The 71829-nt window shown below is 42.0% G+C and overlaps 3 protein-coding genes across 5 annotated transcripts; 1 reads left to right on the top strand and 2 right to left on the bottom strand.

Annotated features, from left to right (window-relative positions):
* Positions 1–10873: 10873 nt before the first annotated feature.
* FGF6 (fibroblast growth factor 6) lies at positions 10874–14441 on the bottom strand (the record flags this gene model as incomplete). The annotated part of the gene is made up of 3 exons (XM_084279186.1): positions 14087–14441; positions 13060–13163; positions 10874–11050 (listed from the first exon to the last, which is right to left on the bottom strand). The coding sequence occupies exons 1-3, from the start codon at positions 14424–14426 to the stop codon at positions 10874–10876; spliced, it is 621 nt and encodes a 206-aa protein (XP_084135312.1). The 5' UTR covers positions 14427–14441.
* A 25787-nt stretch (positions 14442–40228) lies between these two features.
* Positions 40229–60773, bottom strand: FERRY3 (FERRY endosomal RAB5 effector complex subunit 3; the record flags this gene model as incomplete). Of its 3 annotated transcripts, none has more annotated exons than XM_084277110.1 (13): positions 40229–40580; positions 41570–41637; positions 42030–42087; positions 46960–47162; positions 48740–48847; positions 50508–50633; positions 53583–53780; positions 54522–54628; positions 56871–56992; positions 57086–57185; positions 58757–58938; positions 60319–60464; positions 60596–60773. In XM_084277110.1, the coding sequence occupies 13 exons, from the start codon at positions 60771–60773 to the stop codon at positions 40488–40490; spliced, it is 1689 nt and encodes a 562-aa protein (XP_084133236.1). In that variant the 3' UTR covers positions 40229–40487. The 3 variants fall into 3 exon arrangements, with proteins under 3 accessions (XP_084133236.1, XP_084133237.1, XP_084133238.1); XM_084277111.1 differs by having other exon boundaries at positions 48740–48808; XM_084277112.1 differs by lacking the exons at positions 58757–58938; positions 60319–60464; positions 60596–60773 and having other exon boundaries at positions 48740–48808; positions 50526–50633; positions 57086–57172.
* A 1500-nt stretch (positions 60774–62273) lies between these two features.
* RAD51AP1 (RAD51 associated protein 1) lies at positions 62274–71352 on the top strand. The gene is made up of 9 exons (XM_084273050.1): positions 62274–62344; positions 63145–63194; positions 64553–64694; positions 66049–66158; positions 66544–66618; positions 67256–67411; positions 68632–68787; positions 69825–69971; positions 70838–71352. The coding sequence occupies exons 1-9, from the start codon at positions 62325–62327 to the stop codon at positions 70963–70965; spliced, it is 984 nt and encodes a 327-aa protein (XP_084129176.1). The 5' UTR covers positions 62274–62324; the 3' UTR covers positions 70966–71352.
* Positions 71353–71829: the final 477 nt, after the last annotated feature.

The raw sequence follows: 71829 nt of genomic DNA, 5'->3' as shown, positions 1-71829 counted from the left end.
GCAAGAGACATATGTGGCTGTTCATTTCCTGTTATGAGTGTAGACAATACTTGACTATGAAGTCAAGGAGACACCTTTAGATCATGGCCTGCCAATGCTTGTCAAAGATTCTGAATATCCATCCTCTGCTCTCCTTAGCAACAGTGGGAATGGAACTGAGCATTGCTAAGCTCCGTAGGGACGGGATTGTTTCAAAACAGTTTGTTTGCAAATCACTTTATGAAATCCAGACAACAACCTCACCTCATTGTCATGCTCTTACACAAAACTGTCTTAAATGAATGTCTGACAGTTCCCTTGAGAGGCTGGAGGGGGAATCCCCGGTTTATACACTCTCCGTCTTTGACACTCCTTACCCTCTGAGACTCTTTAGTGTAAGAAAGGCTATCAATGCAACTATAAAAAAACAATGGCATCTTGGGTTGTATTAGCAAAAGCATAGCCAAGGGATGGAAGAAAGCATTCATCTCCCTTTTGTGAGGCCACGTCTGACACTGTGTCTAGTTTTGAGCTCCACGTCACGAGAGAGACGTTTACAAGCTGGAGAAAGTCCAGTGAGGGGCCCCTAAGAGTTGTGTGGACTGCAGCATGATACACGAACTGAAGCTGTTTGAGCAGGATTTGTATGGCCTGGAGAGGATGAGGGAGCAAATCTGGCTGTAAAACACAGCCATGAAAACACACAGAATATGGAAGCGATATTATTAGGGTGTGAAAAATACATTGCTGAGGTATTTGTCCCCTCTCCCTTTAGCAGAAGTGTCCTAGCCCAGTACATACGACTAACTTAGTTTTCTACACTGTAGGTTTTGCAGCGTTGCTCACATACAAGACAGTGCAGAGACACAGTGCATTGCTCACGGTCACATAGGAAGCCTGCGGCAGAGCTGAGAGCTGAGCCTGTGACTCCCAAAAGCTAGTCCAACATCGTGTAAACTGTTCCTTACTGCCCCTCCAATCACAGAGCCCTGGTGTGAACCTTTTCCCAGAGCCATCTTCCCCTGCCAGTTCCAGGATCAGGAAGATTGTACAGAATTGTGAAAATTCATGCTAACCTCTCCCTGACTTTGCCAATTTCCAGACAGATGCATTATTTGTCTCTAGAGTGATGGTGATGCCTCTTAATCCAGGATCCTTTTGAGGCTGGTCAGGGCCATTAGGGCCACTTAAGGCCAAGCTTGAGGGCTTGGTTCAGTGGGGATGTTGTGGCCACTATTTGGGTAGTGCTTGCTCTGCAGTGCGTTTGTTTTGCAATCAGATTTTTTTTTTCATAGACATAAGAATTAGAAAAAAAATTCTGGTCCCTTCATTCATGTTTTCAGTAGGCATTGGCTTTCTCTTGCCTGTCTTCCCTTTTTTCCCCTCTCCTTTTCTTCCCTCTGCCTTCTCCAGTCCCATCTCCCTAGATGTCTTTTTCACCGACGTTTCATCTTCTGCCTTTTCAAAAGGAAACACAGGCTGAGCGTACCCGACATAGTTACTGCTGCCTCTGCCTGTGCTACTAAGAAGCTCTGGTATCCTCACGTGTTTCTGTCCTGATCCAGGCTGGTGTAGGCAAAGCCAAGCCCTGAGGACACCCTTGGTGGGGGTTATTGGCTTGGCCTTCTGCAAGACTGAGTTAAGCAGACATACAAATTGGGCTCAGCTCTCACCTTTGTTTTCTCATCATGATTCCCAAATGACAGGCTTTGCAGAGCTGCTGGGACCCTGTGATGTTGATGCTGCGGTCTCCTCTGTGGAAGACCAAGTTTCATTAAGGGGAAAAGGACCGGGAGGCAATGAGGTGCCCATGAGATTTCAGCATTGCATCCCAACCCCTTCTACCACCCTCAGGATCAGTGCTGGGATCCTGCTCAGAAACTCACAGAGACTGGACTGGGCAAGCCTGAACCTGCTTCTTACCTTCCTTATGGTGGCATAAACATCAGGTGAGAGAACACAGGTTGGGCTTTTTGTTTCAGATGATGTCAGCCTGTTACTTCCCAGTATATTCACTATTAAAAGAAAATGTATTAACACTAAGATGTCTCACATTTATAATTTCTTGTAAAGAGATTTTTTTCTTTTCTGACAACACAGAAAATAAGGACCTATGAAATAAAACTCCATGTTTTCTGCTTCAAACTTCTTTGACTTAAAAGACACGGGTGAAAACTTCTGAGAAGCAAAATGTTTTCAGTTATCACTTTTCTGATGTACCTGTTGGCATGTTCTAAAGAAAGTAAACAACTTATCTGAAGGGTTTTGTTTTGTTTGGCTTGGTTGGGCTTTTTTACTGAATTGAAAGCTTATGTTTTATCTTTGTGGAAAGGTCTGGTTACAGTAGCTGTCACTCTACCAGGAAAACTGTGCTAGCTCAGTAGCTGATGGAGAAGTGACATTCGTATGATGCTTTAGATTTTGCTGGTGAGGTAAGATTTCTGGTCAGTAAATTTCTTAACAGTATGCTTACTTCTAAGTGTGACCCTTTCCATGGGGGTCTGGCCCCATTTCTCCCCCTTCTGCTCTTTTCCCCCCACACTTCCCCAGTTATCATTTCTGCAGGTGGCACACTGCCCCCTGAGAGCCAGAGCACCAGCATCTTCCCCTGGGGCTCCTGGTCCCACAAACAGCATCATGTCTGGTAAGCCAGTGAAGTGGGGACTGTATCATTTGTGATCACTTATTGTCCCACAGCACTATCTGTAATGATGTGCTCATTGAGGTAAGAGGAAAAAAACCTGCTGTCTTTGGTGTAATTTGGAAAAGGTGGCTGCTTTCCTGCACAGGGTGCTCCACATGTATTTCCCATCATAGGTGTTATGAGGAAAGCAAGGGGATTCAATGAACTTTGCCATTTTATGCCCTTTAGGGCTTTCTGTGTGGAAAGCCTTTGACATGTGGGGTCAGGCTTTACATTTGCAAAAGCCCTGTCAGATCTTCAGGTTGGCAAATTTGGAGTAAAGCCGCAGTAGTTTTTAATGATCAATTTACCTGCCTAGTATTACAGCTCATCAAGAAGACACCTGAATCCCAGGTACCGACCCACCCCCACACCCTCCCAAGCTAAAACTGCGACTTTCTTGTCTCAGGGTGCAGCATATCCCAACGCACTGAGGGACCCGAGGCCTGAATCCCATCAGAGCCACGGGGTGGTGGCCTCCTTTTCCCCCGGCGCTCGGGCGCAGGGCACAGAGCCCATGCTCGGTCTGACATCTAGCTGCTAACCAGGGAAATAGCCAGCAGAGGGCAATAACAGCAGCCAAACCGCGCCGTAACCGGCCTCGGGAGGTCAGGGCCTCCCCACCTGTGGCTAGCAGGAGATGGGTGGGATGCAGATTTCGGGTTAGGGCTGCTGCTGCTGCTCTTGTCCCGGGTAGCGGTCTGGAGTAGCGCTGAAGCCACGAAATCCTTGTATCTGTGTCCTTCCCGCCAGCTTTGTGCACCTGCAGCTGAGGTAGCCTCGCATCCCCGGGCCATGGGGAAGCCGGGTTTTGTGGTTTGTGTTTTGCCATCAGGGAGTGAATCCTTTGGCTGACTTCTGCAGCCATTTGTGTTGGTAGGGGTGACTTCCACGAGGAAAGACGTTTTCTGCTTCGTGCACAGCCCAGGTGTGATTTGTGTTGAGGCCAGATAGGAAGATGCTGTCAGCTCAGACTGCTATCCTGCAAAAGCTGAGCTGCGCTGGTGATCCCTTTGAGATGTTTGGCTGTGGTTGGCCCCTTCTGAATTGCTATCCAGAGTTTCATCCAGACCTTAATGAACCATGAGGCTATCACAGGGGCTGTGGATAGAGGGGATTCTTCTTGATGCAACTCCCTTACTTTTGAAGTTGGTCCTGCATTCAGCCAGAGGTTGGACCAACTGGAGCCTTCCAGTCTCAATATCTGATTCCATGGCCAGGATGTTCCCAGGACAACATCTATTTAGCCCTTAGCTTTCTTTGAGTAGAAAATGTTTCTAGCTCTACCATACACACTTACATTTACATCTACATTTGCACTTACATTCACATTCACAATTTTTTATTTATTTATTGATAATCTTGCTACCACTGCTGATCATTCGTTAGGAGAAGTCTTATGTGGAGGGGCTGCAGTCCCTTGGTTTGTTCAACTTGGAGAACAGGAGGAGTGAAGGGGCAGGCGCTGATCTCCTCTCTTTGATGGCTAGTGATAGAATCTGAGGGAACAGCATGAAACTGTGACAGGGGAGGTTTAGGTTGGATATTAGGAAGAGTTGGATACTGAGAGGGTGGTCGGGCACTGAACAGGGAATTCGTCACAGTACTGAGCCTGGCTGAGTTCAAGAAGCATCTGGATGATGGACTCAGTGCCATGCTCTGACTTGTCTGGCCCCGTGTGGAACCAGGAGTTGGACTCAATGATCCTTATGGGTCCCTTCCAACGCAGGAGAGTCTATGATTCTGTGATTTTTTTGTGGCTTCAGGAAGGTGCAGTGCTGCCCACCTTCATCTGTGCTGCTTGCACTGTAACCTCCAGCCAACTCAGGGCTGACATGCCTATCAGGAGCTATTGACAGCCCAGGCACATCAAGCTAATGAAAACAGCACCTGCTGCCTCATATAGATGGTGGGTCATCAGAGAAGCCAGAGCCTGGGTAAGTGGACAGATTATGGGTCTCTGCCAATGGCTTCAGGCCAGGGGACACTCTGGGATACTCCTGCTCCGCTCTGAGTACAGAGAGAGACTTTGCAGAGAAGCAGTTACACTTTCAGTGACAAGTCAGAGAAAAAGACATGGGAGAAAGAAGAGGGACAGGATTAGTGCAGGGAGCTAGGAGACATACCTTTTTAAGCTATTTGATTATTATTTTTTTTTAAATTGCAATTTCCCTTGTCTATTAAAGTTTGTCCTTTCCTGACAAGCATCCCACAGATTTACAGTCTTGTGAACAGAGCCTGGGGTGAGCCGTGGAGAGTTGCTGAGGCGGGGAACCCAAACTGAAGCTGTGAGGAGAAGGATATGGTTACTGCATCACAACTGTTCTTGTAGGAACAGAGACACCATTAAGACTCAAATGACCCAAGAGGAAGCAGAAAATGATGTAAACCAAACATTATTCACCTACATTTTTTCCTGGACTTCACAGAGGTGTGGAGCTTAGCTGCCATCTCTCATCACTCAAATTACCTGAAGATTTTTCATCCCAAGCTGTGACCACACAGTGCGAAGTGAGCATAGAAACCGTCCGTGCCTCCCAGGGCACCTGGACACTCTTCTAGGTGGGTCTGGCCAGCATCACCTCCTTTCAAAGTGCAAACTGCAATACAGGGAGAAGAAATGAGCCTGTGTCTGAAGGGGTGTCTTGTGATCTGGACACATGGAGCCTTTTTGTAGCATCCGCAGATGACTCCAGTTCTGTTTTTGCATGGTGGGGTTCTGGTGGAGAAGGGGAGGCTGCAGGGGTGGCTCCTGCAAGAGGCAGCCAGAAGCTCTCTGCAGGCCCCAGAGAGCAAACACCAGCCAGCTCAAGGCTGGAGTCGTAGCTGACCAAGGCCGAGCCCATCAGCGATGGTCACAGCGCCTCTGTGAATCACATTTAGGAGAAAAAAGAATGCAAGCAGCTGCTTTTTGCCACCAGAGAAGGGAGTGAGAAGATGTAAGAAACTGTGCAGACACCAAGGCCGGTGAAAGAGGGGGGAGGAGGTGCTCCAGGTGCCAGAGTGAAAGATGCCCCTGCAGCCAATGGAGAAACCCATGGTGGAGCGGGTGTCCTCCCCACAGCCCATGAAAAAGGATGAGATTCCATCTGCAGCCCATGGAGTTGGTTAACCTCCAGCCAGGGTTAAACCACAGCTCCTTGCCAGATCATTTATGTTTCTGTTTTGCTGGCACTAGGTTAGTTTACATCAGCTGCTGGTTTGTCCTGTTGTTTCGAGTCACTGTGTGTGGGCTGTGGATCTTCTCCTGTTCCCACTTCCCATGGGCTTTCAGAGTGATAAATAAGACTACTATAGCAGAGGGAAACATTGCTTAACCCACCAGTGAAATGTTCTCACCCCTCAGCTGAAACACGACACATACGTGGAGCAGCAGTAGGCAAGAATTTATGATGACTGGTAAGTGAAGGGAGTTATGGGAGAGCATAGGCAGCCACAACACAGATGCAGGGAATGGTGTTTAACCAGTGTGGTGGTTCTGATGCTCTTATGTTCCTGAGAAGGGCCTCCAGCAATCAGAGCCTTGAAGGCTTGTCTGCTTGGCAATATCATGCTGGTATGGATTAAACAGCGCACTTGAACCAAAAAACCAAGGGCAGATTCCCAGCTATTAGTTTCTAATACTTTGGGTGTCTAGACTGGGAGAGGTTTGCAATCAGGCAACTGGAAGACTGATTAAATGACACCTTGGGAGTTGGGGGACAGAATTTAAATCTTATCAAGTCACTGAACTGTAGCAGGGTTTCTGAAATACTCAACTCTGAGGCATAGTGAGGCAAAAAAAAAAAACCCTTCAGAGATGGTTCTGGGAACCTGCCCTCCCAGGTTAGTGCCAAGCAAGAAGAAAAAGCCATTAAAAAAAAAAAAGAAGAAAAGCCTTGCTTATTTGGTGAAGTAAAAGATATTCATGGACAGTCATATGCTGGATAGCATGACCAACAGGAGAGCAGAGCTAGACCCTCCCCAGGAGGAAATCATTGGAATTTAGACAAGTGTCTGTGACAGCTCAACTTTAATCGGGTTACATTTTTATTTTCCTTCTCTTCTATGAAACTCCTAGCTTCTCTACATCAAGCATGACACTCTCATTACTTCCCAGTCTTAAGAACATAAAAGTCTACCACAATTTTAAGAGTACCAATATGTCCTCTGGTTCTAGAGTTAGTAAAAGCTCTGTCTGTGTGTCTGCATTTTTAATACAGAGGATCTGAAGCAAAGAAATATACAACTGTAAAGAGGGATTTGGAGTCAAAACACTACCAAAAATGTATAAAACTTTATTTAATGAATACATTAAACTATTGTGCGCAGCACATACATATAAAAATAGAAGCAATTTCACAAACAATTGATTGGACAGTTTTGTGTTTCTTGCAAATTTACAGTCTCAATCGTGAGTCTATAATGAGTCAGAATATGAGGTATATTTTAGTGAAAAAAAAAAAAGAAGTGAGAACTTTGGCACCATTTTACTGTGCAAAATAAAATCTTGGAATTGAAATAGTTAGTGAGGTATACAAAAATTACTCTGCTTTTCCACTGTGTGTGTGAGTGTTTCTGCATTTCTGCCTAAGTCAGGAAAATTTGATTATTCAAGAGCATAACCTAGATCTAGTCAAGACAGTTTTCTCACAGAGGTGGATTAGGTCTTAAGTTATTATGGGATTTGCCTACAGAGGAAGAAACCTTGAAAATAGGTAACAACTTCAGAGAAAAATCCCAGGAGCAAAATACGGGCAAGACAGGCTGTTGTGGGTCAGTCACAGAGATGCCATCATACTTTGTGGCCCGTTTCATGACTCTGTGCTAATGCACACTGAGATGAAATATACTCTGAAAGGGACCACTGCAAGAACTGCCAATAAGAAGTTCTTAATTTGCCCCTAATTTGGGAAACACCTTTACTTTAAAGAGTTTTCTTTGCGTAGTCACATATCCATGGAACTACTCTTGCGAAGAAAGCTTTGCTCAGGAGTTTTCCAGGCTGTGCCCATACTCTCTCCATAGTCTCAGCATCACATACATTCTTTTTATAAATGCTTTGTTTTATTTTTTCCTCTGTTCTAGCTCAACAAGTTCATTCTGAGGTGGGTAAAATGAGTGATGGTCGTCTTGAATCCTTCTTCTCCTGAGCAGGCGATAGCAGCTTGAGGAGGAGGAGATGGAATTTAACTGATCATGCATTGGCAGAACAGCATCAGACCATTTCCCAAGCAAGAGGTGTAACCTCTTGAGCACTGCCACAGTGCTTTTTGCTACCATGAGCTATCCCTAGGCTGCCTGCACACCTGCAGCACTGTATCAACATGTGCCTTGACTTCTCTCTTGAATGTGGTCGTACATTCACTTAAGAAGTACCTTTTACCAGAGTATTGCATACAACTAATCTAAAACTCTACAATGCATCAGTACTGCACTGGTAGTGCTGGAGGGGTTCCCTGCCACAGGTATTGCTGCTGACAATGGCATCTTTAATTTCACTTCTGACAATGACGTGATTCAGTCTCATATCAGGATTCCTGACACTGGAAGACCTTTTTTTTTAAAAAAAATTTCAGTGTTGATTTCAATACTGACCTGATTGGCATTGATACGCAGTAAGGAAAAAGCAATGGTGTAAAAAGTGATTCAGCAGAGTGACTCGTGGGTCTTTCCAAATGCCCACCAGAACTGCATCCCCAAGGGTCTGCAGTTCTTACCAATAAGCTCAGCCCAGCAGGCTGCATCCAAACAGGTGTCCTGTGACCTGGTCTACAGTTTGTTCTTGATGTTGACCAGTGTGCACAAGGCGGAGTCGGTGAGTCTGATTCTCACCTTTCATGCCAGCTATCCTATTATTTATCAGTCCTGGCATCCATAAGTCACTCTAGACTGCACTGGCTCAAGAGTGAACAGACTTCATTCTATTCTAAGGATATTGGTTTAAGCTGTAACCAGAAACAAACTTGTGTGTCAGCATTCAAGCTATGCTTTCTTCTATTATCTGTGTACTCTTCTGTATTTCTTCCAGCTTCATTTCAAAGACAATTAACAGTATAACAGAAGGATACAGGTTGCCAGCTAATGTATTTCTGCACAGTGGTAGTCTTGCCATCTGTACTCAGATGTAACTGTCTGGTATTCTCCAAACTATTCTCTGACCCATTCTCTCCACTCAAAACATCCTGCTTTTTCTCTTTAAATGCACATTTTCCCAAAGCAAACTGCTGCACAATTTGTGGATGAACAAAGTGTGCCAACTCAGATTCTCTCTACATACTGAAAAAACAGAAAATGAAGAGCAACTCCTTTCCTTTGCCACATCCAAAGCACCCTGTTCATGTCCTTTAAGCAGTATTCCATTTCTTTCTTCTCTTCATTTACCCTGTGATCACCACTTGCATAAATTCAAGTATAAATCACAGAAAATTAGCTGGAGAACTGTATCACATTCACAAAACAATTGTCTTGACAATTTTGCAGAAAGCATGGCTGTCGATACATCCTTGTAGGTGTGCTCTTTGGGCCAAATCTTCTGCAGCTATGAACTGATGGTCTTATTAGGCAGGTTTACTCCAACTGAGCTGAGGATCTGGCCCTGACAGTGTTTTTCGTGCATGTCAAAAGGCTCAAATTCATCATGAATAGACACCCCCTGCAAATAGAATGGCATGTCAAGGCTGGACATAGCCACATTTTGTCTGGACATGGGAGATTATCTTGCACTCAGATGCTCACTTCTGCAGCAGCATGGTCCATCTATGCTGAAAATGCTCATGCTCGGACATTGCATTGAATCTAGTTTCAAATTTAGGAGCATGCCATCAATGCAGGAATCCCAAGGCTCCTGGTAACTTACATTTATAGTGACTATTGACTTAGGGCCTCTTAAAATACTCTTTCAAAGGCACAGAGAATGCAGCTTCATTGGTGATCTGAAAAAAAAGGTTGTCAAAATAGTAAGGCAAGGTTATGTGCTATTTGTATGGCTCCTAGGAGAGCTTTGGAGAGTATTTCTTACAGCTTGCCGTGTTGTCTTTGAAACTGATGCTTTGCAAATGACAGAAATTGGAATTATGGTGCAAATTCCTCTGCCTCAACACAGGAAGGTGTGCTTGTATAACCTTCTTCCTCAGTGAGGTATAACAGAGGAAACCCAAGTATATTTAAAGCATTAAATAGAAGATAATTCAAAGCAGAGAAAAAATTCTAAAGTAACCCGTTGCTAGAAGATTTTATGAATTTCATACCCTTTATAAAAAGCATTCTGCAGACTGGCTCTAGTTCTTAGAGATTAACAAGGTTAAGCCTAAATTAAATAGAGTGCCTTTAAATATTTATGCCCTTTCAGATGTGTACATGTAATTACAGAGATACACACTCACATCCCATGTCTATATATAAACATATATTTGTGTTAAAGATGAACACATCTATATTTGTGGTGGGTCTACAGTAAGCTCTCAAAATGCCAAGGGGTCAGCATTTAGAATCCTCAGCTTCAAATGTATTTTGCATTTGGGACCCATCCCTGGTTTATCCTGTGGCCCCTCCTGTGGGAAATTAATTGTAGGTCTTAATTTTGCTTGCAGGTCCATGTGAAGAGACCCCGGAGAACCCCTTAAAGACAGAGAGCCTCTGTACGTAGGCAGTCTGCTTGTGTGGAAACGGTTGTGGAATTGGCACCCTAATGATCAGAAGAGATTGCTGAGTTTATGAGTCAGGAAACAGTGTGTAGAAGGGGAGGTGGGGGCAGATATTCAGATGGAGCGAACTGCTTGAAGCTCTGATGAAGCAAAGTCATCTGACGATTTGGCCCGTGATATGTAAACAGCTCACTATGAAGGGTTGTTATCTGAGGTAATTAATATTAATTAGTAAATAGCCTGTGATTGATTAGAAGATTATCCACAGCCATTCTGTATCTTCCAGATACTTCCCTTTGCGCTCCAGCTTGCATTTTCCTCTGTTCAGCACCAAAGGAGGCACACGGCCATGTACAGTTTGCTCAGAGTAGGAGAGAAGCAGCGTAGTGTCACATATGCTGTGTGACAAATCCAGTACAAATAGTTTTGTCCAAATATACACATACATATATAGAATTGGGGTTTTGGGTTGTTTTTTTGGTTTTTTTTTTCAGTGAACAGTATAAATACTTTACCTGGGAGATTATTCCCATGTGCAAAATGAATCAGTTTTATCCTGGGGTTTAATCTTCTGCTTTGCTCACGTTCATATTCTCGGTAAGAAGTGGGTCACTGTCATAGCAGGAGAGACTTTGTTTCCCCTCTTCACCCTCCCATGTTTGCTGAGGGCTATGTAGGCACCACGGTAAGCATTCGATTCATATGCATTGTAGTTATTTGGCAGCAAGATCTCCTTAAATTTGCACTCATCTTGGAAAACAGCCTAAAGAAGAGTGGGGAAGAACAAAGCAGGTACAATAACTGTTTCATGGAGCCTCAAGGGCCTTTTTTCTTCCTAGTGTTATTACAGAAGAACCCGTTGCAGCGTGCAACAGGTGGTGCTGGGGTGACCGCATCTAACAATAAATCTCCCTCCTCAGTGCTAATTTGGTGTCAGATGAACTCAGATGCCACCTGTCCAGATAATGGACTGTGTACTTCCTGTGACAGATCAAGTTAATTCATCATAAATCATGGATTTCTTCATTTTATTTGCAAGCAATGACTTCTGTCTGCGTCATGCCCCGTGGCCCGAATGATGTAGCTGTATTTCACAACTCTCCTCTGCAAGGGGGCCCTGTAATTTATATATGCTGGCTCTCAAAACCTTCTGTCCTCTTACTAACAGCAATGCCCAGGGGGACTATTTGCTTGAATAAGGCATTTGAATACGTCCTCAGATCAGTGCTAAAGCTTTTATTTTTAAAAAAAATAATCCTTAGTGAGTTTTTGTTTAACTGATAGTGAGATATGCAGCAGGAAAACAGTTTCATAATTCTTTTTGTCACATCATGTAAGTCCAGTGACAGGGAGTTACCACTGGGAGAGGTGGTGCAAGGAAAAGCTGGAGGCAGACACTGAGCACGGAGGAAATGAATGTCTGTCACAGAAAACACCACCAGTGCTGTTCTATTTGGACATCTTTATAGTAATGCCACCCAAAGTTTCTAAAAGTTTAACTTAGGACATTGCATTGTGCAAAGGAAAATCTTTCTCTCTTGCAGCTTTTTATCTTCAAAAATAAGAAAGACTGGATTGAATGGGGGGCAAGGGGGGTGGAAATATCAAAGGGAGCTCTGCAGCCAGAACCTCCATTCCTTTAGGAAGACCTAGTCAAGCAAAGCAGGTGGGATGTGGGGCTTTTTGGGTGCTTGAAATAAGACATGAACCTTAGAATGTACCACTCGTTATCTGTGTGGGACAGAACCTGTCAGATCAATAATGGCTATGGGTCCTTCACAACATTTGGTATTTTATTAAGCAACTGAAATGCTTTTTGCAATTACAGCTGTTTCAAAGGAAACAGCTTTGTGGTTCCTCAACACAAAAAAATGAATGCAATCAGTGCTGTTCATTGCTTGGAACCAGAACCAGAGTCTTTCAAACCCGCTTCCTAACAAGCATCGTTTCTGCTCAGTGTCAAGCCTGGAGGTGCCTGCTCAGGCCCCAGAGATTAAGCTGCATTTAGCCAGCATAGCTAGCAATTTCTAGATGAGGGTGATGGCGATGGTGTTTCAGTAAGGCTTGCATACCATTGTTAATAGCTATTATTGTTTTCTCACCCTTTGGGACTGATCTCACAAAAGTGGTCCTTAAAATAGCCCCAGGGACATATGTCGACTTTGTAGGGTAGATTTCCTATTTATTCTTCATGGTGGGGATGTTTTTGGTACAGGGAGGCATGTGGTCATGATTTTACTAATTGTACTAGCATAGATAACTCCAATGGTGCCTCTCCTGCACACATCTGTACACATACATGTGCAATCACACACACTCAAGCACATGCTTTTCCTCCAAGGGGTTTTGCAGAGCTGACCCTTTTGCTTTTAGCTATCATGCACTGCAAAAGGGAATCAGCAGGGTTCAGTCCTACCAGAATGTGCTTGCAGGGCTGAGTCATTAGAAGAAACTACCTAGTTAATCCATAGTATTTATTTGCAGAATGCTTTCAGAATTCATTTGCAGAATCCACAGCATTTATTTGCAGAATGCATCCATTTTAAGCAGCCATGGTGCTTATTGCACCAAATAACACTGATCACAGGAGCCTGGGCAAGCTCCCTGTAATTGAAAGGCTGTTTTCCCTGCTTGTGGTCAGAGATTTCCAGGAGGAAAAAAAAAAAAACCAACAACAAAACAACCAAAGAAGAAAATCCCCACCAAAAGCAAACCACAAAACCTTTGCAACCTTTGTTTAAGCCTTGAAAAACTGTTGGCACTGGTACTCACCGTTCCATATAGCTTCCCCTTGCTGTTCATTGCGATGAAGAGGGCACTTTTCAGGCCAAACAGGCTAACGACCCCTCTCTCTACAGTGGATATCTCAAAGAGACCTAAAAGCCAAGAATCAAAGAGTTATCAGAGAGTTTATAGCTAATGAAAGGCGGTTCAGATAGAACTGATTTATTCTAAAACACTAATGAACTTGTCATATTTTCTTTACTAGAATTAGGTCCCTAATCCAGCAGAAAAAGCAGCATGTGGAGAAGACCTTGTTCTTTCCTACATGTTGTAGGGTTTGTAAATAATTGTTCTGTAATTGCAGTCACACGCTGTATGATCCTCTGCTCTGTCAAACTCTTTTGATCTAGTAAAATCTGTTGGGCTTTCTAATATGTAAGTTATGTAATATGCAAATAATGACAGCATGCTGGTTGCTGAGCTTTAGAGGAGCATGGTTTGCATTTTGGAGTCCCTCACGACACCTGAGCTGCAAAAGATTTTAGCAGGTGCCCTCTACAGGGAATCCAAATCCCTCGGGCTGAGGCTTTTCTTTTAATTTTATGATGACAGAGCAGCAGCTGTAAGAACAAGCAAAAGGGGAACAGCAAGACTCTTCCATGACTGAGTGCCCCAGAAGTACTAGTCAGCTAGGATCCAAAAAACCAAACCCCAACCCACCCCATGCTCTGGTACTCTGAGCTCAGCACCAACCTTCTGAATTCAAAGGCAAATGAGACAGTGAGGGGTGAGCAAATGCAGCAGAGAGACAGTTTTTCAACCTGATTTGTCTTCTCTGGTCTGTGCAGTAAAGCAGAGTAAAAATAAATTTTATCTAAATTTGTTTAAGCATTTGTGACACGTTTCAGCCTGGAGGGTTCTAATGTTTATTGATCCCAGAGACTCTTAAAAGGCAACAGATGTAGCACAGATTTATAGTACCAAGTAATAACATTTGCATTCTATGATGGGTAATTACTAGAGTTCACAGCAATTAAGTGACATCTATTCTATTTCATTTCTGGATGCAACTCACTGTATTGGTTTTCATTGTGAACTCCGCTTATCCTTCCGTCTGGGAGGATTTGAAGGTGAAACCCGATGCCCACGTTGCAGTAAAGCCTCCGCTGCCTCTTGATTCCTAGCAAATAGTCACTCTCCCAGTTCACATCTGACTTCTCCCCTGAGATCCCAGCAATGGACCTGGACAACAGAGATTGCCATCCTCTTTCCAGCAATGTGCCATTAGTTCTGCTTACAACTGGATGTGCTGAAGCAATCCCGGCTAAAAGACCCAGGAGAAGGAAAGCAGGCAACGTCCGGTGAACGCTGGCTTCGCGGGACATAGTGATGAGGAGTCTTTGTGCACTGGCCATCCGGTTCACCTCCTGGGCACGTGGTCAGAATTAATGGCCCTAAAAATACCGCCCTTCTTGTTTTTCTCTCTTCAGCATGGCGGCAGAGGCTTATTTTTGGAAAGCAAACAGGGATTGCTGACATGAAACTAAAGCCCGGTAGCAGTTGGGTTGGAAGCGGAGACAGGCCGGCAGGACTCGAACTGGTGGGGACCATGTTTTGTAGATCCTGTTCTCCGGTGGGCAGCCTCAGCTATATTTGATTGACCCATCTTTATAGTGCAGAGGCTGTCCCTCCCCACATCATCACTCTGACATCAACAGCTTGCCAAAGGTAAGCCTGCCACAGCTGTAACACTAACCTGCCGTCCTCCCAGGCTGGCTGAGGTTTGATGAATGCTGTCACCTAAGACCAGAGGCAGGAGTGGGGTTTCATTGGCTGTTGAAAGCAAAGGAGTCAAATTGGTCGGGCGTTCGGAGGCCTCTCAGGAGGCTTCCTTATTTAGAGAAGAAGGAGTAAAAACAGTTATGGACCTCATCAGCCAGCAATGAAAACTTTGCAGCCACTTCCTTGGTGGCACAATCACCGGGTGTACATCAGGGCAGCTCAATATTTGGGGAGAATCAGCTGGAAGTGGCCATTTCTCTTTTTATACACACCCAGCAAACCCAGGGCACCTCTTACTTACAGTGACCCACGTGCTAGCAGCTTGTCTGTACCTCTGAAAGCAGCAGTCCTGGGGGGTTGGCACAGAGGTAAGGCACATTAAAGGGAGAGGAAGCACCGGGGCTTGTTCCTCCTGTTTCTACACAAGTGCAGTTCTGCTGAGTGGGATATTCAGGCTGCAGCACTGCATCTTGCAGCTACATGTAGATGGGGTCTTTTGTATCTTCATGTTTTCTACTGAGGTGATTGCATTTATCTGGGGAAGGTGTGTGCCTCCCATAGTCATCTCCAGGGTCTGTGCTGGTTTAGGGTTCTGCTTTTGCGGGGGTATTTGTGTTTGCAAGAGCTAAGGAATTGAAAGGCTTAGGGAATGCCTTAAAGAATGGGAAAGAGGGGAATGGCCACCCATCCCTATTGTGTCACAGTCTCTTTCCCTCATTATAATCTCTTTTTTTTTTTTTCTTTGGTAATAATGTACGAGCAACTTACTTTTCCTCTCCTTCCATGTGCTCAGACTGTCTTATTGGTTTCCCCTTGTTTTGCCCTGATGCTGCTTTAACCTCTTTGGAGCTGGACAGGTAAGACTTTTATCTTAATTAGTGTTTCACAGGGCTTATTAACACATTAGCAGGAGGAAAATGGCTGAGATTTATGCAAACGTCTTTTTATCTTTGCCAATAGGCCTGGCAGCTTTCCACAGCACAGGACTTACGTCGCCTGTGTCATTTGAGATGCCTGCACGTTAATAAGGAGAGTACCTGGAAGCGTAGTTGGACCGGGCACACCAGGCATGACACACAGTTTCACATTAGCAGGGGTGTAATACGAGGCCTTGGATACCGCAGACACTCGAGCAGGAGCACGGTGAGAGAGGGGGAGGTGATGGCAGCCCTGACGCAGGTGAGCAGTGAGATGCAGTGACTTATGATGACTCGATGATCTTAAAGGTCTCTTCCAACCTCAGTGATTCTATGATTCTATGAAACACTTCACATTCTCTTGATAAAAAGACATCAGGAATCACTGGACTAGACCCTGGTTAATCTTCAACCCTTTGTTGAAGCAGCACTGTGCTTATCTTCTGCCTTTTGCTCGCAGTGAAAATCTTCAGACCCTTTTCTCTGCTGCCTTCTATTTCATCTCATGATTTTTCAGCTATGAAAAGTGCATATATTTATATTTAGCATGGAATAATACTAGTACATCCAGCATAGCTGTGGTGTCTTTATGAGAGGCCAGGACTTGTGGGAAACAGAGCACAGAGGCAGGGTTACAGGGATGGAGCATTGATTCCCTATGTTGTCTTATGCCACAATCTGAAGACTTGCCCATTCCCCACGCATGTGGCTCCTAGAAATGTTGCCTAATCTCAGAGCCATCACTGTCTGCAAAGTATTCTTGACAGCCTCTAATATTTTCTGTCCAATCAATTTTCTTCCCCCCTAGAGAATATTTCAAGCAGAATTTTGCAGTTTGCTCCTTGGTGTCCTAGGAGGGAGATCAGGATACAGCTGCTAACCAGGAGGTACAGCAGCATTGGGTGGTTTCACAGGTTGAGGGTGCAGAGTTGGCTTTCCATCATTGGCTTTTGATCACCTTTGTATCTTTGTGTCTCATTCATCAGGTTTCTCATAACAAAGCCAAAGGCATGCGCTGAAAGAGCTTCTCTAATGCTGGCTGGCACATCTGCCACTGCAGATTCCCAACAAGCTATGCTGGTGGCCCAAGTCAAAGGTGTGCTCTGTGGGATGTACCCTGCCACATCCCAGAACCTTCTTTCCTGGAATGAGCACTAGATGATAGTACAAAACCATGAGATAAATTCTGACAAGCCTACGGGACGCGTTGCTTTGGCTTTCAGTCAGTCCAGCTGGAAAGTGGCTGCTGAGAGCTGTGTTGGGCCAGGGTACTAGAGCAAGGAACAGCCTCCTGTCTGCAGTTACTTGCTGAGCAAGTAGAGCAGACAGCTTACTGTATGGAAAGGATGGCCAGGTTGCTTGCTTTCAAAAATCATGACTTGTGCTTGATCTGGAAACCAAAACAACTAGCTAAGTATTGTGACTTCACTGCATCATCTGTCTCTAATAAGACAGAGAATCTTGGTGTCTGCTCTAAGACAAAATAGTGTTTACTGTAGTCTTGTACTTCTCAGCAAGTCTGCATTGGAGCCAGAATGAGTCTTGACCCATCCTGGTGTCCAGTCTGCGGTCAGCTGTGAAGATGAAGTGCTGTTTAAGTTCTGGAGCTTCTAATTCAATTAGGCAAGCCTTGTCTACTTTAAAAGATGTCTCATTCTGGTTAAACTTATCATCTTGACCCATGAAATAGATGTGTCCTGAAAGCATACTGTAACCTTTTGATTTTTTAGATGGAATATTGTCCTGGCTTCATGTGCCCAGTGAAATTTGGAAGGCATCAAGGGAGACACCAGTAGCATTTGCAGTGAAATTATTCCTGGGAACTCCAAAATGGTACAAATTGACTTCAGCAATCAACGTCTGCTGACTCAAAATCTCGAGACCCAGGATGACAGTGCTTACAGCCTAATTCGAGTAACAAGTTTTCATTGTCAGTATTTTAGTACAATATTAAAATATCCCCTTCATTTGGAACCCAGCAGCGTGGATCCACTTTCAGATAGTCTAGGAAAAGCCATGCAGCTGAGCAGTAATGTGATATGGATGCAGAGCACGCCTTTCAAAAATGCATGAACACTTAGGGTCCCAAGTTCCATTTTCAAATCTCTTAAAAGACTCTCCCTATTTTAAGACGTGGAAAAAGCAGCTCCTCATTCAAATGCATGAGGAAAGACTAAAATTGTTCACCTTGCCTGTGTTGAAGGCCCAGGCTGGGGTGGAGCAGAGGATAAAGGAGATTTCTAGGTGATGGATCTGACTGCCCTGGCAGGGCAAGTATTACAGGCTCTGGATAATATGCATAAAATACTCTTAGTGAAAATATGACCATGGAATCCCATCAGACCATCTATAAGCTAACAAGGTTTCTTGGCCAGCATGTAGAGATTTGCCAGACAAATGCTTGGACTGCTATGAATGAAATATGAATCACAACATGAAAGCTGCAGAAAAAGATAATAGAGCAAGGGCTGCAAGTGTGGGCTCTACTGATATCAAAGGACCCAAATGACAGCCATATAACTGGTAAAAGCTGACAAGTGTGCTGTTGGCATCAAGACTAGATCGGATAGGACCACAGCATTGATGATTAATCAGTATATGAGCTCTGGTAGCAGAAGGATGACAAAACCAGTTATAGCACCTTGCATTTGTTAATGTTCTTCCTGTTATCCAATAGAGAGGCCATACAGATACCCAAAATAAATAAGACAATGGACAACAACCTTGCCTAAGACTCTTGGAGGCTGAAGCAAGCAAGCATCTGAAGCAGAAGAGTCACCTCATTACAACTCCTGACTCCCAAATCACATAAAAGACCTGTTCAATCCCACTTTGTCATCACTGCTCTAAAGGAACCAAAGATATGTAGTAAAGATGTAACAGGGGGGCTTCCTCATCCTCCATGTCTACACAGGCCACGTGCATCTTGGTGTATGTGCATACATGGGTAAGTTAAACAGCTTTGATAATCATTTAAAATAATTGTCTTCCCATTCTTCCACTAGGACTGTCACTGAGTTTTCACATGCTAATTTCCTACAGGCAGGCACAAACGACAGAACATTTGTTTTGGGGAGGTGGGGGTGGGGAGAAGGAAAACAGAAAAGCTAACTTGCTGGGAAAATACTTTAGTTTACTGCTTGTTCATGTCAAATTCATACTCCAAGGAGAGTATGTAAAGTACAGCTATATCAAACATACCCATCCTTTTCTCCCAAGGAGTTACCACACAAGGTAGTTTATAGGGACAGAAACATTTTGCTGTGTTTGCACACAGACAGGGTTAGGGACAAACCTTGCTCTTAATGATACAACCACAAATTTCTTCTTGCAGCAGAGATGTTTTAGGTGTAACATGATGTAACAGAGCAGAACTTGCATCCTTTATCACAACCGCCTTCTGAGTAACGTCTGTCCTAGGCTTATGCCTGTTTAAAGCTTGGCATAGAAAAGCAAAGGCAGGAAGCCCTCCAGGAAAGGAAGTTGTGTTTCAACTTCTAGGGTCTTGGAAAAGAAGCCCACATAGCCTGCAGAAACAGCAATGATAAGGCTTTGCCCAAGAGGTCAACTGTCCAGTTAGAAGAGGAATGGCCAAAGATGCCAGTGATCACACTGACTGCCCTATGGAGCTTTTGCCAGTGCAGGTGAATCAGGACACTTGGAGATTTGGATCTCTCTTGAAGTGCAGAAAAATACTCCTGTGGTGCAGAGGTGTCAGTGAGAGATATATTTTACTGCTTCCTGGTCCTCCTCCATTTGTAGCACAATAAAATCCCTCTAAGAACAGTGTCGTGGTTTCACCCGGCTGAGGGCCAAGATCCACGCAGCTGCCTGCTCCTTAAAGGAAAAGAGCAGGTTAAAGGGAAGAGGGGGGGGGGGGGGGTGGGATGAGAAGTAAGGGAAGGGAAAAAGAAGAGGAAGGGGCAAATAACCCCAAAATCAAGAAATTAAGAGGCCCGTGGGTTGGGATAAGGATAGTTTACTAAGATAACAGAAAGATACAATGTAACAATACTAACAGGACTTCAGAGCAAACATATATAAAGCAGTTGATACACAATGCAGTTTCTCACCAAACCACACAACTCAGGCCGTGCCACCCAGAGCCGTCCCAGAACCCGACCGTCCCCCAAGAACCGCGCGTCCCCGAGCCGCCCTCGGCCTCCCTCCTGTCAGCCCCCGATATCCTGGGCAGGACGTAACTGGCGTGGAATACTCTCTTTGGTCAGTTGGGTCACCTGTCCTGGCTTCGCCCCTCCTTTCTCATGAAGAGCTGAGAAAGTCCTTGACTGTCTGACAGCAACTAGAAACATCAGGGTGTTATCAGCAGTACTCCCATTTTACTCTCAAACACAGCATTCATCCGCTGTTACAAATGAAATTAACTCCATCCTGACCAAAACCAGGACAAACAGCAGCCATGCCTGCCTCCAAATATCTTCTAGAGACTGAAACGACTGTCATAAGACATCAGTGACTCCTCAGCAAACCTGTGGGTCCCCAAGCTGGTGTTCAGCACACCAGCCCACACTGCCTCTCTCATCACCTCCTCAGCTGTTCCTACTCGGCAAGGACAGGCAGTCCGAGGGCAAAATGCTGAGCTTAAAAAAAGAGGTGTCAGCCACCAGCCCCCACAGGGATCTGCTCAGTTATTTGTTAGAAGGGTGGAATGATGTGGAATGTGTTTAATTTGGTTTTAGTTGTTATGTGCATGTTTTTTTTTTCCACATTCCAGCAGGAATAGGGATGCTACAGGAACAGGGACACTAAATGCCCCATTTAGGTAGCATTATTAATAGGAAAGCAAAAATAACTTGTTTTTGTTAGTGGTGATGATGAGGCTTTGCCCAAAAGGCCAACTGTCCAGATGTCTGAGTGAAATCTGACTGTGGAAGCTGTTCAGATGACGTACTGAAGTCTAGAGAAGGTTAAGGGCAATTTCTGCCATTTCCCAGGTAACCATGATTTCCTTGTCCTGTGTGCCATCAGCTCAGTTGATGACTTTGTCTTGCATGTCAGTTCTTCATCTGATGGTCTGTACCCCTTCCCAGATTTCAGAAGAGAATCCTGGGCTTTTTGAGCAATCATCTGGACTCTATGCTGGTTTTGCCAAGCTTTTTTCCTGCAGGGCATGCAGGTCTAACACTGATAGTCATTGTGGTTTGTTGATTAATTTCCATAGAAGGGATCCTGTCTTTGATGTCTCTTCCTTTTCCTATTCCCCCTGCTGTGCTGGTTGGGGAATAGAAGGTAGGAAGATGCTGGATGGATACACACTGTGTCCCTGAGTCTTGACCACAACTACCTGAGGGCTGGAAGTGAAACTCCTCCGATTCTTGGCACTTAGGGAGTATGGTTAATTTTTAAATGGAAGACAAGACTTCAACCAAAGCATAACAGATACTTCTAACACACACCTGGATGGCTCACTGGTCCACAGGATATGAGGGAAAGCAACATGACTTCATATTTTGGCTGCACTAATCATATCTGAAATCTTCAAAACCACGTATGGCAGATAGGTGTGTAACCCTTGTTCATAGAATCATAGAAGCATAGAATGGCATGGGTTGGAAGGGACCCCCAAGGATCATAGAGCTCCAACCCCCCTGCCACAGGCAGGGCCACCAAACAATGGTGTTGCTCTTCCACAGAGGAAAGCTTGGTGAGTTACTGCAGTGAGGTGAAGAGGTCAAAAGGCAGGGCCTCCCACCACAAGAGGGGAGTAGGGCTTGGTTCTAGCAGAGTCCTTAAGCCACTGTGGGTGGGAAACTGCTTTGTATTCAGACACCAGGGTGAAGGTACCTGCATTTTGTTGGGTCCATGTTCACCAAGGGTCTAAGCTTGCAGTACAGTCAGTGGGGATATAGTTAATACAGTCAAGGAGCACAGTAAACATCACAGCTCACCAGCCAGGAGATGTCTTCTTTAGGGTGAGCTGAAGCACCTCCTGGAACTCCACTACCTTCATTGACAAGGTCTCCATTTTACAGGAGATTTTGCATTACCCAGCAGCAATCGAGCAGCACACAGACTACTGGTAAAGGTGTATGGGCTGCTGTGGGATCCAGCAGCATTTGCAGTGAGAGTGTCTGCTTGGAAACCTCTTGCATCTCTCTCCCAGTCACACAGACATTCAAACTCTGGAAAGCAATTTTGAGCTCACAGTCTGAAGCCCAAAAAACCTTTCATACATACTTGCATCATGCAAGTGTCTCAGTGTCCTGCCTGCAGTATCCTGGATGTTCAGAAGGGTGTTTCAAGGACCATGTTCCTTTGTTATGTGCTACAGCATTTGCCCATTCCCAGCTCCACAAGGGTGAGTGTAGAGTGGCTGCAGAGTGTGCCCCATCCTCACCCTGCTTGCATGCAAATCTGCACTTGGGAGAACATCTTAAAGGGCACCAAAACTCCCGACTGAGCTGAGTGACCCATGCAGGGTTTTGGAAACCCTTTGGCTCCTCCTATCAGCAGCGTGTGCTTTCCATGTGATTAAGCTTTGTAGGGCTACCTAGCTAGCAGGAGTTCGGGGACACAAGTCTTGCCAGCCACCTCCCAAAAGGTGCATCACACTCTGAATACTTTGGGGAACCAGAAGAAGGAAAAAGAGATTCTCTGAATCCTTTATGATTCTGAAATGAAATTGCAGGAGCCAGGGGTTCCCAGTTCCCTGTTCTGCTGCTGACGTGCTCATGGCGGGTTTCTCAGACTCACCCTTATCCTGCCCATTGCAGAAATACCTTATTTCTTCCTTGGGTGTTTCTTTTATTTGGTTTCAACATTGGTCTTCAGTGTGCCCATTATGGCATTGCATATACTGAAAGAGCAACCACATAATAGCTCACACAGGGAGGATATTTGGGCCATCAATGCTGCACAAGGCAAGCCAGCAGCATGGGCAGGGATGGTGCCTTCAGCCAGGGTATACTCCCAGGCCCTCTCCAGCTCCCAAACTGGGTGAGCAGAGCAGGGCTGCTGATACTAACAGGTCCCATTGACAGTCCACTGCTCAGCACACAAAGGCAAGGTAACGAGTCAGGTACAAGGTCAAACCGGGAAATCCAAACAACAAAACAAGAGCCCATGGGAACTGGATTGAGGAGCGCCTATGCTGTATCTTAGGCCAGGAATGATGGCACAGATTTGAGTTTAAAGGGAGCTCTGGAAGCCAAGGGCAGAGGATGCAGGATGGAGGGCATAGGCAGGGATGTACAGAGCAATTGCAGCCTCTTGCTGCACCCTGGGCTCTGAACAACTATCCTCAAAGACAGACAGGAGGTTCCTTACCCTTTTTGGCTGCCCATTCCAGTGCTGCCCCACTCTTAAGGGTAAATGTTTTTTTCCTTATAGAACTTTGTCCTTAAAATTGTCTAAAAGGTTCAATGCTCTGCCTTGAATCCTTGAGAGCATAAGTCAGACTGATGATAGCTCGATCTTTTTGATGGCTCAGAAATGTCATTTCATCTTAAAGATGAAGCTTGTGTTTTCCTGTCAGGTTGCTCTTTATGTGAACCTCTGTAAATAAGCAAATGAAAGTGGAAAGGCAAGGGAGTCCCAGTTCTTTGTTGGCAAGTATAAAAGTAAGCTGTTGTATGTTCATATAAATATAAACCCTATATCCTGTGCTCATCACCAGAGGCCTAGCTCCCAGCTGCAGTCTCAGAAAGTTACCTTGATGGGTGGCTAAAACTCTGTTAGCCAGTGGAAATTCCTCCAAAGAAAACAATGAATTGGCTAAGTGAAGAAATGGGTCCATTTCAGAAGGGATCTGTGCTCTGGTCAGGTTTGCAGTCTGAAGCAAACAGGTTGCAGTTTCCTTTTCCGAATAAGGGAACAAGAACAGGGTAATTTTATCTCCTCAATGGCAGGGCAAGTAATGCAGCAAAGAGAGCTCAAGCTATACCATAGCTTATTGAGGAGCCCCAAATTTGTACAGACCTTGCAAGGGATCAGGAGTGCAAGACAGGTGAGTTGTTTAAGGCAAAAACCCCAGTAAGATTTAGTTCCACAAAGAAAAATTAAGGGAAGAAGTATGACCAGAAAGTGAAGAAAAGGGGAGCAGAATAGCAAACCCACATAATTCTGAGACAGAAGGATGGTGAGGCAGTGTTCGAAGATACCAAAAGAGACTGGAAGGAATTTTCCAGGTATGTGTGTGGAAATTCATCTTGGAAATTGTGAGGAACACACACATGGGATCTGCAGGGGCACACAGGAGAAAGATAGAAACAGTAAAGTGCAAAGAAAACACTAAAAAATACATGGAGAATAGGTAGCTACTGAGTATTGTGGCTTACAACAAGGGCCAAAGATACATGGCAGGTGCCTGGGATCAACCAGTACCTAACTTTGAGCAAGTTGCACTTTTGGAGCTTGGTTGTTGGCTCCTGCAGAATCTAGGACTGCTCACGCACTCAAAATTAGGTGCCTCCTGCTGCAGCATACTGAACTGGTCTGACTTACAGAGGTAAAGACAGGCATATGTAGAAGTAGTTTTAAAGTCAGAGCATGAGGTAGCAGAGGGTGCAAAACAGGTGGAGTTAGTGAACCTCTTTTTTGGTAGCAGTATTAGAGAAGAGGTGGAGATGAGACACCTCTAACTCAGGGGTACAGTAGGATTAGTAAAGAAATTATAAAAAAGAAACACGGAAAAAGGTAAAATGCATCATTAAAAAATAGTGGAGCTGAACCATAATATGAGTTCTGTTCATTCAGTGAGACCTGCACAGCTCCTGAAGAGAGCTGTCAGAGTCGCACACTGTTGGCATCTTCTGTGCTTGAAGCAGGGGTACGTCTGTGACATGCTTGTGGTGCTGAAATCGTGTGAATTCTCCACATAAGGATGACAAAATTATTTCCCTGATGATATCCAGGACTTTGTTCAAAGGCATCTTTCCAAGACAGAAGCTTTTTTTTCTCTTTTGGTCAAAAGGACACTACAAATAGTTTAGCAGTACTGTGATCCTTGCTAAGTCCCTGAGAGCACCTTCAGACTCTCCTTGAACATTGCCAAATGTTCCCTGTCATCTTAGTGGCTCTCCACTGGACTTCCTCCAATTTGTTGACTGCTCTCTTGTGCTTGGATGCCCTAAACTGGACATAGCACACCAGATGTGGCATCAACAGTGCCAGTTACAGGGAAATAATCACTTCCCTCAGCCCTCAACCTGCTGGCCACATCCTCTGAGGTACACCCCCAAAGGGAAGGTGAGATCAGTAAACTCAGTTGTAATCCAGTTGATTGCAATAGTCATTGGATAATATTTTTAAAGCCTGTAAGTCCCATTTCCAGAAAGAAAACCCACCTTTCTATGTCAAATCATCCTCAGGGGTCCTCAGTACCAGTGACATTTTTCACTCTGGAGACTGGGAGCCGTCTGGGAGTAACTAGAACACCAGTGCCTTCTCCCTAAATGTCATGCAGGTTTTCAGATTTCCCTAGTTCAAGACTGCCTCCTTCCTTGCCTTGAAATGATAATTTCTGATAATTACTCTGATGCAAGAGTAGCAAATCTCAGCACAAAGTAAATGCTTTGCATGTAAGGCTGCAGCCACCTTGTTATGCCTTTGTCAGGAACCGCAGTGCAAGGTATTTGTTGTGATGACTTTTAACATATGGAAGGTCAAGATCAGATTCCCAAAATATTCTGAAAACCAGTTATAGCTTTAACTGTGACTGTAGTTAAATATAAAACCTAAGTAATTCGTTCTATTAAAAAGTCAGAGTCTTATTTTTATCAAGTGATGTTATGAGGGCATGTTCTAAATCAGCCAAAGGCTCTAGTAGCTGTAAGAGCTTCCCTTCTGCAGTTTTTAACAGCCCAGTGAAGTTGGTGTAGCTTCTCTGTGCATTTTGTTAGTGCAGAATTCTTCCTCTGACACTGACCAGATCAGGCAGACCAGAAGATTAAACAATTGAAGAAGAAGCGGGCGAGGAAAATTGCAAGAGCTGAATAATAACGTCGAGTTTATTTTTCCCCCCCCTGCAAAGTTAAATCTAATTTGGACAGGGTCAGGTTGTGATGGGCACACGGGACCAAGAAATAAACCCCCACATTTCATGCATTCCTGGTAACACTTCTTGACATCCCTCTCCCTATTGTTGTGCGCTTCTCCGTGTGCATGGGCCCAGTTGATGATGATGATATGCAGCTATTCCAAGCATCCTTTAACCAGAATGTGTATTCCATGCAGGATTAAAGAATAGTTTGTCTGATGTGCACTAGACAGGCGGTATGGAGCAGGGTCAAGGCAAGCACGTAGCGAGGCTCTGAAATTTCCTTTTTGATCAGGCAAGCAGTGAGCATATGTTCGCAGCTGGAATGTGTGCTCAACTTACTTTAGGGGAGTTTCAGCACTGACCTTTTGCTGCCTGCCTCCAGCAGCAGTAAAATGGTTTCTGCTTAAGTAAACTGACATACACCACGTGCAAACCCAGCTGTCTTCTCCAGCCCACCATTTCTCCTACTGTTACAAGAAAGCCCGAAGGCATGGGAATGCTGTAATTTAATGTGGAACGCCCTACCATGGAAATAATGTTGTGAAAAGTAGCTGTGCTCATTGGGGGCATTAAAATCCACCTTGAGAGGCCAGTGTAAGGACTGGCCACGGGAGCACACATTAGTGGGATCTGGATTGTTGTGTTTTATTACTGCCTGGACGAAACAAGTCAGGGAGGCATCTTACACCATCTGCTGCTGAATCCCATTGCTGTCTCCAGCCTAACCCATCCTTACCTGTCTTTGGTTGCTTTGCATTTGCCACCTTTGCTCTTGTGCTGCTTCATTTCTCTATGTAGGTCTGGCCCCTGTATGACTCCACTGTAAAAATTAAGCTGGTTTATGCAGCAAGTAGGTGATCAGGCAGGCAGTTGTCACTGGGCAGAAGGTTTCTTTACAGAGCTACTTGTGAGACCAAACGCTGCTGTTGGCATCAGCAGACCACAGGGAAACAGCCAGATTGTGCCCCTATCCCGTGGCATCGCACTGTCCGCAGCCCAAGGCATTCCTGGACAGTTTGTGATTCCAAGTACTCTCTGTTTATGAGATGCATTAAACCTCAGGCATGTGGTCCTGGCTTTCAGGAAGCACTGAGCATACTCCATGTGAGATCCAACTTCCTTACCGTACCTTAGTTTGGATACTCAAAAATGAAGATGTTGTTTGGCATTTGGATAGACAGGGGAGAGGTCTCCTTTATGTGCATGGCCTGAGCTTCCCAAAAGTCACAACTGAATGCATCTTTCCTCAAAAAAAATGCAGAAACCACACAAATTACATGGATGCAGCATGTATTGTACACAGCCACACTCTTGATGCCTTTTTGGCGGGGGAAGATGAAAACCCTGGTGAATGGCAAGGGCAGTCAGGAAAGATTCAAAGGCTTTTTTTTTTTTTTCTCATAGGAATTAGGGTGCTGTCTCCACTGCCCTGCTCAGATAAATACCTCAGCCTTGATCGAGTTTTCTTCCTACTGCCATGACATCAGCTGAAAGATTATCACCTACCACTGCTCATTGCTGTTGTCTTTCACCCAAATGGAGGTGGGTCAGTTTACACTGAGCAACTGAGAAGCAATTCTGACCCAGCTCTTTTTACCTACAGAGGCTCAGGAAGCGTTTTGGGGAGCATTTCCACCACTCTCAGGACACGTCCCAGAAGCCAGGGAACCCATGGATGGGCCATGTGTCCTCATGGCAGGTGTGTTACCAGTCTATCTGAAAGCCTTGTGTGACATTTACTCCACACACTCAAAAAGACACCTAACCCGGGTTAGAAGCACTACCACTAAACACTGAGGCTATGATTGTGGATAAAAGCAGAGTTAGGAACAGCACCTTTGACAGTGAACTCAGCCATGAAGATGACTCCCTGTTGCCATAAAATCCAATTGAAGAGGTACTTAATGAATACAACTTTAAGCATTGGTATGTCTGCAGTTAGACAAGTATTTTTTCTCATTAGGGCCCTACAGAGTTGTAGTCATAAGTAAATCAGTTCTCCATCTTGGCTTTCTTTGTATTTTGGATATAAGTTGATGATGAATCTGATTTATTTTAGCCGTCAGACAGACAAGCTGCAAGTTCTCCATCAGCACAAAAAGATGTCAGAGCTTTTGGGAGCTGCTAAATCCATTCGAGATTGCTGCAGCTCCATAGCCCCAGGTTGAGCCAGCAGCAGGGCTGAGTGTGCATCCCCAGCAGCTGCACAGGCACCCAGTCTGTGCACCTGAACCTACAGATCAACACAGGCAGACAGCACAGCACAACACTTCTTAGCACAAACAGCACCAATGGATTCGTCCTGTTACCTGCTCTGCCTGATCCAGATGAAAGCCCGTCAGTGGAAAATAAACATACTCATATATGCTATAGGTATTCTTCAAATGGCTGATGTGCTTTTAGGCACTCAGCCCGTACAGAAACCTCCCCTAAGCTTTGCTCTCCCCTGCTGCTGGCACTTGGGCATAGAATCATAGAATGGTCTGGGCTGGAAGGGACCCCAAGGATCATAGAGTTCCAACCCCCCTGCCAGAGGGACGTGCAAGCCCCTGACTCCTGCAAACCATGCTGCTGTGACTGAAACCTCCTCACACACCTACTCAGACACACACATGCCCTACAGTTGCCCCCCATAACTGGACTTAAGTGTGGAGTGTTTCCAGCATGTGGTGCCTGGATCCCTGGCCTCCCTGTCACCTCGTGCACAGATGTACACACAGCCTTCCCAGTAGCTGACCCCAGGCAGCACAGTCCCTCCAGCAGCCAGCTCCCAGCTCCTCTGGTTGCTCACAGCCACTCCAATACCTGGCTGCCCAGTCTGTTATCCTACTTGTGGGTAGTCCAGCACGATACTCACTAGCAAGTACACACACACCCACACCCACAGAACAGGCACACTCTCCAGCCTCCCCAGATGCTGGCTTCTCAGACCCATGGACTCATTTGACCAAGGAGACCCTCGCCTAGCACTCAGATTTCTATACACACACCTGCACACAGAACAGAGAACCCCTTGCCCAGGAAAATAATCCAGAACAGGGATTAATAAGAAGATATGAGAGACTGCAATGTCCAGGTGCAGGGCTGTGTTGACCATCAACCTGTCTACGTGCAACTGTCGCCCTTTCACTCCTTATTCTGCTGTTTTCTCACAGTTGTTCCTCTCCAGTCCACCTTGATCCCTCCCTCTCCACCTCTGGTCCATCCCCTAAACATCCCATAATATGTCCCATGCAATCCCCAAATGCTTTTTCCCCACCCTGGCATGCCCTACAGAATCCCACACCCCTCTAGGCAGGAACTCCCCTCAGTCTGCAAGGTGAGGTGAGCAGAGCCTCAGCTAGTGGGTCTCACACCCAGACAAGGGGGATGACCATCCTCATCAGTAAGCACCTACTCACTGTGAAATACACACAGGGGAAAGAAAAACTAGAAAGAAAATCATGCCCACTTTCAGCAAGGAATTTCCCACTGTAAGTGTGGTGCACACGGATAAAGAATCAATGTGACTGAAAGCCCCTTCTGTTAAACTCGTTATATACCAATAGCTTAACGAGCTCTACACATCCCAAAGATTTTTTTTTAAATTAACAAGGTCCCTTTAATGGCAATATAGGCATGAGATCAGGCTGTCAGAGAAATGTTGGTTGGAAGGGACCTCTGGAAGTCATCTAGTCTAACCTCCCACTTGAAGTGGGATTCGTGCCAGCTCTAGAAAAGATCAGGCTGTGGCTGACCTTCATGCTGTATTTCCAGCCGTAGAGAGATATTCATCTAACTTAACATATGATGATTACTATAGGGCTAAGAATAATTCTCTGACTAGGGTGATCTTTTGAATGCACTGGATGGTATCTGATTCAATTATTGCAAAGACCTTTTGCAATGGATCTTCTCTTTTATTTCTGCCTCACTTTCTCCTTTCCTTTCCTTTCCTTTCCTTTCCTTTCCTTTCCTTTCCTTTCCTTTCCTTTCCTTTCCTTTCCTTTCCTTTCCTTTCCTTTCCTTTCCTTTCCTCTTTCCTTTCCTTTCCTTATTTTTCTTTTCTCATTTTTCTTTTCTATTTGCCCCTTCCCTTCCCTTCCCTTCCCTTCCCTTCCCTTCCCTTCCCTTCCCTTCCCTTCCCTTCCCTTCCCTTCCCTTCCCTTCCCTTCCCTTCCCTTCCCTTCCCTTCCCTTCCCTTCCCTTCCCTTCCCTTCCCTTCCCTTCCCTTCCCTTCCCTTCCTCTCTCCTTCCTATTCAATGTTCAGGGCTTTTCCTTTTTCTGCAAGGGACCAGATCTTGTGAAAACATCAGCACCTGAACATTGTTATTGATGTGAATGAAATGTGTAAAGGTCTATTAATTTGTTTCCTTTTTCATGAGACTTACACAACCTACACTGATACACAGCCAACAAGGGGGCTTTGGGAAGCATATGTTTGAATGGTGAGGAGTTGTATATATTATTACTGGAAAAGCATCTGCCCACTGGTGGTTTAAGCACATCATGACACTCACTCAGCACTCTGGTACTGTATATCTCAATTTTGTAAGGGTAAGTTTCATAACTCATGGTTTTCAAATGAAGAAGTCAAAAGGGGCTGTTCTGCCTAAAGATGCCATGAGGCACCAGTGACATCAAGGAAGTGAATCTTGTTCTTCTGATGCCCAGTCTGGATTTTGAGCCTTCAGATCTGGCTGCTAGATAACCTTTTGTTTAGAAGAGTTGCAAGGATTTGATGTCCTGCATATTTTTGCACACATTCATCTTCTTGTTCAACCATTACATAATCCTAGAGATATGCTGGGAAGTGAAACCTTGGGCCCACTACAGCCAATAGCAAGATTCCCCAAAGGGCCAGTATTACTTTGTCATCAAACGCCCTGTATTTGGCTTAGGCATGCAAGAGAGTTGAGACTGACTCTGAAGCCAGCCAGTACAATGGCATTCATGAAAGACTCATCATATGAAGGTTTTGTGCTTTAGCCATTCAAACTTTATAGTTTCAGTGTAAAGAGCTTTGAGAGTGCTCTTTACAGACCAAAGACGTTTAGAACAGATGGGCAGAGATTTTCTATGAAAAGCCTAGAAAAATTAGTCTCTGGCTTCATCACTTGCAACACATTACGTAAAAATCAGTTTGAGTCTTCCTTTTGAACAGAGCATTTTATTTTTATCTGCTTTAGCCAGCTATTAATTCCCCTGTCTTCACTGTAGTTTTCTATTTATTTTTGCTTTGGGAGGTGTGTGTGTGTGTGTGGGAAAGCCTGCTAAATTCCCCTACATAGTATTTTATATATGTGAGAATTAAGACAGGCTCATGAAGCGACCGGTAGCTCGGAGATAACAGCCACAGCAGAACAACTGAGCAATCCAAGCTCAAATCCTGCTGCTTTCAGGGTCGGGGGGGGAGAGAGCATGGTGGCTTAAGGACATTGGTCTGGCTGGAAGTCTCCTATAAAGGTCTTCTAAAGGTACAGGGCTGCAATTACACGCAATTAGCTTCAGTAGACCTGTGGGTGCTGGTATTCTGTTCTGAGGCTTTATCAGAGTTTGGGCACGTTACTTACCCCACCGCAGACCTCAGTGGTCTGAACACCAACGATTGCTGGTGCTTTTGAATACAGAGACAGAAAAAGCCAAGGTTGTGAGGAAAGTCTGGCCAGAGAGGAATCCATTTGATAATAAAGGGATCAGATCTCCTAGAATTTGATCTGGACATCTCTAGTGCTCTCAAGTCACCGAATACCAGCAGCCTTTAAGAACTTGGTTACATCCCAGAGTATGTAACGGGCTCTGATCTTGCAGAACTTTTATGTCCTGCAAAGAGTGAATTAAATGTGGAAAACCAACTAACAAACACAAAAGCAACAAGCAAGCTTCCTTCCTGCTCAGGGTGCCTGTGGTGGGTTGGATGTGAATCTAAGGCTGGAGAGAAAGACGTGGGAACAAGGAGTGGTCTCTGCATTTCACAGGCAGGAAAGTTGCTCCCATCTCCTCATGACAGAATGTCCCATCCACTGTCCAGGGGATTTTTAGTGTCCAGGTGACTTTAAATGATTTAAAATTTTGTATATCCTGATAATGTTCCCATTCAGTAAAGTTCTCCTGATCAGCTACATTTTGTCTCTTCATAATTTATCCTACCACAGTCTGGCCTGCAGTATGTGACGTCAGCACTAACGACAATAAGCCCTTAACATCTGCTGCCTGTCTTTTCCATGACTGTTAACTATTTATTGTTCCACCACTTGTTTCCTTTAGCTTTTATATCAAACTAGTGGAATAAATCATTCAATGCAATGACATGAATTTTAAAAGGACTAGATAATTTGAAGCACAGGGAGATTGAATTTGATGTGTGTTGGGTACTTAAGAGTGTGGCAGTTAATTCCCATTAAGGCTACAGTAATCAGAACATAAAGCTCTGCCTTCCGTACTGCCGTGGTCACTTGCATCCCACGTGCCAGGGCCTGGACATCCAGAGATCGTGCTACTTGTGCTGAGTGTTACATCCATCACTTAGACTTGCCTGGACACCATCATCTTTGTTGGGACTCGGGATAATTGCCAGCTACCAAGTGATTCACAAGCACAACAAATAGGAAATGTGTTATGGGCAAACTTTCCCTTCCTCAGGGACTCCACATCCATTATTAAAGGCAGAACTAAACAAGCTCTGGCCCAATCTGTATAGCAAATTCCATCCACTGAAACAGCAGAAACTGGCACTCATAAAAGCATATCCACCAAGGAAAACACAATATCCCTCATGGTTAGGCAGCACTTCCCCAGATTATTTTGAAGGCTTGGAAATCAAGTGAACCTCAGAAAGATGCAGCAACTGCCAACAACGTATTTTTATCTGCAGTTCATATTTCTTAACAGGAAGGCTCTATAAACAGAGCCGAACAGGACTAGCTATCAACACAAGAGTGCTGTGTACCATTTTGGATGTAGTAACATCAGCTTGAAAGACTTGCCCATGATTTATAGACTGCTTGAAGGAAAGAACCACTTCCATGGGCAGGAAGAATTGCCTAAAACGGCTAAAAACATATCCAAGATAACAACTGGTGGTCAGGCAGCGGTTTCCAAACAACTACTCAACAGAAGCACTCACATCCTCTTGTGTAGCTGGTCAAGCTTGAGGCCAAGCTCATGTCACTGGCCCACTGCAATTTCCACCTTCTCTTGGTGAGCAAAAGGAAAGATTCATTGCTCAAAAAAGGAGCTTCGGGTGGCTCGCGCCGGTAGGATTTCCGCTGCGGAAATAGGCATGCAGAAGACTGATAACGTGGATGCTGCAGGCACGAGGAGTGGCGGAAGGAAGCAGGCCCCTGTTTGTGGAGTGAAGCTATTTCTGCCGGTATTTAAAAGCCTTCTTTGGGACAAAGTTGAAACAGTGACTATAAATGACATGCATGGGTGAGTACAGAGCAGTTTGGAGGATTATAATTTATGCCGGGCAGGAGCTGTTATGGTTCAGTTCAAAGCTCTTAAAATAAGACTTTCAGGAGGCAACCAAACCAACTTTGAATCTGGTAACTTCCCAGTTCAAGACACTCCTAAATTTATATCTGCAAGGTGCATTCCTATGTTGGGGCCAAGGGCCTTGGAGCCCTGTTGCAAACACTAGGCCTCAAAGATGCTCTGTTGATATTTGGCACTGCTAAAAGTGGACCAATGCCCAGCTGACAATGTCTGTGTAGCATATGACTCTCATATACAGACCAGAATTAATATTTCTAAAGGATTTCTTCCCCCAAAGTTTGGTCTTTCACGGAAAGTATGTCTTGAATGAACAGACAGTTTTTCTCCATGGTATGCTCCTTCATGCAGATTTAAAGCTGATAAACATCTTGAAGACAACTGGGGATATACCACATCTGTCTGGACGCAGATGTCCATGCTTGTTCTTCCCAAAGATTGAAGAGTAGGAGGGGAAATCGATCTGTTTCAGCTGTGCAATAGGAAAGGCAGACAAAGTCTTGTCTTGCCATCTCCCAGGCGGCTTAAGAGTGCTTTATAGCACAAAGGCAGAGCTGTATCCTCCAGTCACTCTGGAAATTACACAGTGGATCTCTCTCCATTCTCAACAAAGTTTTTGTACCTTATGAAATTGATTTCAAAGTTTTTAGAAATATTACTTCTCTAATTCTTAGATTTTTTTCTTTGCTCGGTTTTATCCTTGTTAAATTGAAACCCTTCTTGGAACATGCAGTACAAACCCGCCTCCTCTTTAATCTTTGTACCCTTTAAATATTTACAGATGGTTTTCATATTCCCCTTCAGTTGTCATTTAGCCAGTGTTACTCTGTATCTCTTCAAACTTAGCACCCTTGGAAGGGCACACAAGGCCAAATTCTGCTCTCAGTTACATCCGTGTAATTTTGGAGTAAGTCAGTGAACTTTAGAAGACTTTGAAATCACACCAGCAAAACGCAGAGCAAAAGGTGACTCCTAAATAAAAACTAAATAAAATAAAGACAATCAAAATTAACATCACATCCTGAAGCCCTGGACTGCACAAGATTGGTGGCTTCTCTAATCATGGTATCTTTTGCCATGCTCACCCCAGGTAAGAGTTAGAAGATGTTGTGAACTGCAACTGCCATTTGAAATAGAGTCACAGAATCACAGAACTGTAGGGGTTGGAAGGGACCTCAAGAGATCATCAGGTCCAACCCCCCTGCCAAAGCAGCTCCCCAGCTCCTACTGCACAGATCGGCATCCATCCATACGGGTCTTGAATATCTCCAGAGATGGAGACTCCACCACCCCCCAGGGCAGCCTGTTCCAGGGCTCTGTCACCCTCACTGTGAAAAAGTTCTTCTGCATGTTGGTGCAGAATTTCCTGTGCTCCAACTTGCAGCCATTGCCCCTTGTCCTGTCTCCACAGAATGTGCAACTATCTACCATGGCACATCATTACATGCTAGTCCATACTGAGTTCTTCTATGATTTAACCCTGCTAGCTTTGGGGTTTCTATGTCACAAAGAATATTTGATACTAGATACTTCATATTTACATGACACGTGAACCTTGTTTCGCTCTGGGACCTTTTCTTCTCCATGGGTAAGGGTAATTATCCCTGCTAGAGCACATTTCTCTAACTTTTCTCAGCCCTGCCTAGGGCTGGCTGAAAGCGTTGTTCCACACCCCTTCTGAATGCAGAGAAACTGGTCCGTGAGACAAGAACTGGGGTCCATGTACTTACATCCATACTGCATTTTCTAGAGAAAAGACAAACAACCACAACCCCATGTGGGAAGTGCCCAAAGGAGGCTTTGCTCACTAAAGCTATCCCATCTTCCCCAAGCTGCACTTTCCACCTCACAGTAACTTCCACTGCCTCTGGAGTCTTCTCCTGTGTCCTGCTGCTACATTCTACTAAACATATAGTGAAGGTTTTGTAATCTGTAAAAGTCTACAAGTGATTTTCCAGCCATATCCTTCAGCCTCGTCCAAACCGTGTGGCTGTTCCAGCTGTGCTCCTTGTGCTGTCACTCTTCCTTCTGTCACAGCCATGTCACAGCACGTTAATGCAGTCAGTGTTTTTCCCTGTTGAAAGGCATTATTAAATTTAGCAAAAGAAGAGCTGACTATTCAATGATTATTCAATGACAAACAGTTTCTCTGTGCTGTTTTACACTTTCACGTGGCTTGTTTTCCCTCTGCTTTGCCCCTCAGTGTCCTTCTTAGACACTTCTTAGACACTTTCTTCACCTCCTTAGATTAGTGGGTGCTCTCCATTTTTCATCCACTCAGGCCAGCTATTTCAGGTACAGTGAGCATTGCTGTGTGAACTGACATCACCTCTGCAGGCCATCCAATTTCCCAGCTTTCCCACTGGCCTCATGACAGGAATGGCCTCCCAGGAGACTCCTCCCAGGTTCTCTCCTCCTCCACAGACAGCAGCCACCTTCCTTGTAATTATTCAGTGGAATACAGACAATGAACTAAACATCTTTTTCCTTCCCGAGGGTAAACTGGTACACCTGCCTGAGCTGATGGGAGGGTTGTTCCTGCTGTATGCTTCTACTCCTGCTGCACAAAGCATCCTCTATAACGACACTTTTGGTAGGTCCTCCTAAAGCAATGGACTTTGGCCATGATCCTTCGTATGGGAGAGCTTATACAGCAAGGCAGAGCTTGCAAGACTTCCTTCACACCTTGCATCAATTAGCAATCCTCTTTCAGAGCCTTTATTATAAAGGGCAAACACTGTTTTTCTCCCTTTGCAGATGTGGGAATGGAAATAAAGAGCTATGAATAAAGAACATGTAACTATGAACGAAATAAAGAGCTACGAAACACCTAAGAATCTGGTCTGGTGCCTAGGAAACAATCTTAAACATCTTTACAGGTTTCTCCTGGGTTCCCCTAGCTTAAAACCACCAGGACAGCCTGTACCACATGCAAAGGAAGAAGTTAGCGTGTTCCCCATTGGAATTCACCAGCAATTTATATGCCTACTGCAGAAGCTGTGAGCCTGCCACCCACACTTAGCCTGTGGTCCTATGAAACCTGTGGAACCTATAAAAGTTCTTGGTGCTGAAGGACGGGAAGGAAAATTTTCCCAGGAACTTAAATGCTTCGAGTATTCATAAATTAATCTCCACTTTAAGAATAACAAGCACATAGGCAACTGGCTATGTCTGAGCTCATTCAGATCACTTAGGTTGCACATGCTCTCTGGGGCAGAGCCCGGTAGATGTCCATCCCAGCAAACACTGACATCGTATGAAGGTCCACACTTGACATCAAACCCACCCACTTGAGCCCTCACTCAGCATTTTCCACACCACAGCTCCAATTTTCTACCCAGAGGGTTCAAAACCACATTTGCTATCATGCTGCATGCTGTGCTGATCAAGGGGTGCCTGCTGCCCACCTTACCAGGGAACACAGCTTGTGACTGATGAACTGCTCCCACCTGCTGACCATGCTACCTGTAACCACATGGGTTTAGCTCAGCTTCCAAAGTAATTTTGCTAACAAATAGCTTAAGCCATTAGCAAGGCTCTGTGCTCTTCTAAGGACTCTTTCACATGCAGTAACATCCTGCTGTGGGAAGTAATCCCTTCTTTCTCTCAAGTGTAATGAGTTTTAGGAGGGTACTCAGTTCTTCACTGGCTCTGATGCCCACTGCAGCTGGTGTCCCAGTGCTGCTCCTCGTGATGCATGCTTTGTTCCACTCACTCCAACATTTAGATGTAAGATTACAACATGGTGTCTAAACGCTACTACAGCACAACACCAAGATTGCACTAACAGAAATAAGGCTGTTCATACTTGTAACGTCACGTTCTTTTAATTCTTTAGTCCCATGAGACCACAGTTCTGCTGTCACCACTGACCTCTACCAATCCAGTATGCAGTATCAAGCAATAGATTTATTTTTAATGCAGCTGTGTTGGTCTGTCCTGATATTCAACGATGCAAAGATACAAGAAGAGGACAGGCATCTCTTTACACTCCTGACCTGGTGTGAATACCAGGGACCAGCAGCGTTAGTTTTGATATAGAACAGACAAGAAATAAACGCAGCATGCAAGACTACTGCTCAAAATACTACACAAGCATGAGTTAAACTTGTATCTAATGAGGGGAAAATGAGGTAAAGGTCAAATAAATTGACCACAGAAATAGCAGAACTGGATTAGAACACATAACCAAAGTCATAATTTCCTCCTTTAAATCATATTTCCCCTTCGTAATCACCTTCTGATCTCTCACACAATGGGAGAAGTTACACAACCTTTCAGCTGTGCTTCACTGACCTGGGGATTCTGCTATCTGGAGTGAAAGGTTGCAGAGGGAAAGAGCTCTGATGTGATTCTTACCTCTCCGTGCAGCAACATCTACCCACAGAGAAATTTCTGGAATTACAACAGGGTAAAAGCAGACTGGTCAGGATGAGGGTCTGTGCATCTGTTTCTCAACTGTAGGTATTCTTCTCCTCCTCTTTGGCATCAGTCAGCACGTAAGCAACGGGACAGAGATCGTATAGCTGAAGACAATAGGCTGAAGGTCAGCTAGCTCTGTCCTCAGCAAACTGAGACCCCACAATTCTTTTTTCTGGGAATAACCTCAGTTTGGATTCTGTGAAGGGCACTGGCAGTTCACACCAGGTCACCATGAGGCGGTTAAGGAGCCTGACAATGGCATTCCTTCCTCATTTCTCTTACAGGCAAGAATAATTTATTCAGCACAGGCTACACATAGAGTTTTACACAACGTTTTCAAAGCATTAAATCTCACCCTCCTCCCCAGGAATGCTGCACTACATATACAAATAGAAAACCCCATGCCTATTGAGTCATTTTCCTCTTATTCTCAAATAGCTTCTCAGGGCCCAAACAGGATTTCTCACGTGGCTTTGCTCCACAAATTGCAGCCTCACCGCTGCCGCTCTCTGTGGCTGCCAGGTACAGATTAAACAGAAAGTACAGCTTAGGTCACCCCACCTCTACACTCTGCTTTTTGATGAAGATGGCTAAAAATCTGCTGTTAGCACTACTTCCTTGTGAACAGGTATGAAAACCAGGAGCAAGAGATGTCCTTTAGACAAAGGTTCAGTTTGGCAAGCTAATCCAGCATTGACAAGGGCCAGGCTTCAGTACAGTTTTAATGGGAATTAATAGTTCTCTCACACACATGCACCACTGCCATCACTTTGATTCACCAAAGAACTCCCCACCCCAACTTGCTGGTTCCCTTTACTATCCAAAGCCAGTCGGTTATTATATTGAAGTGCTCACATGGAAAAAAAAAAAGAAAGAAAGGCAAAAAAGCCTAATAATTTTCTTAGAAATCAGTGAGAGTTTATACACAAGTGGTTTTAATTAAATAGTGTCTTTGTGCTTTGGCAAAATTTGGGCATCGTTTTTATTAACGGGAAGTCTAACAGCACGAGCCAGATGATTTGCTCCAAAATTTTTTGGTGCTCCACAGGCCAGTTGGTGGTTGATGCCCTGACTGAAGAAAGAAAAAATTAGGAAAGAAAGAAGAAAAAAAAGACACCAAATCTGTAGCAGAGCCTCTTTTCACATGAGAGAGAAATCTCACCGCTTATAAAAAGGAATACTCCTGCTACCACACCTTTCCCAAACAGAAGAGCAGTTACAGCACTTGCTTTTCTGGGACCAGAGTTTGATTTCAGCTTAAGGCCAGCACTGTAAAATGAGCTCTAACAGGATTAATCCAGCTCCTTCTAGATGAATTTACATCCTTCTTTTCTAGAACACCAAATTAGGTCATGTTACTTGCATGGTGCTTCTTTAGAAGCTGCTGGCAGAGGAAAAGAAAGCATCTGACAGTTCAGCAATAGATGTTTGCTGGGTCACTTACATGGCTTCCGTACAGCTTGATAAAAATACTAAGCTAAGAGTTGTTAATTACATAGAGACTTTACAAACTCCATGAAGTAATTCATATTCTTTTGGTTCTCTGTGAGATTTTAAAAGTTTGCAATCTTTACATTTACCAAATTAAATTAGAGTAATTAAAACCAACCAACCAACCAAAAATCACACTGAAAATAGATAATTGATTTTTGTTGGCTTCTGGGATCTCCAGTTGTAAAGTGCAGAATTTCAGCAATATGCAGAATGAGATTTCAGATTCACAGCCAGCTCTGCCAGCAGCCCTGTGCTTCCTACAGAACAGAACCACAGACTTCAGGAAGCTACCTGGGACCTTCACACCTCACCTGCTCCGCTGTGAGCCTGGCTCTTCTGGCAGCTCCAAGAATCCCAGCTCCAGGAAAGACTTTCCCTGCAGCCAGTCTCTGTGCTGAAAGATGGCTTCCATCTGCCTGGGTTCACAGCTGCACTCAGAGAGCTTGACTGCAGGAGATGGGGGAAAAGCAGTTCCCAACTTGCCCTGTGCCCCCATCATGGGGAGGCAGTGGCTGTGGGTTTTTTTTTTTTTGATTGGATTCCATTTGTCCCAAGCTGCATCTTGAGCTGTCTCCCTGGCATTTTTTATAAGGCTGTTCAGTCACAAAACATTAATAAGCAGCAAATTATACCTGTACAGAAGGGCCCAGAACACTAGAGTGTTCCTAGTGAGTTGTTCAAGTGACAAACTTACCAACATGAAATCTTGAAATAAAGCAAAAAGTTAACATACCAAAAACAAAGGAAGAAATAATGATTAAATAACTCTAATTATTGTCACAGGTACATTGATTTGGTTTTAAGCACTTCTGTGATTTACAAAATGCAGCAAGTGAAATGTTTGTTTTGTGTCTTTAATTTTGTAACAATGGTAAAAAAAAAGACAGACTATTTTGTGGTCACTATGACCCTGGAAAGACAACTGTGACTAATTACATCAGAGTTATTCTAAGTAGACACCTGATATTGTTGCCTTTTTTTGTTTTTTTTACAGTATGACTGATCAAATTCTGAAAATGTTTTAAAAAAACCAACCCTCAACAACCTGAAGCTCACCCTGAATACCCTATTCCTACCACAGGCTCTTACCCCTACTACTTAAGTATGAGAATGGCTTACATCTCAGTAAGCTCCACTGAACGCCTTTCAGAGAAGGGTGAGGAACTCGACATTAACACTTTGCTGAACCAGGAAGCAAGAGGCAAACCCCAAACTGCTAACACCCAAGTGCAGCCACCAACATTGATCTTTTATTATGACAACATGATTCTTGAAAGTTGCAACAAACACCACTCCAGGGTCACCAGCCCTCAGAGAGACATTCCATTCCAGAACCTTTGTAGTCTCATCCTTTGTCAACAGGATACATCTCACTGCTGCACAAAATTCAGTGCTTCGAGGTCAGAGTCAATGTAGAGGACACTCTGAAGATTTGTGGAAGCATATTGCTCAGCTGGTAAAACATTTCCTCAGAAATTGTCTGGAAAAAAAGAAAGTCACAGCACAACAGACTATAGACCCCACACCAGTAAGCTCTGGCTTTTTGCTGTAGTTTGGAAGAATTACATCTCTTTCAGCTGAGTTTTGTGACATTCAAGAAAACTGCTCTTTTTCAAACGGCCACAAAGATTGTTTTCAAACTACTTCTATTTAATCCAATCATAAGACTGACCTAAAAATACTGTTTGTGTATTTGACTTCTCTGTTTCCAGCAGATTTCTTGTTCTAGTAATTGATTACCTCTGCTTGCCATAAGCAGGACAGCACTGTTTGTTATCTACAAGGCTCCCACTCTTTAAATTCCAGAAGTAGATTCAACTTCAGTACTTGGTTTATTCTTGGGTTTCTCTTTGCTCAGCAGTTTACTACTTTGTCAAGAAATGTATATTAGTTCTCTCCTAACATAACTCTTGATTTTTATAGTACGTCCAGTACCACTTTGCAGAACAAATTAAACAAGTGTTGGCCACCTTTGGAAAGTTTCCTGTTTCTCAAGATCAGCAAGAACTCCAACTTAAATAATGTCAGAATCCTAGTTTCAATTAACTTCAAATGCCCAGACTCATGAATGAGTTTATGGAAGTAAGACCGCAGACAGTGCATTCCAACTTTATAAATTGTTAGACAATACACCTAATAAATGCCTAAACCTATCTAATGCAAAGTTAGCCCAACTCTTTAGGGTAAATAATAGCAAAAGTATCTTTTTCAAAGGTGATATATTCGCCACTTGTAAAGGTGAACTTCCCAGTTTGAAACTTTTGCAGCCTCAGAACATACTACAGGACATCCAGAATATAAATCCCTTTTATTCCTGTTGTATAAGAGAAGGGACCAAAGCCACAGAGATTAATTTAAACTCACACAAGAAGAACAGGGCATAATAAAGAAATCAGAACTGGACCTGTTGACATTTAACTTTTTGTCCCAGCAGTCTCCTAGGTTGGACATGAACTTGGTTTAACCTACCTGTGGTACCAAGAACTGTACAGTCCGAGAAATTCCTCCATCCCATGAGGCCATTTCCATCATGAAACCTAGAAAAGATCATTCACATTACATGCATTACCTGTGTGACTATCCACAAAAATTTCACCATTATCAAGCAGCGAGGGAGTTTTGATATACCATTAGGATTTTATCTGCCTTAACTAGGGATGTCATTCATCACATTTATATCGGACTTGGCCAATGTCTTGACTGAAATCTGCTTTAACTGGAAAAGCTAATGCGTTATGGAGAACATAACCAGAACAACTAGTACTTTACAGCTCAGTGTTTGCCAGCAGAAGCAAGAGCTTTCTCCACACGTGTGTTACCAGTCCCTTCAGTGGCTTGCTTTCACTGGCAAATAGTTCTTTTGGCTCTGATGTGATAACATTCACATGAATGAGGACAAGCCTCTTCCCAAAAGCATTCAGTAACATACCTTTGACACACTTGAACACAAGCTCCGCCCTCTTCAAGCACCACGGAATGGTCATTTCCTGAAAGTTAATAAATGAAAAGCCTCAATGCCCAATGGATCTAACCAACAAGAGCAGCAGGGCAGCTATTAGAATCAAAGCATTTTTGCTGTAAAACCACATTTTCCCATCAGGTATTCAAGCAGTATTATAGACACTACAGCATTACACAGATTCAGTTTTCCAGAATATTCTAGGCATGTGGTCTATACCTTATAAGCAACCATAAAAGCACTGATTATTGGTAGGAAAGCCCAGTGTCAGAACAGTTGATAAATTTTTAAGCTGTGATCTTGAATAAAAATATTCTTGACAATCCCATTAATGCCATTGCAAGTGGGTCTATTTAATTCCCATGTAGCACTTCAGAAAAATGTGTAATATCCAATGGGTAACTGGCACCAGCTAATCAAGGATAGGCTCCCAACCACATTAAATTAAAATTACCAGCTGTAATGGATGATTCTGGTTAAGGTCTATTGGCATACATGCCACCTTCAGGAAAAACTTTCCCTCTAAAACTGGAACTGGATGAAGTCCTTCTCCCCTAAAGATTTATTTATGTTAAAACAAAACAAAAAAATCCATCTTCATCTGATGGAGGAGTTTCAGATATAAACAGACAGCAATTTCTTACCTGAAGTTAAATACCAAGATGGGATATGAAAACCACACTGGTTTAAAATAGCTTAAGATATTACTATAAGCAATGGTCTAAATAATTTAAGCAGCAGTTTAAATGCTTTGTTATGTTAAATGTTCTTCAACTGTACACTACAAAGTGAATTATACCGAGACAAATATTCTTACTCAGAGCCAGAATGACTGTCACTGTTAACACTTCCCAGATAGAAAACAGGGCCTATTTGTTCTGATGTACTATTCAACATCAAAATCAGCACTTTCTAGTCCCAATGCAGCAATACAGATATGGAAACAAATTTAACATTCTAAGTACCTTTTGAAATTTATACTGAACCTAATCAGAAAAGCCAACCTTTGTTTTGCAAAGGCAAACACTGTGCAATCTGTCAAAGAGCAATTTCAGGATTTTAAAAGTTCTCAGAAGCAAAGTTACCTGTGCCAACTGATAATACTGTAACAGCTTACTGAATATGGCTGTCTTAAACACTACTGAAAGTCAAAGTTCCTACTTTGGTGAGAGTATTTCAATATTTCCTCCCATTTCCAAAATACATAGGAAGTTTAAAGGAATGTAAGCTAGAAATTACTTTTCAGAAAACATTCTTTCATTATGCAAATCAGTGCATCAGTAGATGCTGCTTTTAGGGTATGTGAACCACTAATCAGAACAATGCAGGGCTTTCCCCCCTTCCTGCTCACCCCCTCCCCCAAGCTTTCTGGAAGAAATACTTTGCCTTTGTTATACTTCATCTGCCTATGAGTGCTTTCTGTCACAAGTGATGTAGGTGTTTGTTAGTTATGATCACTGTTTTGGCTGAGATAGAAAACAAGTGTCTAAAAAAGAAAGATCCTGTTGCTCTGAAGGTAACTCAGGAGTACCTTGCATAGTCAATAAAGGGAACTAAGCCTTAAAAGGACTGATTGAAACAGCAGGATATGACACTATTCCTTGGACTATTTTAGAGGAACATAGATGTTAAATCTTGTGGGCACTGAGGAATATAACTGGTTGAATCCAGAATGCCACTGCATGCAAGCCACAAGAACTGAAAATGACCCAGTAGTGATTCAATTCTAATCCATCTTCAAAAACGTAACTTCACCTGATTTTGCAGTTCTATCAAAATTTTTATCTACATGCAAACTAAGTAACAGCTGTGGCAATGATAAAGGATCAGCTATGTACCAATTCAAAATACAGTGCAAGGGATAGGAAAAAAAAGCAAAGCAAAAACCCCATCTCCTATAGTAAGGCTTGGTAAATAGCATTCAAGCAAGCAAAAAAACCCCAAACCACCTGAGACTCTTGGTTTTGTTCACCAGCAGACAGTGCACCTCACTCCTTTTGAGAAGGTAATGATTTGTTGTCAAACGAAGATTTCTTTTGCCAATTTAAAAAAAAAATTAAAAAGGAAAAAATAACTTAAAATGATTAGAACACTTAAATGATTAGAACAATATGGTGAAAGCCTTTTTAGCCAACAGATTCACTACATGGGGCTGCCATTTTTAAGGCTTTTGCCTTCGCAGAACAATGTCATAACCAGGTAATGAAAATGTCCATAAATGTCTTGTGGGACAGAGATTTAAAACCAAAGTTCAACAGCTAATTTTACTAAGTTAAGAATTAGCCAGATGTTCACTCAAGATATATCTATGCATGTCCTAAACACGGCATGAACAACTACACATTTAAAGGCAGGAAACTCAGACTAGAAATCTTTGAGATTAGCACACCCATCAATAATCTCTTCATATACATAAACCATGTTCAGAAACATTTGTTACTCACCTTATACTCCATTTCTGCTTTTTTTTCCAAAATATTTTTGTCTTAACTTATTGTAAGAGAGACAGCTATCTAAGATTCCACAAGAGTCACATTTTTCTCAGTGCTGCTGTGTGGAGAGCAGCAATGGCTCCTCTATTGAAACTGCCAAGGGAGTGTGCCAGCTCTAGCACTTTTAGCAATGCCATGCTATAAGAGCCATTTCACTCCCCAGTTTGTATCAGATTCAAGACTAATGCCTCAGCTGAACTGAATTTGAACTCGTCTGCTTTTGCCTTTCTCCAATATGAAACCCAGTTTCACTCCTCCTTTTAACAGATTTCTCTGTCCTGATTTTTTTGTTGCTCTCATCATAAGAAAAAATTAATTTTTCATAAAAAAACAATAAAAAGATTTATACAAGGTCCAATAATAACAAAATGCAATGTAGTGTGTCTCCATTGAGATCTATACACATTACTTGTGTGAGGTTACAAACACCACTCTTCCACTTAAAAGAAGAGAAAAGCAGAGTGAAAACTCATGATGAGTACCTGTCCCAGCAAAGCATGCAAACATCTCTGCAGCTGTGCTCCTGGTTAACCACTTGACAAAAATGGTTTTATGTAGGTGGTAAACACAGATTCAAAACTGGGGCTGCTGAAGGCACCAAGTTCAGCTTAACTTTCAGAAATCTGTTATTATCCACTTTTCCCTCAACAACAAGTTACACATGTGTGTATTTCAAATTAGGTCAGCCAGCTGCGAAGCACTGTAATAAGCAATGCTGCTAATGCAATTCACACAATGCAGTTTGGCTAAACATACACTTAGCATACAGGTCACCTTCTGCTTACTCTGAAAACATCACTAAAGGTACATTGTTTTATATGGGTCCTTTAAAGAATACAGCTCTATACAAGGACAAAATTCTTCAGTTTCACACATCCAGTCAACAACACAATCACAAAGTATCTTGAACACTTGTTCTTGTGCTTAATTTGTATTTTAAATTACAGATATACAAATGAAAGGTAAAGCTAACAAGATTTAAAGAGGGGGGGGAAGAATATAGTCAGATGGCAACCTGATTTTAAAAACGTCAATAAATTTGTGAAATACAGTCATTGAGTCCCGTAAGTAACAGGCTGCTGCCCTGCAAACTGACTACTTGCATTTGTGCCCCAAGAAAAGGCCTTGATACCAGAGATGGAAACTTTCAGAAATAATATAATGTGTCATAAAAGTCTACTACTATGTGTGGAAGTATAGCCTGTAGAAGCTTAATTAGTGGACATTTAAGTTTTCCATTGCTAGGACTTTCACAGTAACAGACCCTGATCTAGCAGAAGGGGGGGGCACTGTGTTCCAATCAAATTCTGTTAACAAAGTCACTCTTAAAGGTAATCCACTGGTGAGCTTTTATCTCGCTATGAGTCAGGCACTTTCAAAGAAGGAAAGGCAGTATTGAAATCTACTTGTGAAAAATGAAAGGCTTATTTAAAAACCCCACAACAATAGACTACAATTATCCATGCAAGGGCATCAGTATCTTTATTTTGTTCTCACTTCTTGAAGTTTATAGACTTTCCACCTCTTAAGGAGGTGAGGCATATGCTTCCACTGCCTGTCCACTGGTTCTCTCCCTGCCTCCTTAAACCCTTTTCTTCTCTGCTAGTATCTTGTGGGCTAGATGTGACAGAGCAAAGAGGTTGTCAATGGTATTAAATTACTACACACCCTGAAATACTACAGGTAATGAAGAAATGAGGTCTACACGTTAGCATCCCACCAAAGAAGAGAATACAGAGCTCAGCATAATAAGTAATCTGCTATCTATAAAGAGCCTCAGCAATATGCTGCTTCTTGACTTCTAGAGGAAACAGGGATAGAAATTAAGGATGCAAGTGATTAGGCAATGAAGCAGGAGACAGTTCAGAGCAGAGGTGAAGTTTGGCTGCTGCTGTGTAAGGTTGAGGTGGTGTTTAGGGATACAGAACTCTAAGCCAAGCTTTGCTAGCTCTGCTGCTCATAAAAATTAGTTTTCAGGGTTTCTAACTAGCAACAATTAAGTCTGGGGATCTGACATCACTATCACAGCAGCAACTCTGAAGATACAGTTTCTAAGCAAGAGCTGTTGCGAGAAAACTTCCAGGCCTGTAGTCCCATCTTTCATCAATACTTGTCCAACAGTGCAATGAGCTGGATCAAGCAAACAAAGTGTCCAAAATCACTCAGTGATTTATTTGGCTGAAATATTCTTTAACAGGTTGTGGTGGTTTAGCCAAATACCACAGGTACATTCCCTCAGTTTGGGTCCCTATATAGACCTGAGTGCCAGCATAATGATGGGGCTTGAGCATGGGATTAGGATAAACCACCCCATTTGGTTGAAACCAGCATGAAACACACTTTTTCCAAAAACCATTTTTGTTTCATCCTAGAAGATAACACCGAATCAAATCTTGACATTTACTTACTTCTGACATGTCGTGCACCAAGAGGAGAGGAATACTAATGGTAGTAATGTCGTGTGTGCAGCAAACCTTGAGAATATTTCTGAGTCCCATGATCGCAGGATCCCGAGCAGTGATGTTACCAGACCTTACGTTATCATCCACACAGAGGTGAAAGGCAACATGAATTTCAGAAAGATTTGAGTGTCGTGTGATGTAGAATTCTCCTACAGAACAATACAAAGCAAGGAGGCAAGGAATCACGGCACTGATCTGTACTGAAACATGGTTATTAGGCAACATTAAGGTCAAGGTCAGTTAAGACAAAAGGTAAATGCAAATATACAACAGAGATCACAACACATACCTAAGAAGATGAAAAAAAGTTAGAAACCAACTGATCTAAAAATCCCTTTGAATATCACTGTTTTACACTCACCCTACACTCACTGTCCTGCTTTGATGGGTTTCACTGGCATCAGGGACACCTGGTGTAATAAGATGTAAGAGTGCCAGTGCAGGCGGATATGAGCTATATATAGCCCGAAACAGCAACACAAACACAGAGGAGCTGTGATACTCAGAAAATACAACGTAAGCACTGGACTGCAGACAGATGTGGGAGGCGGAAAGACCAAAAATGGATGGGTTAAAATAAAGGATGCAGAAAGTCTGGTTACGTAACAACTGAGATACCTTTGTCTTCCAGTACGTGTCAACGATCATTAGAATTTAAAATAACAATTTATAGTTAGGGGAAGATTAGTTAGGGAGCTGTGTTCAAACAGTTACCAAGACATCTTGTTGGGGGTACTTTTAGACTTGGTATTCATTTATCAAAGGTAGAGAAAGCATCAGAGGTAGTGAAATACAGGTCTCCATCTTAACTTTGTGCTGGAGATCCAAAGTCTACACTAGAGTCAACAGAAAATCAGGTATGAAATACCCCTACTGTTTCATTCAACAGATAAACATCTTTGTTCAAACCTATTTTCACTGGTCATTTGAATTATGAAACTGCCTCTGTGCTGGAAGTGCTGAAGAACGTGTATGGACTCTGTTCTGCTGACTACTAAGGAAGCAGTAATCCCCAGCAATGGCCAATAGTAGTAACACAGAAGCCACTGCAGGAAGATTTAACTGAATTTACCTCTTAAGGACCCAAGTTAATTTATAATCCATTTACAATAACAAGATCTAAGACAACCACAAAGACAATTTTAAGAAGTCCTCTTAATCAACCATGAGTTGTATGTATTTATCTGCTTCCCTCTCCAACTCTGTATTTATCTTCAAATTCCACATAAGCTTTCCTTACTAAAAAAACCAAAATTAAAAATCACAATATATAGAGATGATACTTCTTCTTTGAGAGGAATAGATTTGTACTTTCTCAAAGTTAAAAGATACAGTAAAACATTTTAGAATGTATCACAACAGTGATACATAAATACAAATAATTATTTACAAACTCAAAATTACTTGCTAGTTTTTAGCCTTCCTCTTGTCCTAAAACACACAGAGATTTTTTTTTTCCACCCTTAAATTCTGAAAAGAAATTTTAGGCATAGAAAAGTTAAGTGATTTGCCCCAAGTCACATGATGCAGTGGGAAAGCTGGGAATAGAAACCAGATGTCCTGACACCCAGTTCTCTGCCTTAGCCACAAGAACATCCTTCTCCTCTGATTGAGGTCAACTTGGGTTTACTTTATAATTTATGTTTTGACTTTAGAGCTAAAAATGTGCATCTATAAAACACAATTTGCTTTAAGAAGGGGGTGGGGGGAATGCAACAGAACTCACCCGGTAAAATATTCGACTGGTTTCGTTCAATATTCTTTAATTTTTCTTCATTTCCACTACTTTTGTTTTCTGTATATAAACACATGGCACACATATTAAACACACCATCTATTAATTATACCTTTGCATGAAATCTGCATGTCCTGAGGTATTTGTCTTGAATTTTTTTACCATACAGTCCCGAAAAAGCAGATGGATGGACAGGAAGGTGTTTTGCTGTTTTCAACACACGCTGAACTAAATCCTGTCTCAGATCATTAGCTGTGTTAATCATCCTACAGATACCCCCTCATTTGGACAAAACACCCTACAATATTATAACATATTACTAGACTTCCCAAATCACACCCAGAACTGCATAGCACGTTGCTATTGCTTCTTAAATATTGTAACTAGTTAGAACAAATTTGTTCATGTAGTGTTACAAGAACAATTTTAAAGAGATTTACATAAATCAACAATATAAAATAAAAAGCTTTCATTCAACATTTTCCTCAAGTCTACAGCAATACACAGGTTCCTAGGAAAACTTGTTTCTCTATGCGCTGTTACGAATCTATTCATGTTACTGACGTATTTAAACCACATAAGTAGTTCTCTGCAAGAAAAACAGAGTTTCACGATGTACCAGTAGTGCCGTAACACCGTGTGGTCAGAGAATTTCACAGCCATTTGTATATATAACTGCAAAGTCATATTCATTCACAAGGATTTGGTCAGCGTTAAAGAGCATACACATTTAGCCAATTCATTTTGCAGTGTCCACTTCTAAGTTGCAACTCCTCTCCTGCGATTTTTAAAGCTTTACATTTAAACAGCAATTAAAAAGTCACATCAGACAAAGTCTGGGATGCTCAAGGCAATTCCAGCTGCAGAGGAAAGCATAATGGCCCCAGACATCTTGCATGTTGATAGTGATCAAGACTACAGAACTTTGCTTGTAGCCCAGAAATCGAACTGCACCCTGTGCTGCAACGAAACCAGCATGACCAGCCAGTCAAGGGAGGTGATCCTGCCCCTCTAGTCTGCTCTGCTGAGACCCCACCTGCGGTACAGTGTCCAGCTCTGGGGTCCCCAGTACAAGAAAGATACTGGGATATTGGAGTAAATCCAGAAGGCCACAAAGATGACCACCTCTCCTACAAAGACAGGCTGAGACTGTTGGGCTTGTTCAACCTGGAGAAGAAAAGGCTCTGGGGAGACCTCACTGCCGCCTTCCAGTACCTGAAGGGGCCTAAAGAAAAAATGGAAAGGAACTGTTTACAGAGGCATGGAGTGATAGGACAAGGGGTAATGGCTCTAAACTAGAAGAAGGTAGATTTAGATTAGGCATCAGGAAAAAATTCTTTGCTGTGAGGATGATGAGGAACAGGTTGCCCAGAGAAGCTGAGGCTGCTCCCTCCACAGAGGTGTTTAAGGCCAGGCAGGATGGGGCTTTGGTCAACCTGGTTTAGTGAAGGGTGTCCCCGCCCATGGCAGGGAGTCTGGAACTCTGAGATCACTTCCAACCTAAAGCATTCTGTGATTCTATGACTTATCCTTTTTTTTTTTTCATAACGTATGTCTTACAGCAGTAAAAACATGATGTGACCATGCTGCCTGTGAAGACAGAACTTCGTGCAGACTTCTCACAGTTTATCAATAAACAGGAACATTCCATTTTATAGATCAGGTAACTGAAGAAGAGTGAAATTAGCTCGCCCATAACCATAAACATTCAGCTGACCACTATTCTATTTCAAGGAAAGTAATTTTGGTTGTCACTGACCATGTCTTTTCGACTTACTGCTACGCTGTGCTCTGGCCTTAAGTACAACCTTCTGGACAATTTCAAGCTGTTCTTGAATTCCAGGAAAATGGAAATCTGTGCATTCTTGGCAAACAGTTGCAAAATCTAGGGGGGGAAAAAAAAATCAAAATAAAATCCACGTCATAAGGCTGTGCTTAGTAACATTACATAATTCTGCTCTATTGTTCAAGCAAGGCCAGTACCAAAGTCAACCCCCATAAAAAGCAGACAAAGCCCTGCTGTACTCCTCTCTAAATTCTAAAAAATATTCATTAAATTCTGCAAACCCCCAAAGCTAGGGTTTTTTGTTTGTTTGTTTTTTTAATTAATTGCTTGGGGAAAAAAACAACCCACAAACTTATAGTACTGTTGCAGTTTAAACAAATGGACCCAGGCAAAAACCCCTCAAAATAACACTAATAAAATACATGTGCATTAAAAGGAGTCTTGTTTAAAAATTATGTCTTAATACTAACAGTCCAATAATCTGTGATACTTCATTAAAGCATACATAATAGATACTTCCAACAGCAATAACAGCATTTCAGTTCTGAAAAAATGAGTGCTATTAATGAAATTCATCTAGTTCATCTGGCAAGATTTAATTACAGTTCTTCACTTTTAGTTCTCAAAACACAGATCTGAAAGCTAAAGAAAAGTGTCATCAGTTGAGAAGAGCTGAAAGCTCCTTTTCCCAATAAGCAAGTATTATGTAAAAACTGGACACATTATACTGATAATTAGCATCATAACACACTACCTCTGTGACTGGTACTTTAAACTCCTTATGCTAATGCCCAGCCTTCATCCCAAGCAAGTCAATGGGAGCCAAAACAAACCATTAGCAAGGAGACTGACTACACTAAGCAACTGCTTACTCACTTCCTGTTTTGAGGTACCTGCTCTAATCCTCCTTAAAGCTCTCAGTGTACTCTGATTGCCTATCTGGAGAGCACCTTATATTCCTGTGAACAGGCAGGGTAGAGAGGAAAATCTTAATGTATTTTATCTTTTTTACAGGAAGTCTCCATCATAAAATCTATTTTCAAAAGGCTTTATTAAATTCTGATGCCCAAAACTCAGGGAGGAACAAGTTCATACTCCAAAAGACTATCTTTTCTCTGTGTGGTATGATAAAATAAGGTCATAAGACATTTTATTTGACACACAAAAATCTCTTGTATTTAAATAAATTTTACTTTATAAATTGCCTGAGTGTGCTGCACCTACTTAAAACCTGAGTCACTGTAGCCCTACAAAGGCCTACTGTAAGAGATTTGAGCTGGCAGTGCATAAAGAATATGAAGTAATTATACATATAGCTTAGGAAAAAAACAGTCTGAATGAAATTAGCATGTTGAAAGTTTATACATAAGTTGAACTTTCTGTTCAAGGCTGTTTCCTAGAGATGTGCCCAAATCCTATTTCAAAGGTATATATTGGTAGTTGCTGTTTACGCATTGTAAGAGAACAGAAAACATTGCAGTCATGGTTTTCAGCCTTACAACAACATCCTGATTTTTCAGACAAATGTAACATTTACTAAAGACCTAACATCAAACTGTTTGCCAGACACAACAGAACTAAATAAAATACACTATGTGGAGGACATTTTTAAGCCTCCTCAGGACAGAGCTAAACAAGCAAGGTTAACCAAGTAAGTTGCAGGACTTCATGACTGGAGCACTTCTCTGTTCAGAGACTGGTGTTGCTCAAAACAGTGTAAAATGCTTGGATAAACAGCGTGCTGACATCAAGCTCATTTACTCCAACTACCTTTGAAAACCTCACAGAGGTTTGAGGGAGATTCTAGCCCATCACAAAATAAAGGCTATTAGGTTTGTATTTTTTCCTAGCTTTAGAACAGGAGCAGAAAATTGTTACTGCACTTTTGTAACCCCAAAATTTAGACTGCACAAGCCACCACCCTTCTAAACAGCATCAGTGTATTATTTAAAGGTCTCCTACATCGAAATTTTATGATTCTTTGAACCCCCTAGTGTATTTATTTATTTAAAAGCCTTTTAGGAAGGAGAATGGTTTCTGGGTAGTGCTCTTGCAACAAACAGCTTTAACAGTTCAAGAACAAAGTCTCCTCTCCGAGGTGTTTATTACTGCTCTTCTGCCAGAAGCTATGACTCTCACCACAGAGTGGATTTAAAGAAACCTGCCCAAACCTCAGTTGCCGCCTATGGTGGTTTGGGGTCTTAGTACAACCAGATGTTCACTGATGCTTTAAAGTAATACATCCAACTAGGTCAGAGGAGCTGAGACATGAGACATATTCATTTCTACAGGATTTTCAAAAAGAATGGTGATGGTGCAGTCAGCTGCGGAATGTGCCCACAGTTAAGCTTGTCAAAGTCCTTTTGGAATTCAAAAAAAGCAAGAGATATTGATTATATTTTATAGATTGTGATAAAGTCCCTTATTTTTCCCTCTACTGTGGCTGCAAGACCTAACTGGAACAAAAGAGGAACAGGAATAAAGATGTTTCATTGGTTAACCTTGATACAAAAAAACCCTTTCATCATAGCATCTAGCTACTCAAAAGATATGCACTTAAAATGGCTACTAATCAAGGAATAGGCAAGTAATATTCCTATTGTTCATTTGTAATGGAATTCACAGTGCTCCAGATATCTCCGGTACATGGCACTTTTATACATTTACTTATCAATTTAAAATCTTAAGAGCATTTCATTTTCCAAATAGGTGTTGGTATGCTGGGCTGACATTGGAGAGTTAGAAGCCCCTACTGATAATGTCAGTCTAAGGCCAGGAAATCAACACTGAAGTGTTCACTGTAACACGTTACTTAAAGCACACAACCTGGGAAAGAGGAGAAAGAGAACAATCTACCAGACCACAACTCCGTCCCCCATCCTTAATGACAGCTCTTCTTGCATTTGTTATCCTTCCGCAATACTAAATCCAAACCATCAGGGTCTCCAATCCTAATTTCACAACGAATATTTTTTTGTCAGAGAAGGCAACAAATTTTTAGTGACCTTTTTTCTCCCACTGACACAACATACCCATTAGAGGACTCACCTCTTTTGATGCCACTATATGAACTGATACGGTTATCTACCAATAAAACCAAGCCACAGAGAGAAGTCGAATAGAGAGACATCGCAGTTTGGAGCCTGTGAAGTTTTACTCCACTTCGATGATTGCGCTTGTGTTTACAGAAATCCAGCATATCAGCTCTCAGTAACCTCAAGTTATGCATGGTCTTCAACTGAGCTCCTGTACAGAATAGAAATTATTTTAATACACACAGTAAAAGAGAGAAAAATCAGGATTGTTATTAAAATGTAAGGGATCACAGTGCTCCCCTACGTTTTCTGAAAGGGATCTATAATGGAAGTATAATCAATAAGACTCAAATTTCTTAACCATATATTCAGTTTCACATACATATCAGCAACTTACTGATAAAGAGTAAAAATGTACTATTTTCACATACTGTCCCAATGCAAAGCTTATCTTGCAAGGCTTATCTATACCTCAGTATTATTCCTCCATAAGGCTATGGATGAAATACTAATGCAGTCCAAAAAGACAGCACAAATCCTCTCTACTGCATAAACAAAAAGTAAAATTTTTAAGCATCTATTTTTCTGTTTGTTTAATCACAGGAATTGAATTTGATACCCACATTTTCTTAGCAAACATAAGAAAAGTAAAAATACCATTATTAACTGCTGTTTGTTTTGATGTGCTTTTTTTTACATTAGTCACCTTGCTCAAGTGGATAAAAACTTTCTTCTAGCATGTTTTCCACCAAGAATTTTCTGGTCAGCTAGGTACTGTTTGACACACTTTATACTGTACTACACTTCTCTTACATATATAAAGAACAAATGCAAAACAATTACAAACTATATGTGTTACATACACTGACAGTTAAGTAATAAACTGCTTAGATACACCATTTATTAGCATTTGTTATTATGCTTTGTTTTGGTGACAGTTTTCTTTACTTACCCAAGTGAATAGTAAAACTTTCTTCTAACAGTCTTTGCTCTTCATAAATTCTTCCATTTCCTTCTACAGATTCTCTCAGCTGGCTGGGCTGAACCTTAATTTCATCACTAAAATGATGACAAACACATCGAAAAGTTTATACTAATTTTTCTTCAAGGTCAGCAATATTTTCTGAAAGGTATCCTAAATTTTCTCAATCTGTGGAAACCAAGAGACTAAACCTATTTGAATTAAATCCACCCATCTGAGGTTTTGCCTTTCTGACATGCAACACTGCATGAGCACACCAGCAGAAGAGTAGGCTCCACTGTTAATTACCTAGCTCATTAGTAAAGCATTCTGAGAAATAAAAATAAATTGCAATACCTAGTTGTAACATAGTAAGAACACAGGAATAAAAGGGGGCAAAAATCCTCTCAGCCTATTTATAATGCTCAAAACCTTATTTACGAAGTTACTACATAAAATATTTCTTCTTTCCCCACAGAAAATGGGAGGTTAAAAAAAAGAAGCCAAATTAAATGCTTCACAGTGTTTAAACTGCCAGGAGAAATTTCAGACATAGCTTTTAATCTTTTTCCTAAATTCAACTGTCTGGCAGTAAGTGACACAGTAAGTACTGTCTCTGCTACATGAAAGAATGTGAACATCTCTCCAATTTGTATCTGCATTAACAAAAAGTTTCTCTTTCTTTTCAAAGTGCCTAATCTTCAAAAGTGTTTCCTAAGGAATTGGCTATAACCTTGCAATCAATTTCATGCATTGCAAATGCCTAGTGATGAAGTAGAACTCAGGTATCCTATTAATATACATTTAAACACACATATATAAGCAATGAGATGCATAAAAGATATACGTGTGTGTATATATATACAATGTCAATATATGTGTGTAAGACATTTTTATCTCTCAAAGCTTCTACAACTGTCCTACTGTAGGCTTCCTGCACACTTTTCTCAAAGACATTAAGGACCTCTAGTTTTCAGGACTCAACACAAGCAGAGAGATCACACTTTCTGCTAGCATGTGTGACTGCAATGATTAAGATACCAATACTTCACATCAGAGTGAGGATGTTTTGGCCCCATATATATATATATATATATATGTTAAAAGCTTCTGTATGTTAAAAACTTGTATATGTTTATAACATATAACCAAGATTGAGGCCAAAACATCCTCACTCTCTCTCAGAGGTGCTTGCCTCTGGACCTCTAACAGTCCATTTTTTATAGCTTTCAGCTCTAAACAGCTTCACCTTGGTCTTATTTTGTGACAGCAGAAGGCCAGAACATGGGAAGAGGTTCACAGTAATAAGTCTGAATGGCCTTTGTAATGTCACTAAAGCCTCGTGGAAATAATCAAAGCTACCATGAAAATTCCATGGAAAGCATTTCAGTACAGCTTGCTTGTAACATATGCAGGTCGTAGGACATTCTTGAACTAACCTGAGAACTGCAAAAGACTTCCAAAATCCTGAGGAAAGTAGTGAGTAGTCTAAACATACAGCATCATCTTCCAATATATTTCTCCTCCTCTCTTTCTTCCCTCATGTTCCATACACTCAGCTTCCTTATCCCAAAAGGAAACACTTAAAGTGATTTCATGGAAGTATTTAAAGCATTATGACCCATGCCTGTCTCCTTCTTATTGCTGGCATCCACTTTTTTGAAAGGTGTTACATTTCCCATAAATTCCTTACTGCGTCCACCAAAATCTATTCAAATAGGCTCTTCTACTTATGTGAGACAAGAAAGCCTTAGGTTTTACTGCTTCTACTTTCTTATTAGTAGCTAATGTGTTGGCTACTAATGATATAGAACAAGGATCTCCCCAGGTTACAAATTATGATTTCCCTTTTATTTCCTCAATTACAAAACTCTTCATTTAACTCTCACCAGTGTTCATATTAAAAAAAATCAGTTTTTTAGCTGTCCAGTGAGGTATGCATTAAACAAAAAAAAATAGAGGCTTATTAATTAAAAACTTGTCATACTGTTACTATTAACCTACAATTACTCTGCAGAACACCTTTAAGCTTAACAGAAAGCCTTGTGAAACAGTGTAAAACACAAACATTGTAAATAAAGGCAAAATAGGAGGAAACCCCATCCACCCCTTCAGCCCAAGTTGTAGTTAGTGCATTAGAACACTTCCTGGTACAGAAAGGTTGTAACATTACATAGTGAAGAAACTCCCTAAAAAAAATGTATAAATACTTATGATGGCTTGTTTGCCTTTGTTTTTCTTTGCTTATGCTGTTTAAATGGTTTATATGAAATAAAGATTATATGAAAGAGGGCCCTTTTGTACTATTGCAGATGGAAGCATCACACAGGAGTTAAATACCTGATGGAGCTGTTGTTGGGATTCTTTAGGTCCTGATGCAGCTTTATCACCCATTCCTGATACTCCTGCTTCTGGATAGCCGTGGACTGTTTTAATTCATTGGTCCATTTGTTCTCCAAATCCTAACAAGACGACAATGATAATTTGAGTGTTTTTGGTTTTCTTTTAAGATGACTATTTGCATGCCATATTCTAGTTCACTGAACTTAGTTTACCTGCTGAGATTCAAAATGCTGAGCTGCTAATGAATTTACATCTTGGTCTGTTAGCGATTTCCCTAGCTCCTGCATCACCTTATCCATTTCTGCTCCTTGTCTGATAGAGAAAAAAAATAATGTAGATTTACAAGCAGCAACATGTTCAAAAAAACAGGCAGAAGAACACCCATTGTTTTTGATACAGTTAGAGGTACAATCATCAGCTGGATCAGTCAACTGGTCAATGCTCATCACAAGCAGAGGTATAACTGAACACAGCTGAAAGATACATCATGCAGTGCTTTGCCCATCTGCTCATTTTGCAGTTGGAATTCTTGCATTTAAAGTCTGCCCTCAGAGACTCAAAGTACTACAGTACCTCCAGATGCTCTAAGATAGCACTTCACTGTCCTAACCATTAGAAGAGTTTTTGAGCAGACTCAGTCCCTTGCTTCCCTCCTGCCCCGACCACAGATGATGCAGACAGGTAAACACCAAGCAGTGGGCTAACCACCTATTTTTAACAGTCAGATGAGCTTCCATCTTTAAACCACATTAAACAAGGGGTTCTGGAGTTAAAGGGAGGCCCTGCTGTCATCTGTTCATCCGATCCCTTGTCCCTCCGTAGTCTTCTTAATCCCTGCCTTCACTTAGTCTTTCACATTCTGTTCTTTCTTCAACAAGGGATGGCTTTATCCTAGCATAGATCTAGCAATAATATCCACAAAAAAAAATTGACTTGAGGGTTAAGGATTCCAAGTCAGTTCCTGTGCAAACAGAACACCACCTATACACATTTGTGTTAGTCTCAGCTGCCAACTGACATACAGAGTTTCTTGATTATGACAAATTAATATGATACAGACTCCAGAGGAATTTATCACACTAGAGCTCCACAGTCGCACTGCTTTTAGGATTTGGTGCTCTTTCTTCTAGAGGCATACTTGAGTAAAGCAAAAAAATTTGCTAACACATTGAGTCTAGAAGAAAATAAACAAGTATGCATTGTGTAACATGAGTTTAAACAATCAAAACTCGAGAGGAATACTGCCACTTAGAATGCTAAAACATACCTACTTAGAATATTCCAGCTTCCCTAATATTTAGCATCTATAATTTATCTATATTTGTGTGATTTTTTTTTTTTTAAAGAAAAAGAAAACTCAACATTGCACGTGTTCCCTCTTGTGGACAGAGCAGCTACCTGCAGCTATTCAAACTTGAAAACTCAAGATCCTATATAGACGAACCAACTTAAAGTCAGAAACTGTTGAATTCACAATTTAGGAACAAGTCTTCTGTTCATCTTTTCACCCCATGAAACTTCCAATTTGAATTAGTTCACAGCGAAGGCAAAACCTGTTATGTACATATACTTTTACTTTATAGATATTCTAAGCACATTATGTTGTTGTAACACTTACAACAACAGATATCAAACTTTATAATACTTTGATGGCCTCAGGTTTCATTATTTTCTGTGACTGAGGAGAATATATGATAGCTGACCCTAAAAACATAGGCTAAGTATTATAACACTTTAAAGAGGGCAACATTAAAATGGGCTTACATAGACAAATACAAGCTGATGCACGTTGTCATAAATGTTGTATACACCCAGGGGCATCCATCCCTATTTAATAAGATGGGGAGGGCAGGGGGGGTCAGGGGGAAAATAAGAATGAATACCTTTCCCGTAGCTTTTTCAGTTCCACATCCCTCTCACTTATTAATTCTGAGATGCTGACAAAATAATTGTGTTCCAGGTTTAACAGCATTTCAGAAGCTGGAGAATGTATCAGATCATGATAAACATCAGCAAAATCTTCATCCCAGCTGGTTTCTTCAGGCTTTGCATATTCTAATGTTGTCTAAAAATCATAAGAGATGTTAAACCATGTGGTACCTCTTTGGACATCTATGAATCCTTCACAATGGTGGGGTAGGTATGGTGCCACACAACCTTCAACACACATGAATTACCTTTTTATTATTAGCTTTCTGTATTCTGCTTTAGCTTCAACATTCTCTCCCTTCCCATATTCTTTCTCTTTCAAAGCAACTAACAGCAGAAACATTAAGGTCTTGACTGGGGTGAGGAACTACCAGTTCTCAGCCACCACCAAGTTGGAAAGAACAATAGTATCTGCAAAAATATTTGCAGCTGATGAATTTTAGATGAGGCCCAAAACACCAGCTGTGCAAACAAAAACATTTTGCTAGAAAGGATGACTAACCTCTGATGTTACTGCAATTTGATCAACAACACTGATTGAACAAAAGCAATTTTATTGAACAAAGAATGGCCCAAAGATGTCAGCTTTGCAAGCTCCTTGGTACTGAAACACTCCTTACATTTGTAGTCACTCCCACCAGATTCAGCAGACGAACTGAGATGGTCTACATTTCTGTCCTACACTATCACTGAAGTGTAGGACAGAAATGTCAAGGGATGATCTAACCCTAACCTTTGTACTCAGGCTAACCTACTCAGAGAAACCACTAGCACAGAAGACAGTAAACTTTTTCAATGTTTTACTGCATTCCCATGCTATCCCAATACAATTATTTCCTTCTGAAAAATTAAGCTAATTTCATTTTGTCAATGTTCATTAAGGCAGATGATTTACTTCCTTGTAATAAACCAATGTTTTGAAACTTTTCTCAACATCCTTCTATATTCCATGATATGTAAATTAAATTCCTACAAGTGCTGCAGTGTCTGTCAATCTTTTTTTTCTCCCTCTTTGCTAGGACACCTCCAGTTTTTTTACTGTATTTTGAAGCCCACATACAAAACTGAACGTATTACTCCAGCTAAAGCCCCACCATTGCTAGATAATGTAAAACAGTCACATGAACTGGGAAAATGACCTGAAAAGTCTCTATACACTTTTGCTTCACTGATATTTCTGAGATTTAGGGTAGGAGCACCATTTTACTGTCTCTTGCTTTGATTCTGATGTACTATAACCTTTAGGTTTATTTTTGTTGGAATATCACTAGCTGCTTACCTCTCAGTTTTGTATCCTTTGACTCTACTAGAATTCAGACAAAAACCTGACTGAGAACTTGCAGGATGAAGACTTACAGATCACTTTCAGATAAAAAAGAAACCTTAAGAATTGATCAGTAAAAGTGAGCACTGGTGTAACTGTGCACCTTTACAGAAGTGATTGTGTACATGCACACACACACTCTCACAGTCCCCTCAGAAGTCCTGAATACTAACTTTTCAGCCTTAATCTTACCTCTTTGTAAGCTTTAGCCCAAGTATCTGCCAGCTGGTTTATGTCTACTTTTCCTGATTTCACTGCTTCCAGAGCCATTTCAGCTTCTCTGTCATAATCTTTTATAGTTTCCTCTTCTATGAACTTATTAAGAGATTGCTTCAGGTCTATTACAACAAGAAGAGAATGGTCCATCAACAAAAGATGCCAGGGGAAGTACCAGTAATCATCTTCAAGCAGGTAATAAGACACTTATGGACATGGGTATATGACACTAATCTGAGAAATCAATTCTTACCGTTTTCTACAAAGCATGGCAGATTGTGCAGAAGCATTAAACGCCCGTGTAAATGACTAATATTCTCTTGCACAGGGAATTTGAGAGGCACAGTAAGCACTAAATGTTGATTTCCAGCACTGAATTTGTACACATAGTCTCGCTCCCTTGTGTAGGTCTTTCCTTTATTAGGCTTCATCTTCTTGAGTTGATTTGCTGCATTAGAAATGAAAGCAACATTAATTACATTTGTAATAAAATTGTAAGTTAAAAATGACAACTAAAATCATGGCTTTGTTAATAATTAACAGCACCTGGCAAGACAACTTGAAATCCCAAATTTTTCACAGGCATCATCTCAATTTTGACTTCCAAATACGTATGTTGGAGCTGAAGCATAAATACCAGTTTCGCAAACACCGAATATTTCTAAACTGTAATTGAATGCATCAATATATGAATTTGGGTAGCTACTCTTACAAATTGCAGTATAAACCTCTTGAATAAAAAGCAGAGCCAGGACAGAAGGAATCCTCCTAAACAGTAATCTTTAACTGAGACACTGTAACTGCTGCCATGCCTATGTCAAAATCGGAAAACCTTCATAGCATTAGGATTGTATGGCCTCCTTTCTGCAGGTGGTAGACTTGTGCAGAGGTTTGCCACCATTTTTAAGAAAACCTTGCCATGTGGTAACCTGCTTTAGGATAGATTGCCATCATTTTTAAATACCATTAAAAATAAGCCAACAGATAAGCAAGAGAACTGTCTACATGATGAAAGCACACACCAGTATCAGTAATGTTTTCCTCCACTAGGCCTCCTCCATGCATTTACATTGCTCTTTTTTGGACGTTTCCTGCAAAGCGAGACACAGTGTTACTGCTGAAATGAAATCTCTCCAGTGAAACCTCCCTAGTGCTACACACCACGGTGTAAGAATGAAAGTAGAAAACGAAAGGGGAAAAAAAAAAGGGGGGTGGAGGAAGGGAGGATATACTCCACAGGAAATGTCATGGGGCCAGTTTATAGGTTGCTTGGGTGGGTTTTGTTGTTTTTGGGGTTTTTTTTGTGAACCCCACACGCTGGAAACCCACTAACCAAATCAGTTACAAATCGCTTCACGACAGCAATAAAACGCCTTTGACCCCAGCACTGCTGAGCAGCCGCTCTGCCCCAGCGGCGAGGGCCAAGCCCTCTTGCCAAAGCCGGTGTCCTCAGCTCCACCACAGGCTCTGGAGCTTCAGACCGACAAGGCCCCACGCCGAGAGAGGCAACATTCGCCCCCTTTAGTGAAAAAGCAGGGGCAAAAACGGCGGCGGGAGGGAAAGGGCCTACAAGCTCCCATCGCGTTTTACCCGCCCAGGAAGGCTCCAAAACCCCGGGGTAAGCACAGCCCCTCCAGCAGCTCGGACGGGCCAGCAGCGCCCACAATGGGCTGGAGCCGCTCACCCCGCCGCGAAGGGCGGGAGCGGCGCCTTCCTTTCTCCCTCCTCGCTCACCTGGGTCCCGGGAGCACAGGCGGAGAGCTGAGGAGGCGTAGCGGCAGCACTGGAAGTGGGCTGGGACGCTGAGGAAGGCGGCGACATCGAGTAGCTCCCGCCCCTCCCCCTTAGAGCCTCCAAGTCCGGCGCCGCAGATTCGCTACGGGGGGCTTTGCGGCGAATGTGCTGGGCGGGCGCTCAGGCAGGGAGGGAGGGAGAGGAGCCGCAGCGCGCGCGTCCCGTTCTTAAAGCCGCCGGGAGTGGGAATGGCGAGGCCGGTCAGGAGGTGCGTGAGGCGGCGCGTGGGGGCCCGCGTGCCGTGCTGGAGCGGGGCGGGGGAGGGCGCGTGGCGCGAGCCTCCGGCACCCCCACCCCACCCCGGCCGGCTCCGAGGCGCGCGGGCGCCGGGCGCCGTTTCCTAGAAAGCCTCATTGGCGCGCGCCGCCGGCGGCCGTTGCCGGCTGAGGGAGCGGGCGGGACCCCGCCGCCCCCGGGCCCCTCCGCCTCCGGACCGAGCTTCTTCGTGGCCGTGGCGCCGGGCTTGGGGACGGCCCTGCGCCCTTTCCCTTTCTGGCTGGAAGGAAGTGCGGGGTCTTATTCCTGCGGCGCGCAGCCGGGGCGCCTGTGGCCCGCAAAGAGCGGCCCCGGCGGGTGGCGGTCACCCCAGGTGGGTGCCTGGCCGAGGGGAGGGCTTTGACGGTGCTACCGCTGTCCCCTCGGAGCGGCGGTACGCCTCGGCGCGAAACGGCCCCGAAAGCGCACCCAGGGCGCGTTTATGGTGCCTGACAGTGACCCCGGGGACAAGCAATGTCCTTTGCGCGGTAGCAGCTCTGAGACGGGGCATGCAGCGCTCCAGCAGCGGGAACGCTGAAAAGCGGCGTCCCATCAACATCCTGGACCTGGAAGCCGTGCCTCGTAACCACAGAGCTGCTCCTGACAGCCGTGCTGTGTCCGGTACCGCTGTTTGCACAAACAGCGCCTCTAAAACATGATTTGCCCAAACCCCCAAGCGTTAGCAAAGCAAGGTGCTCAGTCTGAAAGGTCTTCTGGTTTATGGGTTTGTTTTGGGTTTTCTTTTTGCTACAGGAACAAGAAAATTGTGGATTATTCTCAGTTTGGGGATTTAGAAGACGATGGTAAGTGGCGCGTACTTGTACGCAACAGAAACACCAAACACCAGTGCAACCACACAGAATACCATGAGAGGGTTGTTAATGAAATAGTTCATTGAGAAGGCTGTTAACTGTTTTAACCGAGAGTAATCGGGGCCCACTGGTAAATATCTGAATTTAACAAGGATGCGATGGCTGCAAGCCAGCACCAAACAACGGTTTTTCAGGAAAACGGTGAATACACAGTGTTTTGGAAAATCTATTTCCTTTAGTCAGTTTTCAGTGGTAGTTGGAGGTCTTCCCGGATGTCAGTTCACAGGTTGGTAAATGGAAATGTCAGGGAGGTGTGAATCATCTGTCAGTAGGTCTAATGTTTCGTCTGCAGCTCTGTACCTTGATGGAGTTTGGTTAAGAATATAGCAGTCAAAATTTGAGTTCTATGGGTAAGTAAAAACAGATTTCAGGCTATTTATTTTCACTGCAGACCTTTTTCTAAGCCCTAATGTGGTGTATGCATTTTTCTTACAGAACGTAGTTGCTTTTATGTGGGTTTTGTTTTGGGGTTTTTTCATGCTGTTTGCAGGATCTGGGGAACAATTTGAATTGGTGGGTAGTGGAGGGAAAAAGTAAGTAACATTGAAGATCTCTTGTGAATCATGGATTAATGGAGATTCGTGGTTTCATGAGTTTAGATGTGGTGCATGACTTTTCTTAGTTTATAAGTGACCACTTGTAATAATATAAAAAAGTGTGAAATCACAGAAATATAAGTGATGTTATCTAAGGTTCTCCCATCATTTAAAGAACACCAAAGATTATTATTGTTTTCCTTTTTTTGCACTGTGATCTGCAGTTCCTTCAGTTGGAAGGATGGCAGTTCCCATCCCTTCTAATTTTCTTTGAACACTGGAGGAATGCATTTTACTTGGTAAAAGGCAATATGAAAAAGGGAAGCAGCCAAATTTTTTTGAAGAGTGGGAGTCATTAAGGTGAACAGTTCCCAAAGCACAAAAACCTCTAAAACTGTTCAATGTCAGTGATTACTAATATAATCAATTGCCATTCAGCAATCAAAAGGTGAACTTCTTGTTATTGAAAATCTGGTAATACATTGGACACTGAAACTTTCTGCCATATTGGTAATAAAAATTGAGATAATTACCTCTCGAATAAAAGTACATGCAAAAGAGGCCATGTTAAATTTTCATTTAAAATACATTTAAGAATAGTATAGTTGTTGTTCCTTAAAAATAGAATTTAGTTTTAAAATGTTATCTGTGCTATATTTTCTGTCTGTGATGAAGTTAAGTTGAATGTCCTCTGAAGGTCATATGGAGGAATATAGGAAAACTCGTTAAAGCCTGTTGCTGTTTCCCAAACAGATGAAGACTTTGCACATATAACTGCACCTTCGAGCAAAAAATCCAGAACACAGCTGAAGGATACAAAGAAGGAGAAAAAAGAGAAGCAAAAAAAGCCACAAAAAGAATTGGCTCTGACACAAAAGCAGATACCTAATAAAAGGTAAGAAATGCTAAAATGTTGCCAGCTTTGTGTAAAGCTGCACTTCAGTTACAGTACTTGGGGTTTTTTTTTCCTTTTTTTATTTTATAGTCTTAGGGAGCTGAGAATAAACAGCTGACATATATTAATTTGATAAAGATTTTCAACTTTATTGGTGTAGCTGCGAATCAGGGATAATGTGATTATGCAGAGTCAGGAAAACTTGCCTGAATTCAGTAGTGAGCTACGTCTCTCTCTGTACAACCCTAAAAAGCTCAAGCAAGTGGCCTGCCTAAGTGCAGAAACACGTTTGCATGTTTGATCTTGTCTTGATACCTCTACAATGCAAACTAACTGTAACGATTCTGAGTTACTTAAGGACTCATAAAACTGAGAAACATAAAACCAAGTTTGACTCCTTAAAATAAGAACACATTCAAAGAAAATGCAAGGCCAGTGTCAATGAAAAAAGAAATCTGATTATTTTCCTGGTAAGGTTCATAGAATCACAGAATCGTAGGGGTTAGAAGGGACCTCGAGAGATCATCGGGTCCAACTCCCCTGCCAAAGCAGCTCCCCAGCTCATATCGCACAGATCGGTGTCCAGACGGGTCTTAAGTATCTCCGGAGAAAGAGACTCCACCACCTCCCTGGGCAGCGTGTCCCAGGGCTCTGTCACCCTCACTGTGAAAAAGTTCTTCTGCATGTTGGTGCGGAACTTCCTGTGCTCCAACTTGCAGCCATTGCCCCTTGTCCTGTCTCCACAGACCACTGAGAAGGGGCTGGCCATTTCCCCCTGCATCCCATACTTAAGATATTTATAAACATTAATAAGGTCCCCCCTTAGTCTTCTTTTCTCTAGGCTGAACAGCCCCAGTTCTTTCAGCCTTTCCTCGTAGGGGAGATGCTCCAGGCACTTAACCATCTTTGTAGCCCTCCTCTGGACTCTCTCCAGGAGATCCCTGTCTTTTTTATAACAGGGAGTCCAGAGCTGGGCACAATACTCTGGTGGGTCCTGACCAGGGCAGAGTAGAGGGGGAGGATCACCTCCTTCAGCCTGCTGGCCATATATGTCTATAAATACCGCATTTCAGTGTGGTATGTCAAGCAAATGTAATCCCCTTTTGCTGTGATAATGCCAGTTAATAGTCCGTATATACATTTATAAAATCTTATGCAATTATAATACTTTAAGTATAGCATGCTTTAAATATTAGTGTATACATCAGGTCTTTTTGGGAAGTGATATTCATAGTATTATGTGCTGTGATGTATCGAAATATTAATTTAAAGTAGTTCAGTGAGTCAGAAAGAGATCTATAATACTCAGGTAGTCATTTTATTATTTAGCATGTTTGTTTTTTTTTTTTCCCAGGATATCCTTGGATGACAAGCTTTATCAAAGAGACCTGGAAGTTGCCTTAGCCTTATCTGTCAAAGAAAAATCTGGAAATATCCTTGAGCTACCAAATTCAGAAGAACAAGGTTATTTTAAAGTTCAATGCAACACTTCATTTTTATGTTGTGTAATCAAGCATGACTTGTTTAACAGTGAAATAGGTTGAAAGTCAAGTTTTATTTCAACATGTCATGATAAGGACATGAGAATTTCTAGATCGTGCCTGTTGTATATTCATGTTGGTGGGCTTTTTTCTGTGCAAAAAATAACTTGTAGAAGATCTTCCAAACATATAGAATCACCAGGGTTGGAAGAGACCCTTTAGATCATCAAGTCCAAACGAGTTTTATTAAAGACAGATAAAAATGTTAGATATTTTAATTTCTTAATATCTTGATTTTTTAATGAGCCTTTTGAATACTGATTTTTAATATTAATTTTTTTGTGTGTTTGTTTTGTGGATTAAAACAGGTGAGGGTATTGTATCAGAAAATGTACATAGGAAGCCCCTTCTTTCCAACTGCAGTGTAGACAGTGAACTTCTAGGTAAGTTGTTTTCATATTCTGTCTTTTTAGAAATAGCATTTCAAAATACATTTAAGTAGCTTATCTTTTCTTCGTTTCCTCTGGTTTCTGTTTTTCACTTACACAGAAAAAAAAGAAGTCTTAAGACCGATGGATGCATTAATTTTTTTCATTAAAAAATTTGCTCTCAGTCTTGAAATGGGATTCCTGAATGAGATTGTTGCAGGTCACTAAAGTTTAATTGGAAAAAGCAACAGATATGAAATTCTTATATGCTGAGTGTATTTACTTCATGGAGAAGCTGCATTTACCTCAACTTGCTAATGGGTTCTTAATGCCTGAGCATCAAATGTGACTAAAACATTAGATGAGCTACTGGAAACTTTCTACTTTTTCCACCTTGATTTTTGTCTTCTAACCTTTTGTTAGTTTGATTACAGATAAGTACTGATAACTTGCACAACCAGAAAGTACAGGTTGGTCAGTTAAAAGAGTAAAATGAGAATCGCATGGAAAGGAGTGGCACTGATACGCTTCTGTATAGTATACTTCAAAATCACAAGCGTGAATTCTTGGGACTCAAATACCTGCTGCTTCTTGAGTAAGAGAATAGGTTTACTATGAGTTTAAATTCATGAGACCACTTTCTGTTCTCCAGGTCTCAATCGGGTTATGGATGATGATGATGTACCCAGCAGTGACTGCAGGCAAAGGACAGCAGCATCTAAAGTTCCAGCCCCTCCGAAGAAAATACTGACTGTTGACAGTGATGATGGGGAGCATGATACTGCCTCTGAGCCTGAGTCACTACCCAGTAAGTTCTTTAAAAAAACCCTCTCCTGAGATGTGCTTTGAATGTGATACCTTGTCTTTAGTTTATATTTTCAGTGAAATGTATACTGCTTCTGCTCTATCTTCCCTTCCCTCCTCCTTTTAATACTAGTGGCAACTTAATAGAACTTTGATACTAAATCTATACTTAAAATATTTATGAACATTAATAAGGTCCCCCCCTTAGTCTTCTCTAGACTGAACAGTCCTGGCTCACTCAGCCTTTCCTCAGAGAGGAGATGCTCCAGGCCCTTAATCATCTTTGTAGCTCTCCTCTGGACTCTCTCCAGGACATCTCTGTCTCTTTTATATCAGTGCATTTGCTGCACTATGTCAGAACAAATTTCTTCTGTGCTCTTTGTCTAGGAGTGTTTTGTCTCTTTTGAGAGCCTCTTGTTTTTTCCAGTTGTTGTCTGAGGTGTGCATCAAAACAGGGACTCTGTAGTAGTGTCAGGTGTTAGTGCTTTTAGTATTGGCTTTGTTTAAGCTTACTTAAAAAGTAAGTAGCCTCCTTTCTTTTCCTTCCTCCAGTTCTCAACTCTTAGGAAAACCATGCTGCATCCGAATGGATTTCAGCCTAGCCTCGTACTCTGCTTCTGGTAGCAGCGTAGTATTGAATGCCTGCACACTATGGTAGACATCTCTCTCTCTCTCTCATTCCCCAGTGGTTATTGTGTCTTTCCATTCTTTTATTCCTTACTGCAAGGTTTACTGGAAAACATTTCTAAAATTGTCAGTGAAATGAAATATCAGGGGAATAATCCAGATATTCACATTGATAAAGATTTGCTAATGTCTGGGGTTTTTTTTTAAGAATAAATCTCTCAAATCTTTCTTACATCTGAAATAAGTCATAGTGGTTTTCCACTTTAAATAGTCATGACTAAGAATATGTAAAAATCAGAAGCCCCACCAAATAATTTTAACATGAAATACTGATAATTCTGCTTTTAAAGTCATTATTGTTTGCAGTTTCTACCAGGACCTTCCATATTATCAGTACAGAGCAAGAATTCTGTAAATACAAAATGTTCTATGGAAGCTATTTCTTTCCTCAGTTCAGCATGTAAATACATGCAAATTTTCTTTAGCATATCCTTATGTTATCCCAGTTCTTTATGTCCAGAATGTCATTAGAAGCCCCTGGAGTAATAGTAGATTGCATTTCCTTTAAAGAGATAACGTCCCTTTTCTTTGCTGTAGGTGAGGAGTCAGAAGAAGATTCAGATTATAGTGAAGATGATGATGAAGACTTTGCTATGAAAAAGAAGAAAGCTAAAGGAAATAGAAAGAAAACCAAACAAAAGATACCAGCTGAAAGAGAAAAGAAAACTCCCAAGTCCAAAATTAATACTACAGGTAAGTTTGTAAAATTAAGTTGAAGTAGACTTCTTATAATAACAGTTCAGTTTATTTTCACTGAAGGCGTAAATAAATTTGTCTGTCAACCCGTGTGGGATTATGGTGATGTATGCAGAGAAAAGGAAAAAAATCCCTCAAACCTACCACTTTATAGTAAACTAATGCTCCTTACAATAAAAGCAGACAAAACTTTACGATGGAGTTAATGTCTTTTTATATAACTATATCTAGCTTTTAAGAATAAGTTAAATAACGATGAGTGATTTAAAAACATAAAAGGAGAACATCTGAGCCTCCTCTTGCAGTTGTGTTTAAAAATTGTTTATTCAAAGATTGTTAAACAATGCTAGTTCTACTTACCACTTGGTGAAGAACATTTAATATGCTTGCCCTTAAGAGTTAATTGTTCACTGCATTGCTAACACAACTTATTTAAAATAGCTTAAGAAAATTCTTATTGTGGTGTTAATCTTGTGTCTGACTTGATAATGTGGTTTACTTCCAGGCCTGAAATTACAATATGTAAAATTGTGTAAAATTAGTTGTAGTTATGACTAGGTTCATTTTGTGTAGCTGATGGAAGAATCTTCCCTCATAGAAATTTTCATTCTCTAATGTATAAACTCTCGGCATTAAAATAGTCTGTCAGTTGTAGAATTTGATCTCTTAAATGGATTCTTAACACAAGTGAAAGTCACAGTTAAAAAAAAATATTGGAAAAAATGAAGTTGTCACCACTCTCTCAAAACATGTTAATGTTTGCATATCTTATATGTGGATTTTAATGGTATCTGGATCTGATACATCTTTAAGAAGAATTTGTTATGCTGCTTTGGGATTGAAATTCCATAGTATAAGAGGGCTGACTGACTGTATAAATATATACTGTTAAATATGTGACATTCTTGTAACATCTACGTTATTTTACTCAATGCTTAGAGCTCGTGCTACACAATGTTCTATCATCTTAGGCTCTGTGATGCTTTCCCTGCTGAAGAGTATCTTTCTAAGGGCGTTTTTGTTTTCCAACTAAGTCCCGCTTCTAGTTTCTCCTTCACGGACAACAGAACACAAATCTGAGATGACACAGAGGACGATGTCCAGTTCTTCAGAACCAGTTGGGAGGCCTTTGCATACATCAAGTCCTGTAACAGACAAGAAGCCTAAATGGATACCACCAGGTACATGTCAGATTGTGGCTATAAGTAGATATGTCAGTTTGCTTAAGTTTTTTAGCAATGTCTCCTAAAAGCAAACAAACAAATAAACAGCATTACTGCCCTCTTATAATGGAAGGTTTTCTTTTGACCTTAGACTGAAAAAAAACCCCCAAAAAACCAGCTTCTTTCCCTCTTAGGGTATTATCCTTAACTCCTTTATTTGCAGAGGGTAATAAAATCTTTTCTGGAGTGTGGGTCAAATCTTAATGAACAGATTGTCCTGTGGCCATTTCTCTCTTAATAAGATCTTACTTTATCTCTGGTACATGTTCCATTATTATCTGTTCTAAAGAAATAATACTATAAAAATGTTGGAGTGTTTTGACAGCTTTAGTAAAGGAAATGCTTAAAAGCTTTATTTACTTAAAGTGTTTAAGCCTGCTGCTGCCAGCTTCTGCCTCCTATTTTGATTTCCCTTCATATTTAACCTTCTTTTCTGTATATGTTTGTTTCTGTTTGGCTCCTTTATCTCAAGCTATCTTTTCCCACTTAAAAATGTGTTCGGTTGTGTGAGTCTCTGTGGAGCACCTGAAAATGCACAGTGGGCTGGGAGCAGCTTTTACGTGCTTGTCCAGCATTGCTCTGCTGTGTGACTGCTTGCTTAAAGCTGTGTGCCATACCTGCCGTGCTGGAACCCAAATAGGTTGATTCCCAGCAAGTATGTTATTCTGGTTTGCTTCTGTGGTATGTTACTCAGACCTTTTTGCAATGTTTTTATAATACTTTTTTGTTCTGCTGTGAGAACTATTAACAAGAAAACAGTTTTATGATTTTTTCCCCCCACTTTAACTTCTTACACCTTCTTTCTGTTTTGAACTTATTTTCAGCTGCATCAGGAAGCAGTAATAACTCCATGAAAAATACTTCGTTTAAGCCACCTACTCAGTGCCTTAGACTTGGCCTCTCCAGACTAGCAAGGGTCAAACCACTGCATCCCAGTGCCACCAGCAGTTAAGTGGTCAGTGACAAGGTGCCACGGGAAAGAAAAGACTTTGGAAATTGCGGTGCTTACAAACAGAGGGTGGGCAGCAAGAGCTTTGTGGCATCATCCATTTTGGAGGACTGTTGTTTCTGTACATATCCAATAGTACAGTGAGTTTTTATTCTGCAGAATGCTAGGCATCCTTAAGTGCCACTGAGAAATAATATTATTTATTCAAGGTGACATCTGGGTCACTGGCTCCTTGATGTATTATAGTCAGAGATGTGTCTTTGGAATAATTTTAATTCTCTAATATATAAACTCTTGGCATCAAAATAGCCTGGCAGTTATAGAATTTGATCTCTTAAATGGATTCTTAACACAAGTGAAAGTCACAGTTAAAAAAATTTACTGGAAAAAATGAATTTATCACCATTCTCTCAAAACATGTTAATGTTTGCATATCTTATATGTGGATTTTAATGTTTTTTTAATGTATTAGAGATACAGATTTTTTCTACAGTGTTGTATTTTGAAAAAATAAAATGTATATCTAATTAATTATATCAAATGACTTCATTAACTTTGAAAAATCACTTGTAAATTTTGGCTGGAGTCCTGCAAATATTTTTGCATGTCCATACTCTTTATTAGAGGCCAGCAGCATTAATGAGGCTCAGATGGTGAGAATTTTGCTTTGAACTCCTTGGTCTTTGTTGAGGACCATGGTACCATGCATAGTTAGTGGATTTTGTAAAGCATTGAAGTGATAGTTACTGAACAATGAGACTGAGCTTTCAAACTTATTAGTCCACAGTGTAAATAATTTCCTATCTAAGTGCATTGACAACATCAGATGACACAGCATCTCCATGTATTACTTAAAGGATCTGGTTG

The sequence above is a fragment of the Gallinula chloropus genome (assembly GCF_964237585.1).
Source record: "Gallinula chloropus genome assembly, chromosome: 1".
Lineage (NCBI taxonomy): Eukaryota > Metazoa > Chordata > Aves > Gruiformes > Rallidae > Gallinula > Gallinula chloropus.
Note: the sequence above shows the minus strand (reverse complement) of the source record. Positions and strands in the feature narration are given on the sequence as shown.

Coding starts and splice junctions, on each gene's coding strand:
- RAD51AP1 (XM_084273050.1), top strand. CDS start 62,325: ATGGCGAGGCCGGTCAGGAG. Junction 63,195..64,552: donor TGGGGATTTAGAAGACGATG/GTAAGTGGCGCG, acceptor TTTCCCAAACAG/ATGAAGACTTTGCACATATA. Junction 64,695..66,048: donor AAGCAGATACCTAATAAAAG/GTAAGAAATGCT, acceptor TTTTTTTCCCAG/GATATCCTTGGATGACAAGC.